The sequence below is a fragment of the Vicia villosa genome, linkage group LG7 (genome assembly GCF_029867415.1).
Source record: "Vicia villosa cultivar HV-30 ecotype Madison, WI linkage group LG7, Vvil1.0, whole genome shotgun sequence".
NCBI lineage: Eukaryota > Viridiplantae > Streptophyta > Magnoliopsida > Fabales > Fabaceae > Vicia > Vicia villosa.
This window is the reverse complement of record NC_081186.1, coordinates 111,562,588-111,634,676: the sequence shown is the minus strand read 5'-3', so window position 1 is coordinate 111,634,676 and position 72,089 is coordinate 111,562,588. Positions and strand designations below refer to the sequence as shown.

Genomic DNA, 72,089 nt, shown 5'->3' with positions numbered 1-72,089 from the left:
AGTGACTCTAATGATAGTCATATGGATGTTGATGGAGACGACATGCTCATGAAGGTTGCTCCTTCCATCTAAATGAGGGGGGTTGAAATTTTCCAACACGAAGCTCCTCAAGTTTTATCAGAAAGAGGTTAGGAGTCCAGGACTTTGATTTCCTTTAGAAGGTCGACCTCCTATTGTCGATGCTAAAGTTTGACAACGTTGTCTTGAAAGCGTGTTTGAGGCGGCATAATTCTCCCGTAACAACTTGCATTTCTACTATGGTTTGGTGATCATTGTCGGAGTTGCTACACCCGACATTTCTACTATGAGAACGTAGGTGTGATTTATGTTGGTTTTACTAGGGTCTCACGAAGGGCGCCAATTATACTTGTTAAATGTATAATATTTGAAAGAGTTTACTCAATAAGGAATTGTGAGAGACTCCGTGCATTTTCTCTCAAGAACTAATGGATATATTTTCTAATTCTAGGATCGGGGTACTAAGAGAATATTCATTGGGTATGTACTAAAAAGTTAGACAGTTGTTTCCCCAAGTTCATGAACTGAAACATGGGAGTAGAGTAAGACTCGTTCTCCCCTAAATTGTAAAGGAGATTGTTTTTCCATGTACACATTGTAGGCCACGTGTGATAGATGATAAAGTCATGGATTTTAGTTGGGGCGATCGAATCCATACCTGATTGGGCGCTCTGCTAAGGGCTTTAGGTGACCTGCTCTACTTGGAGCACTCACCCAACATTTTCACACGTAATTCGGGTTATTTAATCACATCCCTTTTTAAGTTTGAATATGCATGAGGGAAGAAATATGCATGGTTAATATTATTGATTATAAGATTTTAAGTAACAACATTACAAGTTGTATGAATACGAATGAATATTATGCATTTGAATTTTCCATGTAGGATGTAAGTATCAAAACCAGAATAATGATATGCAGCTTAAATGATGTTTTTATTGATTATGCATAGTCCAACATGGAAAAGTGTTTGATGCATGCTGAAAAAAGTATTGGAACTCGTTATAAGGAACATTGCATAAACGATGCATGATAATGCAAATGAAGATAGGAACATGGATCTTCTGCAATCCCATATGACTCCTATAAAGAATTTGGAAAGAAATAAAATTGAATGGTGAAATAACAAAAATAGCCTCCAAAATACACTAAATATAAGAATGGTGTAATTTCATAATGGTAGAGGATTCAAATTCGAACATAGCGAAGAAAAGACAATGGAGTACCGTCTATTATATAAAAATAGATAAAGTAGTTGTAAATAAACGTTTGTTTTTGGCACTGTAAAAAATTGGAACTCTGAATTTATTTATGCTGCGTGTCGCAAGGAGCACATTTTTGTCGAACCGGCCATGGCTGAGATGTTGGCAATTAAATGGAGTTTGCAAGTTGCCAAGAGTATTCACTTGGAGAAGATACTGGTTCAATCTGATGCACTAACAGTGGTTGACAATATTAATTCGGTCGCGAGAGTGGCGGCGTTGGAATTCTTAGCTTGCGATATCCGTCTTTTACTTGATAGTTTTAAATTTGGTTCTGTTATGTATGTTAATCGAGAATGTATTGCAGATGCCCATAAACTTGTTGGTTTGGGTAGGATGCTTGGTTCAAAGTCTTGGCTTGCTGAGCCTCCTGATGTTGCTTCTGTTGTAATTTCTCCTAGGGGCTTTCTGGTTTAATGCAATCTATGTTTTTCCATTAAAAAAAAGTTTAGGTCTTGAGAGTGTGCTCCTTTCAAAATCTTAAGTTCGAATCCTACTAGATTAAAATTGTCTATTAAAAAAAATCTATCAAGTTTATTAAATACATTCATGTACTATTTTTTACCTAGTTAGTTTTTAGTAGTCTGTAAGTAAATTTAATCATAAAATACAAGTTTTTCTTTTAATAAAAAATCATTTGCACATTTTTCTACCAAAACAACAAGTGAATCTTATAAAATTGGAGTTTGTGATAAAATGAAAAGTATGATAAAAGAAAGCAACAAACGGCGTGATCCACTTGATGAAAAATGCCCTTTTAATTTGATATATTTCCGTATTTAATGAAGAGTTTACCTTTAATGTTAGCCTAATGAAGACTTCAATCAGTTGAGAATAACTATTGATAAATGATATATATGTCTATGATGACAGGACCAAACATGCTTAATGATGAAGATTTTAAATTTGCTTCCAAAATTATAATTTTGTTAATAACAGTTGAATCCTTTAAAATTGTTAGAGAAGTAATCGTGGAAACCAATTAACATGGAATGATTTGCAATAATCATAACAAGTAAATTCAACTATAACTTAAATTATAAAAAAAAAAAAAAAAAAATACTTGTGTATAAAGCCAACTAATAATGATTATGTACATTTGGAGAAATTTAAGAAACTACATCATTTCACAATGAATACTAATGTACATGAATCAACATCTTTCCTTAATTAATACCATTAGCAATATGAGAAATGCTACTTGTACACTTATGTGTACACCCACACCGTAATTTATACTGTAAAGATATGTTCATCATTTTTTTAATCATTTTTTTCACTTTGATTTACGTGCAGCACATGAACAAGTGCATATATATATATATATATATGGTGTAAAGTGTTCTGGTGTAGGAAACTGGTGTATGCATAGCATACCTCTTAGCAATATAGACAATTAATTAAATTCGAGTAAAGATTCTCAAATGCGACTTTGGCCATGATAACAAAACACCAAATATTATTTGTTATGACAACATAATCTTGATAGACTGGAATTAATTACATGAATAAAATTTTGTCATAATTTTTTGATATTTTTATCTAATTTATTATTTTATTAAATTTGTTTTTTAGATTTTTATCTAATTTTAATTGTATGATTTCTCATCTGATTCATCAGTTTTTTTATAATAAATTTTTAAATAGTTTTCTTCACATGTTCAAACTTCAAACTACTTTAGTCTATTTTTCATCATATTCTTAATTATAACATGTAACATTCTCTCTAATATTATTATTTATAATTTCACCAAATTAATTTTTATCACAAATCAAACGCAACATTCTTATTTCTTTCTGCTATAATTACTTTATTTTTTTGTTATTTTTAAATGTCTAACATTCTATCTCTAATAATATTATAAATTTTTATTGATGTCACATAAAACTTCTGAGGTCCACCCCCAATTTCCACCCCCAATTTAGTCACTCCCTTTAAATTCAATAGGTAGAATCAAACACATGGGACATTACACCATATAAATCACGTGAGCAATGTAATGAAGTTGATCTTTGCGTACATTTTAAGGTAGAATAAATCATTCAAAATTTAAAAAACTTAATAAAATATGGTGTTGATGTTGATTTTTGTATTTATTTAACATTATTGTTTGTCAATTAGTAAAATCCAATTTGAATAAGGTGTGAGTGAGCATCCAATTCTAAAAAGAAATTCAAATTACATGTCGGTCAGAGAGAAAGTGAAAGGGTGAAATTTGACACTGGGAGAATGCCATCCCATTGCCAATGGTGATGAGTTGACTTGAAATAAGAGAGAGCAGACTGAATAGGCAAAAACAATAAATAAGGATAGGAGGGTCCCATAAACTTGTCTTCACATTGTATAGAGATTATTATTCCCTCTTTTCTTTATTATAAAAAATTATATATGAATTAGGTATATTGAATATAAAATGATGTTTTTCCTAATAATAAAGATCATAGGAATAAACCTTATACAACATTTATTAATTTTTCACTAAAAAACTCATTAATGACGTGAAATTCACACCATAACAAGCAAAAATACTTCACAAACAAAAATTTGCGACGCGATTAATTACGACACATGAGAGGCGGTGGCAACTAAGTAGTGACGTGATATTCACTTCACTAATTAGTCACATGAATATCACGTCGCAAAAGCTTGCACAAATATTCATAACCTTTAAGTCAGAGCATGCGCATCAGTTGGGGTGCAAAAAAAAAAACAGTTTTAATTGTGACGTGATTTTCATGTCACTAACTAGTGAAGTGAAAATCACGTCATTAAGTTGCGACGTGATTTCCATGTCACTAACTAGTGACATGTAAATCACGTCACTAATTTTTTTTAAATTCTAAAACCAATTAAAATATACTAAAATTATATAAATTTAATTAATAAATTAAATATATTAACATTCATAAATTAATAAACTAAATATATTAAAATATATAAATTAATAAATTAAAATTATAAATAAAATATTATTAAATATAATGTAATTATAAATTAATTAATATCTTACAAAAATTCAAAATCAAAAGTAACAAAATAAAAATTAAATTAAATTAACAATCAGTCTGGGTCGGGAAGTTATTATTATTTTTGTTCTCCTGATCTGTCGACGCACAACTATCCAGATTTTGGTTTCCACCAAACGATTGCATAAATTGCCGCATTTGCACCTCCATATCAAATTGCCTCTTCTCCATGACCTCCATTTATCGCCGATGCTCACTCTGCATTACCTCCATCTGCGCCTTCAAAGCCACCTCACGTTTCGCCGCCTCGCGTCTCGCCTTACTTACCGTCGATTGTCTTACAGTTTCTCACTGTTACAGTGTCAAATTTAATGGACGTGAACCTCCTTCCCCGTCAATAACTCTTTGATATAGAGTTCTATCATCACGTCTCAAGGTGCCTGCCACCACCACCAAAAAAACACCGTTAGGCCCTTTTTCGCCAATGACTTCACTCCAAATATAAAAGTCCACATCTGGATGAAGCGACTCTCCCAATCTCGGAGTAAACTGAGGATTAATATTCAGAAATGGTACAAGCCATGTCAGATAATCATCCTACACATACAATAAAAAAATTAAGTTAAATATAATTTAAATGAAATTAAATTTACTTAAATAATATATGAAAAATAGCCACGTGATTTTCACGCCGCAACTTAAGTTGTCACATGATTTTCATGCCACAACATCTTACATGTCACGTGAAAATCACGCCACAAAAGTTGCCAATAAATTAAAAAAAATATATGAACAACGTAAATTAAATAACTTACCAAAGCTTTTTGTGTATGATCATCAACAAAACTCCAATTTTCTTTGTCTAAGTCTTTATAACCAGCTCGGTCATCAGAGGTGGTATATTCAATTCCTTAATCTAAATAATAAAATTAACTATAATTAATAATATATATTATAAATCAAATTATAATTTTAAGAAGTGGTAAGAATTATTACCAAGCGTCGAAGATGCTAAGCAATGCTTATACTTTCAACAGCATTAAGGCAATCCCCCTTTTCAGATGATCTCATCTTCTTTGTATTTTCAGATTTAGCCTTAAATTCATCACTCTCTCAATATTTAAGAAGTTCTTGAAAGATTTTTTCGCCTATTCAGCTAGGACAGAGGCCAAAAAATTCCCAACGCATTCTAACACGCCGTAGCATGTTAGAAAGTCATCTTGTTGTTCTACCAATTGTTTTTTCTCTAATTTTTTTTAAAAGAAATAGAATGAAACAGAACATAATGTGACATAATAAAATAGAATGAAATAGATAAAATTACAGATTTTATTTTATTTTTTAAATATTTAATTAATAATATTTGATTTTATTACATATATCTGAAATAAAATAGAATAAAAAATAGAAAATAGAATAAAAAATAAATTCTACAATATTTCTTTTCATTCTATCAATTATTTACAAATTTAAAAAATTGAATCAATTATTTACCACTTTATTCTATTTAACTTCATCACATATCATTGATCCAAACTTACTTAAAAAATTTATATCAGTAAAATCTCAATAATGAATAATTTTTTTTAATTAAGATTCGAAATATTTATTAATTACATAGTGAGAAATTAAATTATATATATCTATAGAGAGAGAAAATGGGTGATGCACTGACAGTGTAAATTTTTTTTACACTGTCAACCAATCACCACCATGTATTCAATTAAACCACTTTTTTGTTTAAAAAAAATTTAATGAAATGGAAGATTGATAATTTTCTATTAGATGACAGTGTAAGACAGTGTAAAACTATTTTACACTGTCAGTGCACTACCTTTTAACTTTTATATTTATATAAATATATATATATATATATATATATATATATATATATATATATATATATATATATATATATATATATATTATAGTTTTCGCGTATTAAATTGATGTTAAATCTTCTTTAAAAAAATCATACAACTTGGCAAATTTTTTTCAACAAATTTTCATGATTTTTACAAAGTTGTTGTTTATATTTAATATTATAACTCTTATGATATGGTTTATTTACGGTGAGTACAATAGAATGGATCTCGTTGGTGATGTACTTTGCAAGAGATCTTTATTAGTGATTTTGAATGTGATTTTTGTTGGAATTAAACTCAAACCTTCAACTAGTTCTTAATCGTTACATAATGACAATAAAAAAAATTTGGAAGAAAGGTGAATTAGGATTTGAAAAATAAGAGAAGGAAGACGAATATTTTCTACATAATTTCTCTCTGCCCACAAACTGTGGAAAATCTTATTCACTTTGCAACTGCAAAATTCTGTGAATTTAAGTGTATATAAAATAGGGGTTACTCCTCTATTTTTAGTTTTAGGCTACTTTCTCCCTAAGACAAAGCCCAAAACCACAAAACCCAAAATACATATTTTGGTCTAAGTCAAAATCTTGTGTGAAGCAACCTGCTTCGACACTTCGACATCTAATACAACTCGACAGAAATTAAACTATTTTGACACAACCTTCCTTCTGTCGAGCAACCTGCTTCGACACAAGGAATTACAATTTAACAATTTTTGACCTTACTCTCTAGGCTAATATTTACATCTCTTTGACCTAGAGAAGAGCCTAGTTGCTTTGACTCCATCTCAATTTCAATTAATCTGACCTTGTTCCATCAAGAATCATGGTAGGTGACCTCTTTTCAAATTTCTCACGTGACGTATTAACACCGCATATGTGTAAAGCATGTAGTCGATTTGACGCCTCTTGTTTAGGACCTCGTATAGTTGTTCTAGCCATAAACTCTTGGCTAGGGTTTTCTTAATCCCACAGAAGATGACTTTGTTTGGTAGATTCATCTTGACCATTAACTTTATGGTTGTTCTACTATGACAAACTTTGTCTGGACTCCCAAATTCTAACAAAACACTATTACTATAGAGATTGAGTTCCATTTTCAGAGACAATATATTTTGACAATACAAATTTGCAAATGATGTGCTTCTAATATAAAAAGTGTCTAACTCTGTTTATTGTGATCATTGATACCTCCTCTACCTTAATCCACTTTGGTAAAATTATCATGCCTACTAGGGGGAATTTCAATGTCCCTGGGTCAATGAGAATGCTCCTAGAATTTCGAATCCCTATATATAGAATAACCACAACAAGGTTACTAAATGGAAGATTTTGGTGTGAGCGTGACGTAAATTTGGAATTCATCGACACGTGTTTTAACAAAGTCTCTATGTTGCTAAAAAAGTTGGCCAATAGTACTTGATCCTCAACAAATTATTCATTAGCGTTCTTCTTGTGGCTATATGTGTTGTGGATGTAAATTTCTTCTAAAGGTTTTGATTATGACAACTAAACAAAGAAGAATAAATCGTAATCATTGCCAATCAAGAAACAAGCACAAGACCAAGTGTTCAAGTTCTAGTTGAAAGAGCCAAACAAAGTTAAATCAAGTAATCGAAAGTACTGAAATTGGGAAGTTCTGAAAGCTCGCCTGATTGCGCACTTAGAGTTTTATCTTGTAGTTTGATTAGTTAAATGTAAATGAATTAAGAGTTGATCTTGCAGTACTAAGGTGATGCACATATGCACCAAAACTATTTTAAACTCTTCATTTTTTTCTTAAAATATCTTAAAACCAAATCAATTAGGTTATTGATCTAATCAACTAGGAAGCGACCAGACTCGTGGATTGTTGTATTTTTTAGCCAATATTTTTCTTATATAAGGAATTTTTCTCTCACTTATAAGCACATGATTTTTTTAATAATCAACTCTCATATCTCACGAATTCTCCTTCTTTTATAAGTTTTATTCACTAGAAATTTATTTAGTGCTAAGAGAGCGAAAAACTTCATCTCAGAGTTATGTTTTTCTATTTTTGTGATGGCTTTGTATATTTAAGAGCTTAGTTCTCTTGTGATCTTGTAATAGATTTTAAGGTTGCAAGATAAACCTATAAAAAGCTTGGTGTAAGGTTGTTGGACTGAACTTGTGTAAAAACTCAAGTTGTTGATGTAAGGTTGTTAGACTGAACCTATGCAAAAGCTCTAGTTGTTGTTAGTGGAAATCTAGAGCTCTTCGGAATTGCAGTAGGTCGTGTGGTTTAATGTTGAACAAGAATAATTTGTAGTGTGATTTATCTTACCCTATCTCTTTATTTATATCTCATTTACTTTTTCCACAGCTTATTCTCTATTTTCAATTATTTCTTAAAATTAACCTTTTTAAAATCAAGCACTTTTCTAAAATATTTTTGAAATCTAAATATCACAATTCACACCCCCTCTCTTGTCTTTAGAGTTGTTTTTTCAACACTTTCCCATTTTGGCTGCCACAAACACCTTCATGCAATTCCATCAGTACCATCCTTGATTTGTTCTCTCTCAAACACCTTGACATTGGTGAACCACTTCCAATTTTTGAAAATTTTCATGTCATTTAGGTGTACTTCGCTGACACCTCATTGATTTTTCTCACATTTTTTTCAAACTAGTGGGAAACCCGTGCGTCCGCACGGGTTCTGGGTGTGGGTTGGATCGAATTTATCAGATAAATTTTTTTATATTAAATTGAAATATAAAGTTTTAATATTGAAATAAAAATATTGAATTGATAAAAAATAATTCAAAAATATTTTTAACTTATAGAATATGGTATAATATTAATAAGAGTATAATGTATCAAATATTGTTTAGATTTCATTTACTAAACATGAATAAGAGTAATAGGTAATTGAACGTATGTTATAAAAATTAAATCAAAAAGTGAAAAATAACTATTATATAAATTTGCACGGTACGGGTTTGGGATGGACCGAGTAGATAATTGTATATGTTTTAAAAATAACTATTTTTCTTAAGAACTATTAACCAATTATTGTGAAAAATAAAAATAAAAAAATTTTAAGGTTGATAGAATTGTAATAATGTTTATAAAGTTTAATAGATTAGAAATAAATATCCAAAATTAGAATTATTTAAAAAACAAAATATTATCATCATCGTAAAATAATAATAAGTAGGTTATCTTAAAAATTGTAGTAGTCAAACAAACACTATATGCTTTCTTGTGCTATGAGAATTAACTCTGAAAAACCTTAACCTTAGTAAAAGAATAAATATATACACTTATTAACTATATGATATGATTGTTGGTTTACTTTCCATCATTATAAATTTAAATTTGCTTCCTTCTATTGCCTTATAACAAATTTAGTTTTGTTCTATTTAACCCTTTCTATTTAATATTTATTCATGACTAAAGAATATTCATGACATGAGTGATAAATAAATTCTATTAATGTCTTCAAATATTGACAAGCAGTGATTTTTTAAATAAGCATTATTCAAACTAATGTTTCAAAAACAACAAAGTTAAAAAATGACTTGAAATGGGGCCAAAAAATAAGGTACCTGCAACTCACCGTAAGCATATCATAATTCATTCCAGGTTCCTACTGTTTGTCATTGAGCATAGAAAATTCAGAATATTCATGCTATACATTCAGCTTAAAGCAAGAAAAATAAACTAAAATATGTCTCGGGTTCGATTTTATCAATACTAATAAGCCTCCACAAGTCAGCCGCATTAAACCTATGCCATGTCTAATCTGCAAACAGCCATGAACCTGTACAGAAAAGAGCTAATACAGGGACCAATTCTCGCATAACCTGCAGTTGACAGTTCAGTCCAAAAAACAATCCAAACAGTCACCTACATTCTTTGTAAAAAAGGGAATAATAAACCAAGCCAAGCATAAATCCTGCATTAATACATCATTCAACATACAGTAGCCATACATCATACACATCAAAAACCAAATTCAGACCCAAATAAATAATAGCCATATGATCTATTCATACAAACCCAAAAACCAAATTCAAACCATAAACAATTCCACAATACAATACCCTGCCCTAAATTACAAAAGAAAACCTACTGCACATAACATATTCAGTTCATCCACACTCTCAATACCAATCCACATCATAAATATACTGATACAAAAAATCCAACAACAAAGTTGCAGCCCTGCACATTAATCGAACCAGCAGCACAGAAGAAAAAAAACTCGGAGAATTTCTAACATCAACCTTCAGTTACAAAAAGATACTATCCAAACACACTCCTAACAAACCCCATAACTACCTATCATAACAAACTTCCAACATTCTAACCAATTAGTTACAACCCTTAACTAACTATAACAAACTACTAACAAAATAACCAACCTACACCTAACTGTCATAACAGCAAAAACAGAATCATAACCATCAGTTACACTACTTAACAGAAAATCAGAATGGAGAAACAGAGGTAACAGAAATAACAAACTGAAAAAAAAGAGAGATAACTAACCTCAATCTCATTCTCAAACTTCTCCTCCATCTCTCTATATAACAGAACCATATCCACCTTTCATTGAGTTTTTCTCCTCTCTTCACTCTCATTCTCCTTTCATTGGTACAAGCAACTGTAAGAAATAAGTTGTATCTCATGACTTCCTACTTGATCTTCATGAATAAAATAAAAGAAATAAGTTGTATCTCATGACTTCCTACTTGTTAGACTGAACCTATGCAAAAGCTCTAGTTGTTGTTAGTGGAAATCTAGAGCTCTTCGGAATTGCAGTAGGTCGTGTGGTTTAATGTTGAACAAGAATAATTTGTAGTGTGATTTATCTTACCCTATCTCTTTATTTATATCTCATTTACTTTTTCCACAGCTTATTCTCTATTTTCAATTATTTCTTAAAATTAACCTTTTTAAAATCAAGCACTTTTCTAAAATATTTTTGAAATCTAAATATCACAATTCACACCCCCTCTCTTGTCTTTAGAGTTGTTTTTTCAACACTTTCCCATTTTGGCTGCCACAAACACCTTCATGCAATTCCATCAGTACCATCCTTGATTTGTTCTCTCTCAAACACCTTGACATTGGTGAACCACTTCCAATTTTTGAAAATTTTCATGTCATTTAGGTGTACTTCGCTGACACCTCATTGATTTTTCTCACATTTTTTTCAAATATGGGAAAACTCTCGTTTCCCAAGTAATAAATGATCGGTGTCATCCAGCCTTTGTTGTTATTTATGTTTTTAATGGCATTCATTATGATAACTTTAGTGTTGGGGAGAGCAATATTTCATGTGTTAACCAAGTGACTTCAAACACAAAAGGGGTGAATTATGTTGATTGAAAATCAATGTCGAATTATAAAAAAATTGATTTTTAAAATTATTTAAGTTTCTTTTATATAATAAACGAAGAATGAGTAGTGGAATAGAAGAAAGAAAAAATAAATAAGAGATTAAGAGAAATAAATATAGCATAAAAAAATAAGTAGTGCAAACTAAATAGATAAGGAAAAGATAGCATGCACCAGAGACTTATAATAGTTCGATTTAACCATTTGACCTACTCATATCCCCAAGAGTTTCTTCTTGGGAATTCCGCTAGAGATGTGAGCTTTTTACAAGTTATGCTCACGAACCTTCTTGCAACCAAGCAATGATTTTAAATAGCTAATCTCATGAACCAAACAATATATTTTAACAGGAAAATCTCCAAACTAAACAAGAGATTTTTTACAGGCTAATCTCTAAACCAAACAGAGCTTTTAATCGGTTGAGCTGAAGAACCAAATAGATATTTTAATTGGTCAATCTCAAGAATTAAACAACAACTTATTTTAAAGAATTCACACAAGAGACAGTAATATTTTGAGTAAATTAAAATAATAGTACTACACCAGAATAACAAAGCCTCACAAATACTTTTTAGTCTGAAAGCACTAAGGCAACTTCGACGAGAAATAGAAAAAGATGAAGTAGAATAGAGTAGAAAGTGATAAATAATAATTCTAAATTTGATTTCGGGTGTATAGTGAAATGAGGAGAAGTCGTCTATTTATAAGAAAAGAAATGGCTCAAAAAAGAAATGATACATGAGAATTTTTAATGACTTAATCAATTAACCCTAATTGTTAATCAATTAAGAGCTATTAAAAGACAGAAACCCTAATACCAAAAAAAGAAACTCTATTCTAGTATGGTTTAATATAATAAAAGTATTTCTAATTGATTAAGGATTCTTTTGTCTTGATCTAATGGATTGGACTAAGTCTTTAATCAATTAGGTAACATAAAATACTTCCTAATTTATTAGGGACACTCATTTGTCAATTCCATATAAGCCATATAGTTTTTACAGAGGTTTTAGGTGTTTATAAATTAAAATAGGCTTAAAAAACATTTCGTGAGTGTGTGAATTGTCTTAATGATTCTAGAATTACTATTATACATTTACATTAAACTGATCACACAGACGCAAGACTAGACGAGCTTTCCCAACTTTTTTTTACAACTTTCAAGCGTTAAATTCTCTTGCTTTATTTATCATTGATATAGCATTTCATCTGAAACTTGACTCTTCTAACTGATGAGGTTTGACATATGACTTCATACACAAGAATGAGGTTAAATATGGAGGTTTAAAAATTGATTATTAAAATAAAATCATTTGATAAATTAGAGTTTAAAATCATTCTAAAAACAGCTGATAAAATATGCAACAGAAATTCAAAGTAAAGCAAATAACTAGAAAATAAAAGAGATAAGGGAAAGAAATAACACCAAAGAATTATATAAGTTCGGTCAAGAAGACTTAATCTTTTCCTTAAGAATTATTCTTGAGAGATTGTAGAAAGTTATGCCCATAAACCCCCTTATACAAGGAAATGAAGTTTCAAATTAACTTCTATCCAAACAACGAACACAGATTGAAGCGGTTAGTCTTTGTAACACGCGAGGCCAACGAAGGTGGGGAATGGTTGTTGGTACACGAGGCACGACAATGAGACAATCCCGAGGCCGAAAAGGGCGAGGAGTGGTTGCCGAATTCACATCGAAATGAGAGGGATCCTGAAGCTGTGCCTGTATGGGAATGCATGGTTGGAGGAAGGCTTATAAGGATTGATTAGTACTACTTATACCAACAATATGCGTCTTCTTTTTGGTAGCCTAACATATAAGAACTCCATAGTTAGACGTGCCTGGCTTGACGTAGTATTTGGATGGGTGACCTTCTGGGAAATTTCCTAGAAAGCGTGTGAGTGAGGACAAAACATGCTAAAAAGACCCGTGTTGGTTTATGAAGTCAGTCACTAATTCTGAAAGCAATCTAGGGAATTACATTCTTCTCACCAAATAGATTTCTTTTGGGATGATCTCAAACAAAGGTGGATTTCCGAGTTGGCTATCCTCTGAATCGAACCAGGGTTTTACACAGGCTGACCATGAACCGAATCAAGATTTTTATCGGGTTAGCTTATGAGAATTTTCACCTCTTTGGAAGAGATATGAGAATTTTTTTGACCAACTTGGCTTATGACATATTCTCTCCCAGTGCACTAGAGGCATTAGTTATCTCAATAACATTCATGTGAAAGTCATGAATACTCTCATCTTCCTTCATTCTTAAGTTCTCAAACTTAGTGGTAAGAAGTTGAAGTATTGACATCTTTACCTTAGAGGTTCCTTCATGAGCAGTCTTTAGAATTTCCCAAGCTTCTTTAGCAACAACACAACTACTTATTAGTCTAAAGATGTTCTTGTCCACTCTATTAAACAGGGCATTCAATGCTTTAGAGTTTTCTAGAGCAGATTTATCATCTTCATCATCCTAGTCTTCCTCTTCCTTCAATAATTCAGTAATCTTCCCATCCTTATCTTTAGCCAATGGAGGAGTCTATCCTTTAACCACAGATTTTCATGCCTTGCTGTCCATGGATTTAGTAAAGGCCACCATACGATCTTTCCAATAATCATAGATAGTTCCATCAAGAATGGGTGGCATATTCATAAATCCTCCTTCCTTGTCCATTGTACTAGAAAGTATCTTCCCTGAATCTCACCCAGATACAGAGCAGGATGCCTGCTTTGATACCAATTAAAATTCTGGTATTCAGATATCAGATGTCCTAAGAGATGTCGATACACTGATATCTAAAGAGAACACAGTGACAAGGTAAATACAATTTAAAGGTGCTGAAAAGTAAATGAATACACAAATTTGTTCATCCATTTCTGTGCATGCAACACCTACGCCTGGAGGCTACCAAGCCAGAGATAAGTCTACTGTGATAGTATCAATTCAAAGTCCTATGTAAACAACCTCCAGTTTACTGCCTTCTCACTTAATCACTACTCGTGCTATACTTCTACCTAAGACTCACCTAGGTATGAGACCCTTTTCAATCCCCCTCAATCACAACTATGATTATCTCTTCAAAAACTTTAGAAGACACACTTCAAGGACACACAATTATCCAATGCTTAAAAGCTTATGAATGATTAACAGAACTTACTACTCAAAAGAGGCAGTCCCACTATTCTATCAAGATGATATTAGATAGGTTCACAATTGACAAGAATACACAAAACCTAAACAATGAACAACTAACACACTTTCTGTTCCACACTATAAATAGTTTTGTTGCCTTCTATTTAAAACATTCTTCTGGACTGGATCAGGCCTTCAAACCCGCAGCAAGACACTGCTGAAAAGCTCCAAGATGTTCTCCACAAAGATAGGGCTTCAATCATTAGTTTCCTAAATAATCTTCATATTTAAAAATCGAGAATACTCCTTAAAAACAGATAAAATATTTCATCCTTAAATTGAGCGCCACATAGGATTGCATCATGTTCCCAGAATATTCAGCCTCTATAACAAACTAACAGATTCCAAAAGTCCAATTGTACACAGACACATGTCGTATGATCCGACATACGACATCTCGCTCGACATGTTTCACCAGTTGATAAAGCATCTTATTAAACATGTTTATCTATAAGTTAGTTTTACCAAACATAATGTCAATCATAAAAATAGAAAATTAACAACCTATTCTATAAAAGTATTTTATTTAAATTTAGGTGGTTCTTAAAAAATATAAAATACATTAATTTTAATGATAAAATTAATACTATAATTTATTAAAATATTATTATTATTTATAATTAATGAACTAGTTAAGTAAAATAAAAGTAATAAATGAATACATAACCAAAAAAAATGAAAATAAAAATTATATCAATATTTCAAAATAGAAAGAAACATTTATTATACAAAAGACTAAGTGAGTAGTTTTCCTTTTAGCTCTTCCCCTATAGGAACAAAACAAAATACTAGTAGTACTATAGATAGATTTGTTAGGGTCAAAACAATAAATAAAAGTAGATACATTTCATATCTTGATTTCGTCATTTCACACACACGTATATGATATGAAATTATCATTCTATTCTAACCGCGTTTATTGAATTATTATTGAAAACGAATGAAACTCCAAACGACGTCGTTTAACATTCAGACAGACACCTTTTACTCCTTCTCGTTACGACTTACGACCAAGCTCCGTACAACGTTGGACAATGTTTTTATATTCTCTCTCTCTCTCTCTCTGAAATCCAACTCACAAGATTAAAAAGTTTCGATTTTTCGGCATATAGTAACTCTGAAATACAGTAGAGTATAAAGGGTTTCAATTTCACAAAGTTCTAAGATACCCCAGAACGAAGTTTGTCCCCACTGTCCCTCTGTTACCTTTTTCACTTGTTTTATTGTTTTTGTTTTTTCCTGTTTGGATTCTTTGTTGAAATACAAAACTTAACCCAAAATAAGAAAGTGAAAAAATAAATCACATTAGTTGTTTCTTTTGGCAATAGTGTTTTGGTGATGGTGTTTTGTTAGAGACCCTTATGTGTGTTGGTGTGTTTGTGTTGTTGTTTGTTAGCAATGGAGGATTCAGCTAAGCTGCGGTTGGTGAGGTGTCCCAAATGTCAAAATGTTCTTCATGAGCAACCTAGTTATTCTGTTTATCAATGTGGTGGTTGTGGAACTGTTCTTAGAGGTACCCTTTTTCTTTTTGTTGTTATTGTTCTATCTTTATGGAATTTGGCTATAAAGGTTTTGTTTGACTTTTACTTGATACTATCTTTCCGAAATGTTTGTTTTTTATGAGGTATGTTTATTATGGTTTAAGAATTTCCTTTTTCAATTTGTTTACCTTTGTGTTTTTTTTGGTTTTTGGTTGATTGATTAGTTAGGTTGTTTTGGATTTAAGTCAATGGATGAAAGCATGAAAAGGGGTTGGAGATAATGGTGTTGTGTTTTTTGAATCTTGTTTTTGATTGCAGGAAAGGTTAATAATGGTAGTGGAAATGGTGGTTTGTGGGAGGGTTTAGATGAGGGACAAGGTGGAGGAGTTTTCGGTAAATCGGGAAATTCGTTCAGGAAAGATGTAGGTTTTTTGAGTGATGGTTCAGATGTTGATGTTAAGTCTAATGGTGGTTTCTCGAGGGAGGATCGAAGAGATTCTGAGAGATCGAATAAGGAACGTGAGAGGATTGTGAATCGTTCGGTTGATGGTAGTGAGAAAGGGGTTTTGGAGAGAGGATTTGATGTCAATGAAGGGGGTAAAGCAATAAGAAGGGAACAACAGGAATCGGATTTTCAAGTTGGAGGGTCTAGTTTTCCGAGAAGAATGTCGAATTGGCCGAATGAGGAGAGAGTTGAGATGGAAGGGTTTCGGAGAAACCAATTGGCTGATATGGAAAGTGTGAGGTTTTCCACTTTGAATTATCCTGACGAGGGAACTTCGAGATTTTCTTATAATCAGGGTGAACAATGGAGTAATTATGAAGAAATGGACGGTATGAGTAGGGTTCGGCACCTCGAGCAAGATCGAGCCGAGCTTCTAAGGAAGCTTGATGAGTTATCGAAGCAGCTGAGTAATTCTTCTGAAATGGTTAATAACCCTAAAGAAAAAGGTCGTCCTGATGACTTAAGGACGGTTCCTCCGGATCCTCGCAGCGGCTCTGATATTCGATTTCCAGATGGTCCTTCAGGGTTGAATCGGGCAACCCCGAGGCAATTCTTTGACCCTAGTAAACATGTGGCGGTTCCTCCTTATTACAATCATCATCATGGTCCATATGGTTATACAACTGGTCGTGAAATGGCCATGCACAACTTCCATCCTTCGATGCATAACCCGGGCTATATTCCCAGATATGGAGATCCTTTCGGATCGCAAATGACACGAGGTCCACATCCGTTATCCCGCCAATTTCCTCAACAACCGATGCATCCCTACTTTCCTGGACGCTATGCTGATACCGGGCCAGATTCATATGAACAATATGCACATAATCCTATTCCCCATCCGCCTTCTTGCTCTTGTTTTCATTGCTACAACAACAAAAGAAGAGGTTCAATGCCAGCACCACCCGCTACGTTCCTTAACAACAGATTCCCTCTTGCATCAAATGATTCTATGTTATACCGTAACGAGATTCCAGGTGCAGTTACGCAACATGCTCATAATAATTCTAGAACTGCTATACCTGATGCAAGTTCTCATGAGAAGCTAGTAAATACAAGATTGGTTAGTGACTTCGATTCGGAGAGGGGAGGATTTGCCGCAAGCCGTTCTCAAAATGTAATGCCAGCTAATAGTAGTCAGCGGTGCCGTCCGATAGCTGGTGGTTCTCCTTTCATCACATGCCATAACTGTTTTGAACTACTGCAACTTCCTAAAAAAGTACTCGTTAAGGTGAAAAGTCGTAAGCAGAAAATGCGTTGCGGAGCTTGTTCTTCAGAAATGAATATTTCTATCATCAACAAGAAGCTAGTTACTTCTCATGTGGAAATGGAGGAAAACACCACAAGGATTGAGGATACCTCTATCGAGGTTGTGAATAGTCGTGTGTCATATTCTCATGGTCATGTGAACACAAACGGTGTTAACTTCTCGTCGGACGATTATTCTGGTTATGATTTTCAGTCACTGGATAGAGGATCGCCTGCCATGGCTTCTGACCCAAGCTTAAACTCTAGAAAGCTGCAGGAGATGCAAAGTTTCCATTCTTCGTCTCCGAGCATCTCAGAAGATGAAAATATTTCAGAAGTTATGGCTGCACCAAATGAAGCCACCAAGTCCATTCAGCCAACTAAAGCCTCTGCGTCTCCTCCTCCCGCCGGCTCACCACTTCAAGAGTATCTTGATCATTCTAGTAACAACCATGCAGTGAATCGGTTCGGTAAAGGCAACCAAAGTGGTCGCTCAGAACAAGAGAAAGTGGTGAAACTAGAAAAGAATTCATCGAGGCAGAATTCTGTGAAAGACGTAGTGCTTGCATCTGAGATGGATGTCATCGATTATTCCAACTCCGGGATCTCACAGGATACTAGCCAAGAACACGACCGTGCTAGATCTAACAAAGGAGGTGATTCGTTTTTCGCAAACATTTTCAAGAAAGGCTCCAGAGGTTCCTCCCTCACTGACAAAAGTGATGAAAGTGAAAAATGTGTTGTTACCGTTAATGGACAACCCTTATCAGATCGTGTGGTGAAGAAGGCGGAAAAGATAGCCGGACCAATCCAGCCAGGAAATTACTGGTTAGTACACTTTATAGCCTTATCGGTTAAAGTTTTGCGAATAATGGTTTTTGCTGACTCAGTTATTTTTTATCATCTACAATATGTTTCACTAGGTATGACTCTCGGGCTGGATTTTGGGGTGTCATCGGCGGACCATGTCTTGGAATAATTCCGGTAAGTAGTGCCTCTCGAGCAAACTCTAATCGTCATGAGTTTAAATAATCCTAAAACTGAAAAACTGATTTCTCTTGCAGCCATTCATTGAAGAGTTCAACTATCCTATTCCTGATAAATGTGCCGGTGGAAACACCGATGTTTATGTAAACGGGAGAGAACTTCACCAAAAAGACTTAGATTTGCTCTCTCGTAGAGGACTTCCAAACGAAAACGATAGATCATATATCGTTGAAATTTCCGGGAGAGTATTGGATGTAGACACAGGTGAAGAGCTAGACGGCCTCGGTAAACTTGCACCAACGTAAGTGCGCGCAGATTTTCTGATGATTCTGTTGCATCATTTTCATGTAGTTGACTTGCATTATATTAAGTATATTCATTTTGCATCATTTTGGTGTGTATTGTAAGAAAGAGAATATTCAACTCTATCATTTAGTTGACTAAATCATACCTATGACTTTCTCATAAGATGTTACTTTCTGGTAGTTGACTTCTTGCATTATTTTTTAATGTTTTCGTCATGTAACGGCGATGTTTTGACATTTAAGATTACGCGGTTAAGGTAGCTGTTTGTTAAGTCTTTTGTTTTGACAAAAAATGACAGGGTGGAGAAAGCAAAGCATGGATTTGGCATGAAAGTACCAAGATCAGCAGCTGCATAATCAAAGTGTAGAAATTGAAAAAAAAAACTGTGTAAAGGTTTGAGAAATTCAGATTTGGAAAAATTAATTTGTATTGGTTGAAGAAGAAAATTTTGAATTGTTTTCAAATCACTTGAAATTTCTTCTGTTTGTTGCATGGAAAAATCAAAATGAATGGCAGTTAGATTATTTGTAATTTTTTCATTCTTATTTGGTGGAAAAAAAATATAAATTATTTGAGGAAAAAACAATGTTTATTTATCTATTTTCTTGTAACAATGTTGCATTTTAATGTTATATATAGTTCAATCATAGGATTAGCATTCTAGTATTGTAGCATCTATAGTTTTAATAAACATGGCTATAAATTTTGTGTGGATTTTATTTCTTTCCATTTAACCAACAATCCAAAACCATGTTGCTAGATAGAACTTAATGTGTGGATTTTATTTATTTTCTTTTGGTGGTGCTTGTGGTCATTTGAGCTATTGAGAGACACTTGGTAGCTGGATCAATAGTAATGGGCCATGAGTTTGAGTGGTGGTGGAGAGTGCAATTTTATAAGAGAACTATTTTGCTTCGCCAATGATTAGGGTATAATGAGTTGCTTTTGGTTTGATTTTTGAGAAAAATAAATTCGAAATAATAAAAATATAGTTGGTTTATTTTGCTTTTTGAAAAGTCTAGAGTTACATATTTGAACTTAATAGTTCAATTAGGCCAATGAGAGAAAATGGGGTTTCTTTTTCCACCCTATATGATTATCACTCATCCCTGTGAAACTTCAAAATACACTTTGTAATATTCGGAGATTGGAGATTGGAATTTGGACGCGTCTATTTAACAACAACATTACTTCATTAGAGAGACACTCCATTCCATTCTTTCTAAAACTAATATGGATATTAATGTCGGTTAAATTCATGGGTGAGTTCGGATAACAAAATTCAAATCCACCCCTAGATAAATCATCCAAGCGTGTTTATTTTACAACTTAGAGATGAATTTGAATTTTAAAATCTAGACTAACCTTAGAACAATAAATTATTTGGTAATAAATTTTTTAATTACTTGATTTTTTTAATAAACGTTATATACAAAATATACACAAATGTTATTCAATTAAACCATACACATTTATAATTTAATAAAACATCATATATATATATATATATATATATATATATATATATATATATATATATATATATATATATATATACATCATTTGTTATCAAAAAATCAAACATTATTTTCACAAAATACAAGCCATAATATAAATGATAAAAATGTTATTATTAAAATATAAAGAAAAAGTCAATTATTAGGTATATTAGATCCTGATCCTCCTCTGCCACCTATAATGCAAGACATGTTGTGACTCAACTATCATGGCATGTACAGTGGTCATCCTAGGAGTGTCTTCTTCAAACTGTTGTTTCCTTATACACGTTCTCCCAATGGCCACAATACATTGACATATTGACAACACATCAACGACATGGTCTGCCATAACCTACTTCTCTTCTAATATCTCCCAATGAGTTGGCCTAGGTGGATCTCCCTCTACATCTGGTATCATGTAAGGATGTGACACTCTATATAATTATTGGATGTAACTATATACTGCACTCCATGGTTGAGGAGTTGTCACACATTGTACATTAGTTGGGACCAGATGATCATAAAACGCCTGAACGAAACACTTTCGAAAAAGAATGATAGAGGAAATGATAACACTCGCTTTGTAGGTAGCTTACAGTGAAAAATGGTAAATAAATGCTTCAAAATCCTTATATACTTCATTTTAGGCACCTAGGACCGTACGATCCAGAGCACACTTCCAATGGTGGAGATCTTCTGAGAAAAATCTCATAACAACTTGAGCACTCTAAAGAAAAATGAACTTCATTGCAAGCTAGTAAAGACGTGTCAGTCACTCACGGTGTTACTTTGTAACTTCCAAGAGAAGCATGAAATGCACGTATTTCGGAGAACAACAATATCCCAACTAAGACGAACGCGTCTACGGATTCTGTGGTCGGATAAACAATGTGTATCACAAACCTTCGCCTTGCAAAGCAGAGACAAGGGCTTGGAGAACAACTGTTTCGGGCCAACCACGAGGCCTAATAGAAAGCAAAGGTCCATCAACGAAGCAAGAAGGTACCACATGAGGGATATATAAGCTCTTTTTTCCCACATCACAGAGTACATCTCACGAGGATGCCATGTCATTCTCTCAACATCAATCCAACGAATGACTGCATGTCACGATGTTTCACACGCATGCATTTACCAACCATCTTCCCTATTTAAAAAGAAGAACACATCATTTTTTTATTCAAATCATTTCTCATTCAAACTTCATTTTTTACTTTCTTAGTGACTTGAACGTTAAAGTACTAATCTTGCAGGTCAACCTCTCTCCCCCAGATCAAAAATATCAAATCACAATTACAAACAATGAATTCAACCTCTCAAATCCTCATCTAATTCCAAAACAGAACAATTACTATATTTTGAATGAAAAATTAAAAATAATATACAACTTTAAATATTAGATAGGAGGTTGAGAGATAATTAGGCACTCAGCTTCAATAAACTCCACACCTCAGACATTATATTAACTTGGATGTAGGGAGTAACTGCAATGGGTACAGTTCCACTATAATGAAAGAAAATTATAAAGTAGGCATGTAAAGGATGCTAAAATACTGGTAATGTCTCTATTTCAAATCTCACATTGAAATGTTTATAAGAAATTATGATCATGAGATACTTTAGACTTAAATATTTTTAAGTAGATTTTAGTGCATTACTAGATCTCTTTTAAAGAAGGGTCCAACCCTGGAAACTTCCAAATAAAGTAACGGTCTATGGCAAATAGCACCTAAACTATAACTATAAAACTTACAAATATAAAAAGTTGAATAAAGTTGGTGATACTGATATTCATTATTCAACATGTAAATATATATGCCTTTGATGCTACTCAACGAGAGTGATGAAGCTTGTTTCACCTAAATAAACAAAAGTAATGTTGAACCTACTTCATGAATACACTTTAAATTTCATCCATTTTTGTTTTTAATTTGAGAGTATAGAGTAAAACTTATACCTACCAAATGCAAAAAATAAGGAATTATAAATTCAAATTTACGTTCTAAAATATTAAATGTTTCTAATTCTTGCAATCTTTTATCAAAAAATTTAATCATCATTGTTTTGAATTTGTTAATTTCTATTCCAAAATTTTAGTTTGTTTAAAAATCTAAAATATAATTAAATTTTACATTAAATAATGAGAAATACAACCAAAAAAAAAAATTTGAAATCGAATCTTGATTTATATCTATTTATCTTAAATCAGTTGAGCTATTTCCACGCCCATTAAATTTTTTCTTTATACATTTCATTTATATTTATATATTCATAGGAAAGTCAAATAAACATTTAATAAATGGATATCAAATTATTTTGAAAAATAGGAAAGATTTGGTGTCCGTTAAGAAAACATTTTGTCCTTTTTTTTATTCCGTAATTTTCCTTCTTTAGTCCGTCCACGAGGTTGTAAAAAGAGAGAGGGGCGGCTATATAGCGGGAGTCGTTTCGGTTGTATGCCACGAGGTTCCTATGGACAAGGGGACAAGTGAGTCATCGTTTTTGAGGGCAAGCAGCCCTTTACCATCCATCCCATTGTATTCCATCGTCTCGTATTATACTGTACCGTACCAAATATATCTATTGAGTGAGAGAAAGAATTGACAGCCATTCCACAGGCTTGGAAATTAGGTTTAGTCAAGCCGCAGGAAAATAACTCCAAAGCCTTTCTCTTCAGTCTGAAAGTGGGGCTGAACCAAGTGGCTGGAAGCAAGTTCGAACCTAGAATGCGATTCATCGGTCTCTATTGAGTCTTTCCGTGCTAAGCGCAGGCAGCGAGTGAGCAACATCTTGAGGAGTTGTGTACATGTCTATATTTTTGGTATGATTTAGAAAAATATTTTCCTTTACACGGCTCATGTTTGAATGCTTGTGTATTTAACCGATTTTAAGGGTTTGTTTAACATGTGACTTCAAGCCCACGAGGGGGAATGAATTGTGGTATTTATAATTTACGATTAATTTTAAAGTTTTGTTACTTAAGAAATAAATTGTGTTATTAGTCTTTAAGACGGTTAAGAAGATCACAAAAATTAAAAGATAAGAGTTTAAAGATAGCACCAGTGATTTATTCATGTTCGACCGAACATTGGTGTTTTTGTCATCAAAATGTTAGAAGGGTTCTCAGCAGGATCATCAACTTTATATATGCAAGCAAATAGATCCACAAGGTCGAATTCTTGAATAGACCAAATTAAGCCCGAAACGGTTGGAGCTCGCCCCGAGTAATTATCTGTCTAGGAGAGAAAAATGAGGTCGAAATAGTTGATTGGTCTAGTTGATTATGCCAACCCAAGTCAGCGTAGGGCGATATCTGATTAAGTCATGATAGAGAACATATTTACTACTGATTGAGAATATCATAGTATGATATTTTGACAATGAAGCCTGATTCCCTAATCACCATTAATATGTCAAGCAAATCGATGACAGTTACATTAAATTGTCTCTGATAGACTTTCGTCGAGTATCAAAGCTACTATATATTAAAAGAAGATCACTAGTAGATTTACCATTCGTATACTTTTAGCATCCGCTGTGAAGCCTAATAAACTGACTCAAACCTCAAGATTTATTTCTCTACCATTGCAGATTTGCTGCCAGACATGACCATGATGTCCTTCTCTGTAGGATTATTCACACTTCTATCATTTCAATGTTTAAACTTTAATTCTCAGAGGATTTGTTCATCCGGATAGGAACTTTTCCATCACCACCTTAAACCAAACCAAAAAACCCTTTTATTTATAATTTGATTCTCACGTGTCAAAGTGTTAATCTTTTACATGCACATCATCTCAAATAAAAATAAATTATAATCACCTTGTTATCAACTTAATATCTATTTTATGAAATAAATATATTTTTCTAAAAAAATTTACAAATATTTATTAGAATATGTAAACTCAAATAAATCAATTTAATATACATTTATATTTTATAATTTATATTTTATAATGAAATTAAACTTTGCTACAAATGTTTGTATAAGAATCAAAAAGTTCATAAGGATCGCCAACCAATTATAAACAAAATTTTTTTGTTATATTTTATTTATTTGTTTATTTTTAATTCAAGTGATGTAACTGATTAATATAGAGGTGTAACTGGTGAGATAATTCAAGTGTTGTAACCGATTAATACGGGAGTGTAATCAGTTACAACTGAGTGAAATCACTTGTGGACTAGTTATCGTGGGCGTAATCGATTAACATAATTGGTACCGTAACCGGTTACCACTAAATTCATTTGATTTTTGTAATGACTGTAACAAGTTAAAGAGGAAGTATATGTAGAGCAACCCCTGTTTTGTTGTGAATAACTAAGAGTTAAAGTTCCACAAGTTGAAGAAAGCGTTGTACAGTTTGAAACAAACTCCAAGAGCTTGGAACAAGAGGATATGTGGTTTCTTAATTGATATTGGCTTCAAGAAGTGTGTATCGAAACATGGTGTGTATGTGAATACATATACAAGTGAATGGGTGATCATCCTTTGTCTATACGTAAATGATTTGTTGATCACGGGAAGCGACAAAAGGTGTAGTTCTAAGTTTAACAGTGAACTTATTAAAGAATTCGAGATGACCCACCTTGGTCTATGACATACTTCCTTGGCATTGAGTTCCACAAGTCTAAAAAGGGACTACTTATGCACCAAAGAAGGTTTGCTCTTGCGATATTGAAGAAGTTTGAAATGGAGCATTGTAATGCTGCCATTACTCTAGCTAAAGCAAGGTTACATTTGTCTAAGAATAAGGATGAGAAATAGGTGAATCTAACTCAATACAGGAGGCTGATTAGATCCTTGCATTACTTATGCAATACGCGACCAGACTTGGCGTCTAGTGTTGGAATTGTAAGTAGATTCATGGAGAGAGCGAAAGTGTCTCACTTGGTAGCAGTCAAGAGGATCCTAAGATACGTCAAAGGATCTATTAACTGCAAAAATTTCTTTCCTGTAACGGACACGGGCAGAAAATGCAATTTACTCGTTTTTATCGATTCCAATTGGTGTAGAGATAAAGATGATCTAACGTCTACTCCTGGATACATATTTATGTTCAGTGGACCACCAATCTCATGGTGTTAGAAGAAGGAATCGGTAGTGGAACTCTGGTCTTGTGAGACAAAGTATATTGTAGTTTTTTTATTGTGTGCTAAGTCGTGTGGCTACTGAATCTATTGAAGGAGTTAGGCAGCGATGGGGGTGACGTTGTAACGCGCATGGTTGATAATATTTTTTATATTAATCTTGCTAAGAACACAATTGCACATGAAAGGAGCAAGCATATTGAGATGAGGTTTCACTACTTCAGAGAACTTTCAAACCTATTATTTTTAAACATGTGCATTTAAACTTTAAACTTTAAGGACTTTATAGTTTTTTTAATAATAAAGAGTCTAAAGGTTTAAAAAAATTAAAAACCTAACGTCACGCTAACATATTTAGAAAATGAGGCTCCAGAATTATCATTAGTTAAAATGATATTCAACTCCTCTGACTCTAGATTTGGGAGAATGTGAAGTTTAATGTTAGTCAAAATAAAATTATAATTGGTTATCTAATCTTCATAATAATTTCTTTCTCGCCAAATATGAAATTTTTCGTTGTCAATTCTTAATCATCTTTTTAATTTTACAAATTAAGGTTGGGAAGTTGTGATAATATCCAATCTCTTAGGTAACCATATCCATTAGGCCGCTAGAATCACTTTTGACCACCATATTTGTAGTTTTGTCCCACCAAGCTAGTTCAATCTAATGCATCATCGTCCATGTCTTTGCCGTGTGAACATCACACAAACAAAATTTTCTCGCATAGCTTATCACTCAATTTTTAGAGGAGTCTTTAAGCAAGCCTCAGAATGTTGTAGTGAATTTTTTTTTATAAACATCATCACAATTGAGTTTAATCCAATTACCTTCAAGGTGATGCCATTGGGCATGCTTGATTTCTAGCACTAAATATCTAACATTGTTTTGCACCTGAATACCAATTTCAATCTCCTTAACCAAATGCATGATTGTATCACTTGGGTTGAGAGGTCTCTGAAAGTCTTCTTCAAACATAGTTTTGTTCCTCCACTTCCATAAATACTAACATGTGATTATAAGTATTAACCGCAAGTAGTCTTTATGCAACTCTATAGTATTTTCTTTATGATTGTAAGAGATCCCGTACAAGTCAAAGAATAAAAATGAGTCATTTTATTATAATAAATAAGTGTAATACATACATATACATAAGGATGGCAAACGTGCATGCCCGTCCCATTTAGGTCCGTTCTATAAAAGTCTGCAAAAAAAGGAACGGGACAGAGCGAACCATACATAACTAAAAATGCGACTTAAAACTTTGATCCGCCTCGCAAAAAGTGAGGGCAGGGCGGGGTAAGTCCGCGGACACTACACATATTTAACCTAAAAATGTAAAATTTTATGTTAACTTCCATGCCCATAAAAGCTCGTATGAAAAACGGAATGGAATAGAACAATCACATTTAAAAGTAAAGACCTAAAATTTTAGTCCACTCTGCAGTAAAATACGAACAAAACCGACATATCCAACGATCGGGCGAATTTACCACCCCTACCTATCCATATACATATGCATATGCTTCATAAAAGTAATTCCGAAACACATAAATTAAGTTTTCTTTATTAATCATACGTGTATGGTGGTTTCGAGAAATACAAGAAATGATACTTATTTCTTATAATAATTAAAATGCAATTTTTAATAAAAAATTATATTAAATTAATCATAAATTTATTGTTTCATGTCTTTTAAACTACTTTTTGAAAATTTATAAATTAGAATATAAAATAAATTATTATTGAATTTCGGACAGCCTATTGTAAAATAGTTTTACATAACCGTGTCATTAGAAAACAAATCACTCTCATATTTAATATCATTATTCTTTAAATATAAGAGTGTAAAACTATTTTATATTTATATCACATTTTTTATTTTTTAAAATTTATTTTTAATAAAAATGTAATAAAATAAAAATAAAATAGAGAAAATAGGTGATAAATTTAGAGTGTAAAATAATTTTACACTGTCAACCAATCACAATTATGTATGCAATTATTTCACCATTTTAATTAATTTTTTTTATTAATTTAATAAAAGACTTATTTTCTATTGAATGACAATGTAAAACTAATTTACCATATCTAAATAACCCAATAAAATACAATATTACATTAAAAAATTGGTGAACACCCTTATATTTTAGAATTTAATTAAAATACCAATATGTTTGTCAAACAAAATAATTTTATTTAATGTTATTTATAATTTTAATATTATTTTATTTTAAAGTATATATAATTTTAAATTTAATTATATTAAAAGTAACTGATTGTTTAACATGTGACTTCAAGCACACGAGGGGGAATGAATTGAGGTATTCATAATTCACGATTAATTTTAAAGTTTTGTTACTTAAGAAATAAATTGTGTTATTCTTTAAGACGGTTAAGAAGATCGCATAAATTAAAAGATAAGAGTTTAAAGATAGCACCGGTGATTTATTCATGTTCGACCGAACATTGGTGTTTTCGTCATCAAAATGTTAGAAGGGTTCTCAGCAGGATCATCAACTTTATACATGCAAGCACATAGATCCACAAGGTAGAATTCTTTATACCAATTATATTTTATTTATTTTTTATTTCTAATTCAAGTGATGTAACCGAATAATATAGAGGTGTAACCGGTTACAGTTGAGTGAGATAATTCAAGTGTTGTAACCGATTAATACGGGAGTGTGATCAGTTACAGCTGAGTGAAATTCACTTATGGGCTAGTAATCGTGGGCGTAATCGGTTAACATAATCGGTTACCACTGTATTGATTTGATTATTGTAACGACTGTAACAAGTTACAGTTCCGAGAATTTAGTTTTTATGTAATTTAAATAATGTTGCTTATGTCCCAATCAACTTGTATTGTTTGTATAAATGCCTTGGAGGCATCCTCATCGATGTTAATGAAAATATACATTTTCACTCTCAATTACCTCTCTCTCTCTCTCTCTCTAATTTCCCCCTTCTCTCTCTCTCTCTCTCTCTCTCTCTCTCTCTCTATCTCTCTATCTCTCCACATTCAAACCCTCCATTTTTACCAATCTAGTGATTCTAAGATCTAATATTTGGCATCAAGAGTCTAGTTCTGTTCCACCAAACACCTAGTATTCAACATGAATTATGTCTAAAATGAAAGAATCTCTACAAATCTACCAATCCTCAATGCGAAGCATTACATTAAATGGTGCAACCAAATGAAGGTGTTGTTTGGCTACCAAGACGTTATTTAATTGATTAAGAACGGGGGTGAATCCTCTTGAAGGTGCAACAAATTCACAGCGAGAAAAACATAAGAAAGATTACAAAGTGTTATTTTTTATCCATCAATATCTGGATGATTACAACTTTGAGAAAGTTGGTGATTGTGAATCGTCAAAACAAGCATGAGAGATCTTGAAAAGGCATATGCAAGGGCTAACAAGGAGAAGGTGGTAAGGTTAAACACTCACAAACGCCAACTCAAAATAATCCAACTGGAGGAAAAGGAGACAATCAACGATTACGTGACGAGAATTACTAGATTGGTGAACCAAATAAAGGTATGCGAAGAAACTATTATTGGGCAGAATGTTGTATAAAAAATTTCGCCTTCTTTAACGACAAGATTTGATAACATAGTAGTGACGATTGAGGAATCAAAGGATCTTGCGACGATGAACAAAGGATGAATGAGAGAAATATCAACAAGGCAAAGACGGGGTTGCTTTGAAAGCTTGATTTAATGAGAAGAATAAGAAGTCGAACGAAAAATGTCCCATTAAGAGTAAATGGAATTTTTCAGAATTTTGGTGGAAGAGGGTCTCAAAATTTGAAGAATTCGACTTGTGAAAAGGGTGAGAGCAAATTCAACAAGAATAGTGGTCAAGGAAACTTTATAGGTGAAAGGGAAAGTTTGACAAGAGCAAGGTGCAATCCTTTAATTGTCAAATGTGAGTGCAACACAAATAAAAAAGAACCTCAAGGGGATGAAGCCAAGGCTGCAAGACAAGATTTTAATGAAGAGAACACGCTTTTGGTCATGATAAGAAAATGGGAATAAAGCAGCAACAATTACAAGAATGCTGGAGAAATATGTTGTAACTGATTACGTAAAAGTTGCAACCGGTTACATGCAGTAGAAAATGCTATGATGAGGGCGAAAGAGGGAGTTTAGAGCAGCAAGGAATGGTATTTAGAATACAGTTCTTATACTCATATAACGAGGAGGAATTATTGGTTTGTCAAAACCAATCAAGCCATCAAGAGAAAAGTGAAGTTTGCCGATGACACCACTCTAGCGATCGATGGGATCAGTGATGTTTTGATCACGAGGAGGGATGGTGGAAATTCCTTGATCAAAGATGTATTGTAGATTCCAATAATCAAGTGTAATCTTCTAAGTATTGGCCAATTTCTTGAGAAGGGTGACAAGATTCACATAGAATAAGGCGTTAGGCATTATGGAAGCAAATGGGGGTTTAATACTAAAATCTCCTATGACTACCAATAAAAATTTCAAGATTGAGTTGAAGGTTATAGGTTATAGGTTTCTCGCTTCAGCGGATAGTCGAGAAGACTGGATATGGAACTACCGTCTTAGGCATCTCAATTTTAGAGATCTCAATGCATTGCAAAAGAACGGATGGTAACGAGGTTGCCATTTATTAACATACCGACTAAAATTTATGAAGAGTATGTGCAAGCGAAGTAACACAAGGGTAAATATAGCAAGGATACAAGTTGTAGAAACACGCATCACCTTGAGGTGGTGTATTTTGATGTGTATGGGCAGAGGCAAGTTGACTCGTTTGGTGGCAAAAGATATTTTGTCACATTCATCGATGATTATAGTAGAAAGCTATGGACATTCCTAACCAAAATAAAAGACGAGGTATTCAAAGTGTTCAAGAAGTTCAAGTCCATGGTTGAGCGGTAAAGCATACACAAGCTTAAAGTTCTCAAAACGAATGGAAAAGGTGAATATATCTCAAACGACTTTAGGAAGTTTTATGATCAAGAGGGGATAGTACACGAGGTAGTACATTCTTATACACCGCAGCAAAAGGGTGTTGTCGAAAGGAAGAATCGATCGATTATAAACATAGTAAGAAGGATGTTTAAAGGGAAGAACTTGCCGACAGAGTTATGGGAAGAGGCAGTATCAATATCTGCCTATTTGTTGAATAGGTGCCCAAAAAAGAAGCTTGATAAGATAACACCGGAAGAGGCATGTTCTGGTTTCAAATCAAATCTGAACCATTTGAGAGTTTTTGGTTTCGTAGCTTATCAACATGTTCCGGGGTAGCTTAGAAAGAAGTTGGAAAATATGGGAGAATTGATGATACATGTTGGGTATCACTCTACCGGAGGTTACAAGTTGTATGATGTATCAAACAAGAGGATTGTGATCAGCCGAGACGTCATTCTAGATAAAATATAGGACTGCAACAACCAGTAACCGATTACGTGAAATTTGTAACCGGTTACAACTTTGATATTTCAGATTTTGAAAATGCAGAAACACCCCATGTCGAAGCCCGAGTTGACGAGAATGTAATAAGATCAACATGGCAAAAAGGTTTGCCTCCAAGATTCCAAGATTGTGAGATGTTCCGAGATAACAAATTCAATGATGATGATGATTTCATCCGTTTTGTACTTACGACTGAATCCGAATCCATGAAGACGAAAGAGGTCTGAAGTGATCCAAAATGGATTTGTTCTATGAAGGAGAAGTTGGAATTGATTGAGAAAAACAATACTTGGGAGAAAGTTAATCAACCGGAAGGAAAGAATTCAATAGGTGTAATATAGGTCTATAAGATGAAGGCAAATCCCAAGGGTGAAATAATCAAGAATAAGGCTCGATTAGTTGCAAAGATATTTTTACAAAGAGAAGGCATATAATTTGAAGAGGTATTTAAACTGGTTTCTAGAATTGAAACCATAAGGCTAGTTATTGGTATTGCGAATAACAAAAATTGGTCCATGAAATGGATGTGAAATTTGCATTTTTGAACGGACCATTTAAAGAGGAAGTATATGTAGAGCAGCACCTGTTTTGTTGTGAATAACTAAGAGTTAAATTTCTACAAGTTAAAGAAAGCATTGTATAGTTTGAAACAAACTCCAAGAGCTTAGAACAAGAGGATAAGTGGTTTCCTAATTGATATTGGCTTAAAGAAGTGTGTATCTGAATATGGTGTGTATGTGAATACGGATACAAGTGAATGGGTGATCATCCTTTGCCTATACGTAAATGATTTATTGATCACGGGAACCGACAAAAGGTGTATTTCTAAGTTTAACAGTGAACTTATTAAAGAATTCAAGATGACCCACCTTGGTCTATGACATACTTCCTTGGCATTGAGTTCCACAAGTCTAAAAAAGGACTGCTCATGCACCAAAGAAGGTTTGCTCTTGAGATATTGAAGAAGTTTGAAATGGAGCATTGTAATGCTGCCATTACTCCAGCTAAAGTAAGGTTACAATTGTCTAAGAATAAGGATGAGCAATAGGTGAATCCAACTCAATATAGGAGGCTGATTAGATCCTTGTACTACTTATGCAATACGCGATCAGACTTGGCGTCTAGTGTTGGATTTATAAGTAGATTCATGGAGAGAGCGAAATTGTCTCACTTGGAAGCAGTCAAGAGGATCCTAAGATACGTCAAAGGATCTATTAACTGCAAAATTATCTTTCTCGTAACGGACACGGGAAGAAAATGTAATTTACTCGTTTTTATCGATTCCAATTGGTGTAGAGATAAAGATGATCTAACGTCTACTCATGGATACATCTTTATGTTCAGTGGACCACCAATCTCATGTTGTTAGAAGAAGGAATCGGTAGTGGCACTCTGGTCTTGTGAGACAGAGTATATTGTTGTTTTTTATTGTGTGCCAAGTTGTGTGGCTACTGAATCTATTGAAGGAGTTAGGCGGCGATGGGGGTGACGCTGTAACGCTCATTGTTGATAATATTTCTGCTATTAATCTTGCTAAGAACACAATTGCACATGAAAGGAGCAAGCATATTGAGATGAGGTTTCACTACTTGAGAGAACTTTCAAACTTATTATTTTTAAACATGTGCATTTAAACTTTAAAATTTAAGGACTTGTTTTTTTTTAATAATAGAGAGTCGAAAGGTTTAAATAAATTAAAAATCTAACGTCACGCTAACATATTTAGAAAATGAGGCTCCAGAATTATCATTAGTTAAAATGATATTCAACTCCCCTAACTCGAGATTTGGGAGAATGTGAAGTTTAATGTTATTCAAAGTAAAATTATAATTGGTTATCTAATCTCACAATAATTTCTTTCTCGCCAAATATGAAATTTTTCAGTGTCAATTCTTCTTAATCATCTTTCTAATTTTACAAATTAAGGCTGGGAAGTTGTGATAGTATCCCATCTCTTAGGTAACCATATCCATTAGGTCGTTATTCACTTTTGACCACCATATTTGTAGTTTTGTCCCACCAAGCTAGTTCAATCCAATGCATCATCGTCCATGTCTCTTCCGTGTGAACATCACACAAACAAAATTTTCCCACATAGCTCATCACTCAATTTTTAGAGGAGTCTTTAAGCAAGCCTCAGAATGTTGTAGTGATTTTTATTTTATTTTTATAAACATCATCACAATTGAGTTTAATCCAATTAACTTTAAGGTGATGCCATTGGGCATGCTTGATTTCTAGCATTGAATATCTAACATTGTTTTGCACCTGAATACCAATTTCAATCTCTTCAACCAAATGCATGATTGTATCACTTGGGTTGAGAGGTCCCTGAAAGTCTTCTTCAAACATAATTTTGTTCCTCCACTTTCATAAATACTAATATGTGATTATAAGTATTGACGTCAAGTAGTCTTTATGCAACTCCATAGTATTTTCTTTATGATCGTAAGAGATCTTGTCTGTACAAGTCAAAGAATAAAAATGAGTCATTTTTTATAATAAATAAGGGTAATACATACATATACATAGGGGTGGCAAACGGACATGCCCGCCCCATTTAGATCCGTTCTACAAAAGCCCGCAAAAAAATGAACGGGATAGGGCGGGCCATACATAATTAAAAATGCGAGTTTAAAACCTTGGTCCGCCTCGGGCGGGGCGGAGTAAGTCCGCGGACACTACACATATTTAACTTTAAAATGCAAAATTTTATGTTAACTTCCATGCCCATAAAAGCCCGTATGAAAAACAGAATGGAACATAACGGTCACATTTAAAAGCCCGTATAAAAAATTATAATAAATTAATCATAAAATTTATTGTATCTTGTCTTTTAATCTACTTTTATTTAATGAGTCGGTTGAAAATTAATAAATTAGAATATAAAATAAATTATTATTGAATTTCGGACAGCCTATTGTAAAATAGTTTTACATAACCGTGTCATTAGAAAACAAATCACTCTCTTATTTAGTATCATTATTCTTTAAATATAAGGGGGATAACATGCTGATACCTGTGTAAAACTATTTTATATTTATATCATATTTTTTATTTTCTTTAATTTATTTCTAATAAAAATGTAATAAAATAAAAATAAAATAGAGAAAATAGATGATGCACTTACCGTGTAAAATAATTTTATACCGTCAACCAATCACAACTATATATGCAATTATTCTACCATTTTATTTTAAAAAAAATTAATTAATAATATGATAAACGGTTTGTTTTCTATTGAATGACAATGTAAAACTAATTTATCATATCTAAATAACTCAATAAAATACAATATTACATTAAAAAATTGATAAACACCCTTATATTCTAGAATTTAATTAAAATACCAATTGTTTGTCAAACAAAATAATTTTATTTAATGTCATTTATAATTATATATAATTTTAAATTTAATTATATTAAAAGTAACGGTATCCAACAAAACTCATGAGTATCAAATAATTTATTTAAAAAATAACACATTTAAATTATTATTATTATTATTATTATTATTAAATGTTATATTATATTTTAAATTAAAACAAAATTATGAATTTATTTACACTAAAATTATTTTTTTTAATAAATAATTTGGACCTAGCGGGTTTCAAACCTAAGACTTGAGAGGAGCACACTCTCAAGACCCAAACAATTCACCGCTAGATCACACACAAACACTTTACACAAAAATTATGAAATCCAACCAAAGTTATTGGTATCAAAGAATTTATCGAAAAAATACTGTAACACATTTAAACCACTGGTATTAAATTTAAAAAAAAAAAATTAAACACAATTTCCTTTCCCTAGTTTTGTGATAAGTACGATACAGAACACTTTTTACTTTGTCTGAAACTGAGGAGTGTGTTACATCATCACAATCAATAAAACAGCTTCCTTTATCATAAAACCAACTTAATTACTCCTCAACAACCCCCCTGTTTTCTAGTTAAACCCCCTCTAACGTTCTCTTGTCGATGCAAAAATGGCCAAAAACAGAGAAACCTCTGAACAAAATCTAACCCCATTTTCCCTGCAAAATCACAATCTTTTCTGTGTCAAATTTGCAGCATTGTTTTTCTTTCTGGGTCTTGCTTTTCGTCTTCTCTTCTGGGATTCATTCAGTTTATCATCATTCGTAGAGTTTCACAAACCACAACCTCAAACAGTGTCCACTGTCGTTTCATCTCCTCCTAAGTCATCACCAGACTCTGATGCATTACAATTCAACATTCAGAATCAAACATCTTTCAATGGTAACAAACTTTTCATTTTTTGTTGTGTGTGAATAATTGTTTATATTGTGTCGATTAAGGTTGTGTTTGTTTCATGCGAATGTTGTTTAGGTTCAGGAAAATGTAATTTGTTTGTGGGAGATTGGGTTTCTGATTCATCTGAACCAATGTATACAAATGATAGTTGTCATGTGATTGAACCTCATCAAAATTGTATGAAGAATGGAAAACCTGATTTGGGGTACCTTTATTGGAGATGGACCCCAAAAGAGTGTGAATTGCCAAAGTTTAACGCAAACAAGTTTCTTAGTGTCATGAGGAATAAAGCAATGGGTTTTGTTGGGGATTCCATCTCACGCAACCATGTTCAGTCCCTACTTTGTATGCTTTCACAGGTATTCTTAACTTTCTTGTCTGCTATATGCAATTTGCAACTTCATATCTAGTCCTTTTTGTTTTTGAAGCCCTTGTAAGTCAGATAAGGTTCGACTATGATAAAACAATTAGAGATCATATTTAATCACAGTTTAATACTGTTTCACAGTAACAAATTATTTAACTTTGTCAAATTTTGAGTTTGGTGCGATAACTAGTCTTGCACCCCTCTAAGATAGTCCTGACGACTACAATTGCGGTTGCCATGGCATTACAATTGTGATTCATTGATGTAAATAGAATGCATTGCATCAATCATGCAATTGTTATTTAGAAATTACTACAATTTACAAATACTATGGTAAAAGCATTTGTCATTGTCAACAAAGCTGTTGTTGATTATGGAATACAGCTGGTGCTCATAAGTAGTAACATATAGTTGGTCCACTGTCTTTTCCAAAATGGTTTTACCAACATTGAATATGGCATGACTTTCAACCAGAAACAGCATAAACTTGAATCTTGACCAAGTTGTGTGTTCTTCACTAAACTACTTTTTTAATCAACTGAAAACAATACATTAAATATTGTGCACTGTTTCAGTTTTGTCTTACACGTTTTGGTTTATCTATATTTTTAGTTTCATCAACTTTGTCCCTACAAATACAGGATATATAACTTTATCTATTTGTGGCATCATGTAATGTCTCAAGAATTGGTCCTACAAAATGTGTGTTAAATCTTCCAATGATTTACTCTGACACAGGTGGAACAAGCTGTTGAGGTTTACCATGACAAAGAATATAGATCAAAGATATGGAAATTTCCATCTCATAACTTCACATTATCAGTAATATGGACACCTTTCCTTGTTAAAGCAGCTATTCATGAAGACATGAATGGAGTTTCATCTTCAATGGTGCAACTTTATCTTGATACTCTTGACAAACAATGGACTAAACAATTCAACACTTTTGATTATGTTGTAATTGGTGGTGGAAAATGGTTTCTCAAATCTGCGGTGTATCATGAAAACAACACGGTGGCCGGTTGTCATTACTGCCCCGGAAAGAATTTGACCGATGTAGGGTTCGACTACGCGTACAGAAAAGTGCTTCGACTTGTTTTCGACTTCTTTACCAAGATTTCTAGCCATAATGCGACTGTTTTGTTTAGGACTACCACGCCGGATCATTTTGAAAACGGTGAATGGTTTAGCGGAGGGTATTGTAATAGAACTGTACCTTTTAAAGAGGGTGAAATTAGTATGGTAGATGTAGATTCTATCATGAGAGGCGTTGAAGTTGAAGAGTTTGAGAAGGCTGTTACTTCGTTAGGATCTGAGAATGGTGTGAAGTTGAAACTTTTGGACACGACTTTTCTTTCGTTGTTGAGACCAGATGGACATCCAGGACCTTATAGACAGTTTCAGCCATTTGCGAAAGATAAGAATGGTAAAGTTCAGAATGATTGTTTACATTGGTGTTTACCAGGACCGATTGACTCATGGAATGATATAGTGATGGAAATGCTAGTAAATGGTTGATAATGTCACTGAATCAATCACCTAGGTTTGAACTTTGTAGCTGGTTACAACAATGATCATTTGAAATTCAGGATCTATTGTGTACATGAAACTGTATAGGATAATCAAAACATGCAGAATACAAGTGACACCTTATCAGTTTGAGCAGAATATGTAAACCTTAGCAGTCATGCAAAAACTCAGTTCATGTCATTTTCACTATAATTTTTATAATGAATATATGTCTATTTTATTTTATGAAATGGAAGATTATTAAACATTTCCATTCGACATTGTTGTACAAAAGAACAAGTATGGATCTCTGAACTATGAACCAGTTCTCTAACTTTTATAGGTTTGTTCTAAACTAGGGTCCATACTTCAGAGTCCATACTCCATTTGACACTAGAGAATTTATTAACTAAGAGGGCATGTTTTGCAAAAACCGTATACACGGCTCATAAATCAATGTTAACATTACATCAAAAACACCAACCACTGAGACATCTTTTCTATTACTTGGTTGCAGGTTGATTTCCAAACTTCCTATCATCTGGTTTAGTGAATGGATCCTGGAAAAGTACAATAGAAGAAGTTAATTTCAATCACGTAACAATATTGTATACAACTAATATAGTTCCAACTGATAAATGATTCAGATACCAACACAGCACTTCTTAAACTCGGATTGTGCCAAAATCATTCCTACCAAACCAACTTTTTAAAGTTTGGATTTGACCTAATTTAATCCTACAAAACCGACTACTTTAAATTTGAGTTTCACCTATCTCAATCATACGAAAGTGCCTTATAAAATTATTTATAGGTCATATCTCATCCAATGACTTCATGCCCAAAACACGTGAATCCTGTGAATCCTGCAACCGATAGTAGATGGTTCATCGGACCCTCACTTGCCTCTTAACACACTACCTCAAGGACCACCACCACCTTAAACTAATTTTATAGGATTCAGTTAGGCACGCCTCAAATGTAAGAACATTCATAACTTAGGGAACACCGATGATCATTCATTTTTGTTCGGAGTGTCCGTGCTTCATAGTTCCCGACTGAAACTAGACAAAACATTCAAAAGAAAATAATAGAATTGAGCATAATAAAATGAAGAATCAAATCAAACACAATTCTTTGGTATAACCTTCCTACAAAAACTAATCTTTTCAATGAATCAATGGCAGATGAGATAATGAAAACCCTCACCACCCCGAATGAAAATGATTCGATTCCTGAAGACCCAGATCATGAATCAGAATTTAAATCCATAAAAACCAATCCTTTTCAACAAATATAAAACAGAGAGAATTAACAGTGCAAAAGAGGGTTAGAAACAACGGAGAGAGAGGAAATTACATTCTTGACCAAGATGAAGTTAGCGACGGCGACGGTTGCTACTACGCCGCCGAGGATAGCCACCGGACCTGTAAGGAGACTCCACTTCCGATAGATCATCTTTTTCTTCTTCTTACTTCTTCCTCTGACTCGCTCTTTTTACCAAATGATATTGAGTTGGGGTGTTGCTTTCTACACCCCATTGTTTAACAGATCCACCCCCTCTGAGTCATTTATATTTAGGCAATTTTATTTTACACCTTATTATATTTTGTTAATCACATACTTACTAATCAAATTTTTGTACATGATTAAATTGGTGTGGTGCGAAAAGTATAAAAAGAGTAAAGATAGTAATTGAACTCATATTTAATGGATGGGATAGAAACTTGCAAACGTGTACATGGTCACAAACACAGACACTTTCGTATCCATCATGTTTTATACTCGTACAATATATATTCTAATTTTTTATTACATTGATGTTTTTTTTTAAAGGCCAAAATTGAAATCTTTAATTAAATAAAGGCATAAGTGATGCCATAAGAACTTACAATTACAACTCATTCTATAACAGCTTCAAAGCATTTTACAAAACAAGACCAACCCCCATCTCTACTACTTTGTATGCATGATACAACTCCTATCCAAGCCCCTGATACAGTAACAATACTGAAAGCATAGATCACTAACTGTTACTACCAGAACGATACATGACTTTTCCACATCAAAAACAAGCTTCCTGCAATATGATCACATCTCTGCCACTTCTACAGTTCACCCACACAAAAATCATTCCGCAGTTGATATCAGAATTAATAGAACATTGGTTATGCTTATAAGACATATCGGTAGCAACAATAGCATAGGATATGCTGAGAAAAACTACACCAGCAGTAAAAACTATCCTTCTACATCTTACAATCTCAAAATGGCAGAGAACCACACCCGGCAAACACTACACATTGATGTTTTGGTTTGAGGTTGAACAAACAAGAACTCACACATAGTTGAGAAACACTAATGTTTTGTTTTGAAGTTGAAGATGAAGTTTCATAAAATCTCACATAAAAATAACTTTTCTCATTTAACAGATTAACACTTAAAAAATATTTTTCTTAAAGTTTATTCGAGAGAGATTTTTGTGTGAACAATCAACATTAAAAAGTTCATCAAAGGTTATTATGTAGTTAAATGTGCTAGAGACAAGAAGAAAAAATTGTAAAAATGACTATTTGATTCGAGATGAGACAAACAAAATTATTTGAATCTAGTGAGAGAATAATTTGAATCAAGAGAAGAAAACACAAACTTTTATTTTGAGATTTGAATCATGATTCTAGTCATGTGATTCAAATCGCGCTCAATCATGACTCGTATCCTGAAATAATTTAAGAAACAAAAATTTCATTCATCATTTGAACCAAACTAAACCATGATTTGAATATGTTGGGTGCAAGTGTGAGTGGTTAAAGTTCCGCATTGCCTATGAATGAATAAAATGTTGGATTTATAATAGAGACGACCCATTTACCTAAAACCTTAAGGTTTTGAGTTGATATGTTGCGTCTCCATCTCTTGTGGCTTAGAACATTGGTTCCGTTGGTGCTCCTGACTCTTCCAGATCTGGTGCGAAGGATTGAAAAACACTTAGAAAGGGGGGGTTGAATAAGTGTGACTTCAAAAACTTGTAAGATAAAAACAATGAACACAATTATTTTTATCCTGGTTCGTTGTTAACGAAACTACTCCAGTCTACCCCCTTAGAGTGATTTACCTCAACTGATGATTTAATCCACTAATTCAATTGATTAGAATGGTTATCCACATAGAAACCTTCTAAGTCTTCTAGAGTCTACAGATCACAAATTGATCACTCTACGAACCTTTTACAAACAATGTAAAATAATGTTTACAAGAGTAAGATTGCTTCTAATAAAGCTGTAATCACAACAGCGATATTTCTCTTAAGTTCTAAGCTCAACAATAACTAAATATTACAAGAGTTTGTGAGGTTGGAGATGAAGTTCGTGAGATTTGATTTTGACAGCATTTCAGTATTATGCACAAGTGTTCTACTTTGCTTCTGATCAGAACTTCTATTTATAGGCGTTGAGAGGAAATGACCGTTGGGAGCATTTAATGCTTTGCGTGAATAGTACAGCTCTGCATTTAATGTTTCACACTTTTGACAACTACCTCGAGCCTTGCTTTTCCTGCTTTTACCGACTTTGCCTTTTGTAGCTTCTAACGTTCCTTTTGTCAGTCAGAGATTAGACGTTTCAGCCTTTCATCTTGTACTTTCTTCTGGACTCAGATTTTGTAGATAACAACGTTTGAATATCAGAGTCAACAACTTGGTGCAGAGCATCTTCTTGTCTTCTGACTTTGAAGAGCTTGAGCGTGATACCAATCAGAACTTCAGTGCTTCTGCTCCTGACTTCGTTCTTCTGATGCTTTCATTTCATGTTTTGATTCTGCTTGATCATCTTCTGATGTCTTGCCAGAGCATGTTCTGATGAAGCCATCCAGAACTTCCAGAGTCAGTTGCTTCTGAGCGCTGATTTGTGCATACTCTTTATATATTTCCTGAAATGAAAAATGCAAAGGATTAGAGTACCACATTATCTTATACAAAATTCATATATAATGTTATCATCAAAACACAAAATATTGATCAGAACAAATCTTGTTCTAACATGGTGTAGGATCGAATCACATTTTTGGCGCAAAATCCCAAAATTTCAAATTTGCTCATGATTTGAATCAAAACTTTCCATGCCCTAGTAGGGAAAAGAGTGTCACACTACCATTTTCATTGATATTTTGAATCATAAATACAAAAAGTAATGTCGAGTTATACTCTCGTCTTATTAACTTCAATGCCCTATGATTTTCATTGTGATTTCATTGATATTTTCATGCCCTATGATTTTATCCTCGTTTATTGCATTACCCTAACGACTCGTAACATGACTGATTCTTTTCACACTTGTTTAAACAAACTTCATCATGGGTACATTTTGAGAGACTCGTTACATATAACTCATTTAACCTTAAATGCATTATAATAAATGTTGATGAAAGTTGTTCCAAGATGCCCACTCGGGCCTATTTTGGTGGAATCATCTCCAACTCCTCTGACGTCTGGCTGAAAAGATTTTTTGACTTCATTCTTAACTCCTCGAATATCCTTCGGACAAAGTTTTTTCCCCTTAATCACTAAGGATGAGGGCTTTCAGGACCTAGTAGGCGGAGAGCAAGGTCCGAAAATGTAGTTGAGGCAAACATTAAGGATCTAAGAGACTTCGCCGCCACATATCCATTCAAAATCTTAAGACAATTGGAGTATATATCACCTCTTTTATAAACCTAATATTATCTCCATTCATAATCGATATAGACTTTAATACATTCACACTTGAAACTCAACATTAACAACTATCACAAACACATTGTTTAAATTCAAGACATCAAAAATACGATCCACATAACGACCATATCAAAATCACTCACACTCTCTCTTCGAAGATAACAAACACATTGTTTAAATTCAAGACATCAAAAATACGATCCACTCTCTCTTCGAAGGTAACCCATGAGTAGATTTCTTGGCCAAATTGGACACTTTTTCTAATGAAAACCTTTTGGTACATGGCTCTCCCCCGTCTATACTCAACACCATTATAGGAACATGTTAAAAAGAAAATTATCGTGTATTACCGGAACCCAAAAATATTACTAACCCTTTTTTTATATTAATAAAAATAGGCACAGCTTAATAAAGGAGTGCGGGAAAGAATGCGATTCACGCATTTGACGGCGCGGGAAATAAATGCGTGAATCGCGGCGGCCACACCATTTACCCAATCTCATCTCTTCCTGGCATCGCCGCCCCATCTCCGGCGGCTCATCTCCCTTTATCCACCGTTTCCGGAACGTAATCGACACCTTCAGCCATCTCCGTAAGAATCTCCGACGACTTTGCATGACTCTTTCATTTTACTATCTATTTTCTTGCATTCCAGAACGATTCGTGACTGCATTGAACTATGATAGCTTCGAAGCTATGATTTTGGATCTTGAATTTGGTACAGATATTGTTAATTTAGCATTTTCAAGTTGGTTGATGGATGGATTTTTATTGATTTCAAGAACCCTAGTTTATTCCATGTTTGAAATTCCTCTGTTTCCCCCAAATTTATCAAGAACCCTAATTCCCGTTATGTTCAAATCATGCAATTGAGACGTTAAATCTTTAATCGAATGTGAATATTACTAATTGAGCATGTTAAATTCAATGTGTTTTCCTCAATTTTCAATTTTTTTTTTTCGGTTCAAGAAACTTGAATTGAATATGATTTTGTTAAACTATATTTACTATAGGATAGGAGGCTGAAAAGTTTGTGCTGATTTTGTTAACCTTACTTGAAGTAAAGACCAAGAGAAATACCAAGGTGATAGAAGGTTTGCGCGTTGAAGAAGTTAGGGAACATTATGGTTTCCAATCGCGTGTTAGCGTGTAGCTTACTGGTTTATTTGGTAGTGGCAATGCTGTTTGATGTTACTGGCTGGAAGAGTTTGTTTTTGCAGCTCATTTTAATGTGCTATGTGTGTTTTGGGTTTAACCCTAATAACCGCATTAAGTTGAAAGTTGGATTCTCTTTTGGAATGAAAAAGGACGCGAATGGAGAAGGAGATAGAGATGATGACCATGGTAGAGCAGCTGGTGCACACGAGCGGGTTGATTGAGTTCTTGATCATTGCTACTGATGTTTTGATTCTTTTTGGGATGGGGATTATCTTGGATTAGGTTTGGGGATTGTTTTGAATTTGATTCTTATGATGTACAGTCTATAAGGGGAAGCACTTGTGGGTGCTACTAAACTCCTTTAAACACATATGTTAGAAATCGTTTGATGAATGATTACAGATTTTCACTAGTTTCAAAATTTCTTCACGAGTGAATCTATTTTACATTTTGATTATTTTGTGTGTGAAGTTTTGTTATAAATTTGAGAAATGTCTGCTGGAAGCGTAGTTATGTTTTAGCAATGTAGTTATGTTAAACATTTTAAATTTCTTAGTTATGTTTCTCTTCATGTAGCCTCCTTTTTCTTTCCTTTTCTTCTCACTGTTGTTGGAACCCAGTGCTTGAGAGTGTTGTGAATGGGGTTCCATTGGCTGTATGACCACTTTATACAGTGGAAAAGATAAATCCTGTTTTGGTTAGTGAAGAGGTTAATGTAGATATGAGACATAAGGTTGGTGAGAATGGGTTGATTGAAAGGCACGGCAAGAAATTGCAAATGCTGTGAAAATGTTGATGGAAGGCGAGGAGGGGAAGAACATTGTAAAATGATAGATATAAATGAGGCACGTTCCATAGGCAGCTTCCATGTCTCTAAAAGAAAACGGACCTCTACTAGGCAAATATGTGAGTTGGCTCTCAAGTTGAAAGAGAAGGAAACTATGAGTCCTTTTTAGATAAATAATTTTTTTAGTACAAATACTTATTAAAATAAACGCTTATGGATAAATTTGAATAAGCATGCATAAATTATTTTTATAACAAAAAATAAAGTAAATTTAAATAATTTTTTGTATATGTTATAAATTGTTTTTATAAACTATTTTAATAAACTTATATAAATAATCTAAAAAATATAATTCAAAATTGACATAAGCTTTTTTTGGAAAATCCTTTCAACAGTGTTACAATTTTTTTGTCAACAGATGATTTTAAATAAGCTAATTCTAACATCATGTATATCACATTTTCTTCTTTTTTAATTTTTTAATCTTTTTTACAAAATCAAAAAATTAAAAAGGAGAAAAGGTGATATAGGATCTATTAGAATTAACTTAATTGAAATTATCTACTGACAAAATGTTGTATTATCTAAGGGAAAGTTTTATTATACTACATTAAAACCTGTGATTTTGTATGGGAGAAATTGTTGGATGGTTAATAAAATAATTATAGCAGAGATGAAGATATTGGGTGAATGTATGGTAAGACTCGATAGGATAGAGTCACTAGGAGTCTTTTTCCCTCGCAAGGCTTTAGATTTAGCTTGCTTAAGCCTAACGTCAATGAGGATTTTTAGGTACATTAGATTGCATGAACTCCCGTCATCAGTGAGGATCCCCAACATAGAGTGATTTGCAATGGTAGCAACTAAACTAGCTAAAGTGTCGTGTTAGGAATTTCATCTACCTTCTTGTAGTCTTAAAACCCTAAAACCGGTCTGTTTTCTTCTCACACCTCGATTTGTGTAATAATTCGAGAGTTCAACAGATCCTAACTTTTTGTAGTCTTAAAACCCTAAAACTAGTCTGTCTTCCTCTCACACCTCGATTTGTGTAATAATTTGAGAATTCAATATAGTTCTTCATCGATCGTATCTATGACTTGTAATTATGAAATGGATGGTTTTAACATGCTTTTAAAAACGAGATATGCAATTACTCTTCCATCTTAGTGTGACTGTTGTAAAGATCGAGGCTTTGAAATAAAAGAAATTTAATTGTGAAAAGTCATAGAAATTAAATACATATAAAAAAATAATTATAGCCAACAAAAAATAAAGTAACAAAGTAACAAAGGCATGAAAAAGAAATAGAGGTGGAAAATGAAGAAGTTGATAGAGATGATGTGTATATTATCTGTAACGATCATCAAGACGACATATGGAAAAAATAACATGTAAGGCTCTGTTTGGTAAGACATGTTTTCGAGTTTATAGCTTATGTCTCATGTCTTATAAGCTCATATGATAATTTAGACCCGTTTGGTAACGGTCTTTTCATCATGAGCTTATAGCTTATTTTACTAGCTTATAGCTTATTTTCCAGACGCTATTTCAAATAGCGTTTTAGCTTATGTCTTATAGCTTATTACTTTTTCTTCCTTTTTTATCCTTATTATTTCAATTAAAATCCATTTTTAACCCTTATAATTTATTTTAATTTAAAATAAAATAATTATATATTAAATATCTTTTATGTCATTTTACATTTATAAGTTAATTGAACCGCTAATTTTACCAAACACTTCAATGAGCTTATAAGCTATCAGTCTCAACCATCCGCTATAAGCTATAAGTCATCAGTCATCAGCCATCAGTCATAAGCTATAAGCTATCAGCTAGCTTATCAGTCAACCGCTATTTTTATCAAACAGACCCTAAGTATTTTTTATTTATAATTTATTGTAAGTTATAACTGTTAAGGTTATTTACTAACTAGTATTATTATTTGAGAATTATAAGTGTTTAAAATCAAGACACCAAAATAATATTATTTAATGTAATAATGTGTAAATTGTAGGTTGTTTTGTGCCATTTTGGCTTTGATGTAATATATAATTTTTTATTCTTAGTAGAATTTTATCTTTGATGTAATATAATTTTTGGTCTAATACGATTCACAAATAAGTGAATTGTCATTTCTGGTATGATACGATTTAGAAAAATTCAGATTAAAAAATTAGAAATTCTATAAAATAAAATATATATTAAAAAAATAAATAATTTCACAATGGTTGTTTAATGCAATCGTAGTTATAGTTAGCGCACTTTTTAGTTTACTATATCGGACATTAGACTGTGATTGTAAACTACACACATACAATCACAATCTACCTTACAGCGATTGGTTAAATGTAATGATATATATATCCCTTTATCAACCATTGTGATATGTGTTTTTCACGTTAATGATAGGAAAAAGCTTTTTGTCTGAGAGTTTGAATTAATGAGTACTCTCTTCTCAACTATTCTAGGCACTACTCCATCTCATCTATTGGGATACATTCAAGAGTCGCTCACATTTGGTGCCGCATCCACTAAAAACGGTTCTTACGGTCATTTTATAAAAGCGTGACTCTTCGTCAGCTCAAGATATGATACATTACATATTTATAAATTTTATCTCATTGATTTTACTAACTTGAACGATGAAATGTTAAGATACAAATACACCCCTTCTTAGTTAATAAAAAATTCATCGTTGTGTCGAAAACCTTCTCCTATGGTCATCCCCACACCTACTTCTCATTGTCTATTCAGCACCACTATAATAAGCAAGACTAAAACATTCTTCATTTAATAATAAAAATATTCACTAAAGTAAATCAAATAAAAAAATTATAACTAAAATAAATAAAGTACCAAATGTAAGAAAAAGACAGAAATAGAAAAATGAATAAAAGGCGCAAAAAAAAATTTGTTTTATTTGAATTTTTGTTATTGACGTAATATAAACATTTACATAAAGGAGAAGAGAAAAATATAATGATCTAGATTTAAACAAACCATAATCATAGTCAAATAACTAATTATATACAACAAAGAGAGTGAAGTGAGAGGGAACTTCAATTTGGCATTGTTACACCTTTCCATTTGAGAGCCAATTCACATATTCCTTTTGTTGAAGCCCCATTTTCCTTTAGAGCATTAGCAGCAGCCTCTTTGAGATCCATTATTTTGCTACGAAGTTTCTTCCCTTCCTCACTTTCCATCAACCTCATCACAACACTTGCAATTTCCTCCCTTTCAATCAACCCATCCTCACCAATATTTACTCTAATAGCAACTTTAATCTCTTCACTAACCAAAGCAGCATTCATCTTTTGCTCCGCATAGAGTGGCCATGCAATCAAAGGCACACCATTCACCACACTCTCAAGAATTGAGTTCCAACCACAATGACTCACAAACCCTCCAATTGAGACATGGCTCAAAATTTGAGCTTGTGGAGCCCAATATGGAACCACTAATCCTCTCCCTTTAGTCCTCTCCATAAAACCATTAGGTAAAAACACAAACGGGTCAACATTACTACTAGCAATAAAATTTGAATCATTTTCAACTTTATCCTTAGGACATCTCAAAACCCACAAGAATCTTTGTTCACTCATTTCCAAACCATAAGCAAGTTCATCCGTTTGAGTACTAGTATGTGTTCCCCCACTCCCAAAACAAACAAATACAACACTTCTACATGGCTGCTCATCCAACCATTTAAAACCAACTTCAAATTCAGATTCATTATTAATAGTGTCTTGATTCACCAACGGTCCAACCGGATAAACCACCGGTTCACTCTTTTGTAAAAACATGAAAGCCTCCGGTTCAAGCTCAAAGAAGCTATTCTCTATTATTCCGTAAGCCATCCTGTATCTTTTCATCTGGTGGAGGAGACATTTGTAGGCTTCACCAGTTCGATCCAGAGCCGAGTCTGGAAAGTCTTTTACCTGAACCGCAAAACATCCAGGAATGTTTAGCGGTTCAGAGATATCCCTAAACTCAGACTGAATCGTTTGGTCGAGTTGGGGAAGATAAAATCCAAAAGACAAGTTATTAGCTGCGGTAGGGAAGAAGATATATGAAGGGATATCGAGTTCGGCAGCTAGGTCAAAGACGTCGGTACCAAAGAGATCGACGACTAAGGCGGAGAGACGGTGGGAGGTGATGAGAGATAGTAGGGTTTGATGGAGAGAAGGGAGAGAGCGGAGGATGGTGAGTGTCATGAGTGGGTCAAGTTTGGTGTTTGGTGGGAGGTCGGAGAGGGTGACTGGTGGGAGAAAGATGTGGGAAATGGCAGGTGGAAGGGAGGAGAGTAAGGTGGTTTGAGCCTTGGAGGGTGGAGCGTCGGAGGGGATGATGAAAGTGACGGGGAGGTTATGGTGGTTAGTGAGTCGCTTGGCGAATTCAATCATCGGAATGAGATGTCCCATTCCTGGACTTGAAACCATGACTACTAAAGGTGGTAGTAGTTCTTGTTCCATTGAAGATTAGAGATGATGATAAAGGTAGTGAAGGGTGCATGTATATTTATGGTTACCTCGTCTATGGTTTTTACCTATTTGTCACATGCATTGCTAAAATTTTACCTATAAGTATATGGAATATAATTAAGAATCTGGAGCGAAAGGAAACAAATCAAGTATTAAATTGGTATTTGGTATATGAATATGACTAGGGAAAGCATAAAATCCAGCATAAATGCACTATGACTAGGAAACCACGTAACCCACTTTACATGCATTGTGGTACTATGATTTATTTAGACAACCGAATTTTCTTAACTTATTCACAACCGAATCAAATAAAAAAAGGTGTACCTTCTCTACCCATCACAAAAAATTGGGTAGTGTATATTCAACAAATCACAAAATTCCATTTCATTTTAACACATTTAATTAATTATAAAATAGTATAATTATTTATTGTTTCCAAGATATTTTACACTGAATATAACTTTACCAAACTTTTTGAGTTGGGTAGATAAGAATTCGTTATAAAAAATTATTAATTGGTGAATTCTCATCTAACCAATTCAAAAAGTTGGGTAAAGTTATCTTCAATATAAAATGTCTTGAAACAGCAAAAAATTGTACTATTTTATAATTAATTAAATGTATTAAAATTAAATGAAATTTTGTTATTGGTAAAATGTACACTATTCAACTTTTTATGATGGATAGAAAAGTAGTTCTCTTATTAATTTTATTTGTTATAAAGAGTCTTTTTTTGATAAAAGAATTTAAATTTGTTTTTATCATTTTTTATTTTCAAAGTTGATTTGATTGAATTTCAATTTCAGTTCAGTTAATTTGTCAATTATTTAAGAGAAATGTTATGCTTACCGTTACACTTATTTCTACACTTACACCATAATTTCTACCAAAATTATATACTCATCATTTTTTAATTATTTTTTTCTCACTTTGGAATGTGTGCAGCACTAAATGAAAGGTATATGTATACGTGTAAGTTAGAAGGTGTAAGAAAAGGGTGTACATATAGTATAGCTCATTATTTAAGTTACTAGGTAAATTACCCGTGTGTTGCACGGGTGTAATTAAAATATATAGGTTAAATATTTTATAAAATATATATAATTTAATATAGTAATTGAATATGTTTTAAAATATATTAAAAATATTATATTTAATTTTTATCTATTTAAAATTAAGAATAATATTTAGAAGTATGAGAATTTTTATTGTTTTAACTTATAAGTTTGATTATTTTTAAATTTGATATATCAAATTTGATCCTTAAAGAGAAATCATATAATATTTTAATATATTTTATCTAAAATCCTATATTTTGTATTTACATTATAATTTTTATTATTAATAACTTTTTTTTTATTAAAGTTGTTATTTTAGTAGTTCTTCCATACATAATATATGAGATAGTGAGTAGACTATGTTTAAGAAAATTTTATAAAATAATTCCGATTTATAATGTATATTAACAAAAGCAATTTATAGTATTAATTCGAAATTTCTTTTTTAGACCATATATTTATCAAATATTATAATGCAATTTATTTTCTATTATGAATAAACTTTAGTCTTTTATTATATTGTAGTTCGATGGTTTGGCATTGAACCGAAAGAATGATATTTCTTTTTGTTTATTGAAATGTAAAAGAGTAATGATATTGGTACACTAAAAAGTGACACCAACACCGTATATTAATACGGTTTGTTTTTTTTTTATTATGTTTAATATTTATGTTTTTCATTTTTTCAATTAAATGATACAATTGTGTGCTGTATTTTATTTGGTGTAAGTATGGTGTAAAGATTTTGGTGTAAGCATAGCACCCCTCAATGTAAAAATATGTTATATTTATTGATTTTATGGGAAAAACAAATATAATATTTTGTGATTCATTAACTTTTTTTGTAAGCAAGAATTTTATATATAGGAGAACTAAGGGTTCTCAAACCTTGATACACATGAAACAGAATAAAACCGCCAAAGAAAGATATTACAAACCAATTAAACCTATTCGCAAAAAGCCTCCAACCGAAGCTTTTAATCCTAAAAGACACCTCCATCTTCCAAATTAACTCCAAAGCATCATCCTACCTATTGTGATTCATTACTTGATTTTAGTAGGATATTTATACATAAATAATTTATTCTCTCTATGATTGTATATAAGACATTGCAAAAATATTAGTTAACAACTACATGTTTCAATTAACAAATAATAATTTAGATCCACCGTCTTACTTTTTTTCGAATTAAAGGTTACAATGTCTAAAATACTTATATTTTTTTAGTATATAATATGTAAGGTTAATTACACAAATTCTTGTTATATCTACTTACATATATAAATTATGTAGACTTTTATTTGTAAGAAATTATACATTTTATTGTATAAATCATTTTATCTTTTAAAATAATTTATTTAATAAAAAAAATAAATTAAATATTTAAATTACTTAGGAGTCATTATAATTCTAATATCATTAGTATTCTCGTTCTTAACACAAAAACATGGAAGGATATGAGGTAAAAGAAACTTAAACAATAAATCTTTATAAAATTATTCAAAAAAAAACTTAAGCAACGAACCTTTATAAAATTATTCCAAAATATCTAAAAAAATTGTTTGTTGTTAATCCACATGTTAAATTGAAAAGAAAAAACAATAACGAAATTTTTTTTTACTAGCATTAAGATAAAAACAATCTTTTACTACCTCCAACAAAAACAACATGATCATTAGATCTTCTAAATGAAAATACTCCAAAGGCTACCTTTTCATCATGTTCTATGTTCAGCACCTACTTCAGAGTTCTTTAAACATCTATGATTAACTGTTTGATTGAAGAGAAGTACACAACTATTAATTTTATAACTTACACATTAAAATTCATATAAAGGCAAACAGAAGAAAAAAACGTACATACCTTATTGAAGAAGCTTCACAATAGTGTTGTTTATATATAATATAAGAATAGTTAAACTATTTTCTACAACATTCATATATAATTAATATTAGAATCATCAAACTATTTTCTGTAACACAATCCATTTCAAAAGAGTAATTCAAAATTATGATGTCGAAGATCAAAAGAAAATGAATAAGGAATATAAGCCATAAAAGCGAAATTTTTTTCGCATATGAATCGACCTTCCAATAGATATCTCTTATAAATCTTCAAAACCTTGACATTGCAAAGAGGAAAAAAAAAGAATATTATACAAAATAAAGACTAAAGTGTTTTTTTTTTTTTAAGAAAGTGAAGATGGCTCAGAATCACATATTTATATATACAATAAAAATCATGGGTGAAAAATTAACAATTAATGAAAATAATAAATAAACAATTTATAAATTAAAATCTTACATTAATGTATAATTTAGTGAATGGTCACATATAAATAATAATTAATAAAAGGTTTAAGTTATAAATTTATTTCCAATTAAAGGAATAAGTTATAAATTTATTTCCAATTAATAAAATAATAATTAATAAATTTGTTAATTAATTTTTTTTATCAATGTTATAAGTTAGTGAATAGTCACATATAAATGATAATATAAAAATAGTATTTTATAGGTTTATGTAATAAATTTATTTAAAAATAAGTAAAAAACAATAATTATTATCAGACATGCTATTAATATTAGAGTTGTTACACATTTATTATTAAAAGTTATTAAGTTACAATATTCATATCTAATAAAATTGAATTGAGAATAAAAATTGTATGTGAATAAAATTTAAAATACGTATATATTTATTTCTTTGAATTTTAAAATATTAATAAATAGGTATAAATTTAACTTATATGCTTGATTTTATATAAAGTATTGAAAAATTTAGAAATTTTTGTTTAAATTGACATTTAAAAAATTAATCTAATATATATATAACATATATTAATAAAATTTAATATATTATTGTGATCTAGCATAAGTATATATACCTTCTAAAACCACAAACCAAAATAAATGACTATATCTTCCAAATAGATATTATTGCGAATACCTTCTAAAAGCACAAACCACAAATTGATCTTATGCATACAATTTATTTTTGTGAGCTAGCATAAAAATATAAACATAAAATATATATAAACAAAAATCAATATATTAAATAAATATATGGAGTGAAAAAAGAGAAAAGTAAATTTTGAGAGTTACAAAATATTAAATAATAAAAATAATATTATTAATATATTAAATAAATGTATGGAGTGAAAAAAGAGAAAATGAAATTTTAAATATTATGAAAACTTTTGTATCATGAAAATGCTAGCAATTATAATTGAGAGTTACAAATTATTAATAGTATTGTTAAAATATTATAGGGTTAAATATGTTTTTGGTCTCTGTAAATATTGCAGTTATCAAATTTAGTCCCTCTAAACATTTCCTTAATGTTGCATCCTCCTAATATTTTCCATCCACAACAATAGTCCCCAACGTCAAGTGGAGTTAACGGACTCCTACGTGGCAGGACAGGTGTCTTTTAATTATGTTTTGATTTTTTTTCCGTTGACCTACGTGGATTAACACCAGCATACGTGTAAATGAGAAGCTTCATTCCAACTATAACATCAAATTGAAAACCCTAAATTCATTACTGTAGAGCCTTTGCCATTTTAATTGAAAACCCTAAATATCATCTTCTTCATCCCGTTAAAGGAGAAAACGCTACAGTCAAACGTTGTTGTCATCTTCAAGTCTCTTTCGTCAACGTTTTCGTCTTCAGTGGTCCCAAAAGGTGAGTTTCTATTGTTTAATATTTTTGATTTTTGTAATGTTTGTAACCCACTTGTCCGACAATACCCTCTTTATTGCAAACCGTGGACCACTTTGTTAATGTCTATGTTACCCTCTTTGCAGGATGGAGACATTCAAAGTTGTCGTTTTTACAAAGGGGTCTTTTGTAAAAGACCAGAGTATTAGGTACGAAGGTGGGAACGTCTTTGCTTTTGACGGTCAAGACCCAGACTACTGGTCTTATTTTGAAGCTCGTGACCTAATTAAAGGGATTGACAATACTTTCAACGAGGCTGAAGTGAAAATGTGGTGGAAGCATGAAAATGGGACGTTTGAGAAGGATCTTCAACCATTTTCTAACGATGGAGATGCATCTGCATTGGCAACTTGTGCTATCTACAAGAAGTGTGATGTTGAAATTTACACAGAGTCCAAACCTAATCCAAGTGAATTGAGTTACATGGAGAGGCTCATAGAAAGACAAAAGGGGCACGAAAGTGATACTGAGGAAAGTGATGAAGATTATGAACCCAGTGAAAATTCAGTTGATGATATTCACTTCAATGATAGTGAAGAAGAGAGAATGTTTGACTCAGATGTAGAACTTGATGAAGGCATCAATAGGCAAGGTGTTGCTAGGAATAAACATCCACAAACTGAATCACACAGGAGTGGATTTATTACAAGTGGGATGGATAAGGAGCATGTTATTGAAGAGGAGTACATGACAGATGAACTTGATAGTGGTGCTGATGATAGTTGTGATGAGAGGCCACCTGTGATCAGGTTCAATGAAGAGGATGCAATTACTAAAGATTTCAAGTTCAAGTTAGGTATGGAGTTCTCATCTTTGAAGCAATTTAAGAAAGCTGTTATGGAGCATAATGTTTTGATTGGTAGGGAGGTAGCATTTGCAAAGAATGATGCTAATAGGTGTAGGGTTGTTTGTAAAGAAAAGAAACGATGTGACTATACTGTTTTGTGTAGTAGAGTCCTTAGGTCAACCACATTCAAAATCAAAACCTTGTTTCCTAAACATAAGTGTGGAAGGCAGTTCTTCAATAAAAATGCAAAGGCTGAATGGGTTGCAAAGGTGATAGTGGACAGGCTGAGGCACAATTCTAAGATGAGGTTGACTGAGATTGTTGCAGATGTTAGAACTAGGTTTTCTACTGAGATAACTAGTAGTAGAGCATTTAAGGCTAGACAGTTGGCAAGACAAGTTGTAGAGGGTGATGCAAGCAAACAATATAGTATGCTATGGTCATATGGTGCTGAGTTAAAGAGAGCTTCTATAGGAAATACATTCAAACTGAACATTCACACTCCTGGGCCAGGGTTGCAACCAAGATTTGAGAAATGTTACATGTGTTTGGATGGGACCAAAAAGGCAGTTACACAATCATGTAGACCCTTCATAGGTTTAGATGGTTGTCATCTTAAGAACAAGTATGGTGGAATCTTATTGATTGCAGTTGGGAGGGACCCAAATGATCAGTATCTACCCCTTGCATTTGGTGTTGTTGAGACTGAGTCAAAAGAAACATGGAGTTGGTTCATGAAGCTTCTCATTGAAGATATTGGTGACAAGAGGTGGTGTTTTATGTCAGACCAACAAAAGATATATATGTAACTTTTTGCACACTAAGTAATTGCACTTGTTTCTGTCATGTTGACTTGTACATGTTCTGCACTATATGCTAGTCAATTGCTTTCATTTTAGTAATTCAGTTTTGCACTATATGCTATTCATTTGACTTCAATTTTTCTGTCATGGTTTATGTCATGCTGACTTGAACATGTAATGCACTATATGCTAGTCAATTGCTTTCATTTTAGTAATTCAGTTTTGCACTATATGCTATTCATTTGACTTCAATTTTCTGACATGGTTTATGTCATGTTGACTTGTTCTGTTTCTGTCATGGTTTATGATTCAGTTTCTGTCATGGTTCAGTTTCTGTCATGGTTTCTGTCATGATTTAGTTTTTCACAATATGCCTTTGTTCTCATTTTTTCTGATATGCAATTTATGTTCTTCATTTTCTGTCAGGGACTTGTTCAAGTTTTTGAGGAGGAATACCCTGCTTATGAACATAGGTTCTGCTTAAGGCATTTGTACGCCAACTTTAAAAAGAAGTTTGGTGGTGGAACTCTATTCAGAGATCTCATGATGGCTGCTGCCAAGGCTACATATTTTGAAGCACATGATGCAAAAATGATGGAGATTAAGGAGGCCAGTCCTGAAGCATTTGAGTGGGTGAATGCAATTCCAAAACATAAATGGTGTAAGCATGCTTTTCCATTGTATTCCAAATGTGATGTTTTAATGAATAACCTTAGTGAGTCGTTTAATGCTACCATTCTAATGCAAAGAGACAAGCCCATTATAACTATGTTTGAGTGGATTAGGAACTACCTAATGGGTGGGTTTGCAACACTTAGGGAGAAAGTAGAGAATTACAAATTTGAGATGATGTCAAAACCACTTAGGAGGTTAGATAGAGAGATTGAAAAGAGTGCTAGTTGGTTACCAACATATGCTGGACAGTTGAAGTTCCAGGTGACACATGTCCAGTTTACAGATAGTTTTGTTGTAGATTTAGGTAAAAAATCTTGTTCATGCAACTTCTGAAAATGGGCAACCTGATGGTGCAATTCCAACTCAGGCTTCTATAACTTCAAGAGACGCACTGAGAATGTATTGTGGTCTTTCTCCTGAGGATTTGGAAGCTTTGTTGGATGGGCAGGATGAGAATGACATACTTGATATTCAACCACTAAGTGTTGACACTTCTTCACCACCTAATGCTGATCAGAACTTTAGTGCACCTGTGACCCAAACTGCTAACATTAATCAAGATGCTGATATGAACCATGATGCCTCACCTATTAAGAGAACTAAGCCCAGGATTTTTTTTGGTCCACGTCCAAAGATAAGCAAGTCTACAAAAGCTATGTCTCCAAATGCTAAAAAGCCAAAGTCTCCACTACCAAATATGTCAAAGTCTCCAATTCAACATGAGTCTCCAAAGCAAACTATGAGTGATCCTGTAATTACTTAATATACTTCATTTCAATATATATGTTGTGAAACTTGTGATTTAGGATGTGTACTAATTCTGTCATTTCAGGTGAAGGCTATGATAAGCAAAACAAAAAGAGCAACACATGGTGGGACACCTACAAGGAAACGCGACCGCATAATGACTTTGAAAACCCGTGCTATAACTGGCCCTGGAAAGGATTCTGATGATCCACTTGTCATCCAAGATGAAGACTTTGAAGTTGACAATGGTGTTGGAAAGACCTCTTGGAAGAATATCAAGAAGAATATGACTCAGTGATTTATAATATATGCAAACTTTTGTTGTTTTGAAGTGATGATATGTATGCACACTTTTGTAATATTGTTATGTAGTGATGTTGTATGCTTTATGTGAACTAGTGCTTTATGTGAACTAGTGCTTTATGCACTCTTTTGGAACCTCTGTAACATGTAGAGAACTAGTGCTTTATGCACTCTTTTGGAACCTCTGTAACATGCACTCTTTTGGAATTAATATAACATGTTTTGAACTAGTGCTTTATGCACATTTTAAACCTATGTCATGTTATTTCTCCACTGTCAATTAATATGCTTTCAACTTATGCACATTTTGAAACCTATGTCATGTTATTTCTGTTATGTGTTTACAATTAACATGAGATTTACACACATCTTTTTTCTTCCATGGCCTTATGCTCTCAACTTATGCACTGTCAATTTAACACCATCAATTACAGTTAAAACATAACAACATTAACAATAGATAACAACCATTGAACCATAATACACATGTTGTTTCAATTAAAATTATAGTTGAACCACAGTACAACCACATTACAAAAGAAACACCTTGTCAACACATTAGAACCACCCTACAATTGAACCAATAAACATATCATAAGCATTTCAATACCTCTGATCAATACTTGACAATAACTCTCATCAATACATATATTTCATTGCCAAATACAAATTTAACATAATGGAAACTACAAGACAAGTCTTAAGCATTTTTCCTAAATTTTCTTCTTCCTTGAGTTTCTTCTTTAGCATCTTGTTCTTCTTCTTCAGATTTTCGTGCAGATCTTTCAAATAAACCTTAGCATCCACTTCTTCAAACTCATACTTCAACTTTGGCACTTGATCAACTCCAACATCTCCCATCTCATCTGCCCATATAAACAAATCACAAGTACCGACAGTATTCCAGAAAGGACATCTCCAGAATAATCTCCCTTTGTTTGCTCCCTTCTTGCAAAGGTAAGACACCATCGGTCTGTTACATCCACATAGCCGACAAGTTCGAGTCTTCAAGGAAGCGGATGAAAACGACCAATCCGAGCTTGCCTTCTCCATGGAAGAAAGAAACGGAGAAATAATGAATGGAAGATGAAGAATGGGTACGCGAAGGAAGAAAGGAACGAAGCAACAATGGACGAAGAGAGAGCTGATAGATGAAGAAAGGAATTAGGTTAAACTAATTTGTCATCAGGCTGTTATAAGAAATTAATCCACGTAGGTCAACAGAAAAAAAATCAAAACATAATTAAAAGACACCTGTCCTGCCACGTAGGAGTCCGTTAACTCCACTTGACGTTGGGGACTATTGTTGTGGATGGAAAATATTAGGAGGATGCAACATTAAAGGAAATGTTTAGAGGGACTAAACTTGATAACTACAATATTTACAGGGACCAAAAACATATTTAACCCAATATTATATTATTATTATTATTATTATTTCTATTATATTATTATTATTATTTATTTTTAATATAGGGTCAATTTAGTAAATGACACATTAGGGTTTTTTTGTTAAAAAAAGACTATTATGATGACACATGGCTATGAAATGATTATCGTGATGACATGTGGCTAGGGTTGCCATCATGACAACCTTCCATTTATATATATTAAGATTAAGATAGAACTATTTGTGCATGTGCTCATTAACTATTAATATAATGGTTCAATTATTTCAATTCCGTTTAATGGCTATTTTGAATAGTCTTAATTTTGACTTACGAAAAAACAAAAATTACATTGGCAATTTTTATCTTTCATAAAAAAAATAATTGTACTTTTAATCAATTAATACTATTTTATTTTGTTATGTTGAATTATTTATTAATTAATTTAATTTTTAAAAGATTTTGATGCATTTTATTTATGAATAAGTCAACTTTTTTTAGTGGATAAATAAAAATGTTCAAAAAGACAAGAAACATAAATATCCACACAAAACAACTCAGGATAAATAAGTGGAAATCTTAGTCTCGTAACATATGACTTGAAAACTGTTGTTTTTCGAATTAGAAAATATTGGCACAAAGAAAATTATCGGGACGAGTTGCGTACTAGGTCGCTTTCTTTAAGACGTTTCACCGTACTGCCAATAATAATGCAAAGCAGTTCGAAATACGATGACGTCTCCAGGATAAAACAGCCCGTTCAGAAAATTCGACAATCACTTGCACTATGATGTGTCGTTCGAATTACACCTTCAGATGGTTCAAAACCAGTCGTAGTATCTGGATTAAATTCCAGTCATAAATCAGAAAAGAAAATATAGATGAAGCAGAGTAGAGAGAGAAGGAAGAATTCGGTTATGAATTCTGGAGTACATAACAAATGAATGAGGGAAAAGTATTTATAGGCAAAAGGGATCCAACCGAGTGGACCAAATCGTGGGCGAAAATATAGTGGAAGAGTTGAACCGGCCCAGTCAAAGTAGCCGTTATTTACTTGGTCAGCAAGTTTGGAGGACAAGTAAACCTAGTCAAAATCTAGGTTAAGACTTGGTCTTAGGACACGTCACCAATTCGTATTAATTAATATTAAATATTAATTAATTTCATATTTAATAGTATTTAATTTTTACCGAATTAATTAATTATTCAATGATAATTAATTTCCATTAATTCGGGTTCCAAAAAATTAATTCATGTAGACCGAACCAAACTGAACCGAGCTGAGCCGGCCGGCCGGACGGCGGCGGCGGCGCGCGCGCGTGTTTGTCTTCTTGGCACATTGGTGTGTCCTCACTCCTTTACAAAATTGTAGGTGCCCTTGGACCCAACAACAATTGTTCAAGTTGGAATATATATACACTACTAATATTTGTGTTCCCTCCAATGTGGGACTTAAAAAGAATCTTTTCAAATTCATCTCCATATTAGCTCTTACTTGTGCTTATTTATTGCTCATTTAATGTCAATAAATTATTCCAACTCTTCCTCCAAGTTATCATCATTCCAAGTATTCCAACAATCCCCCACTTTAATTTAAAAGGTGAATTTTAGAAGTACATTAAACGTTTCTAAGATTGCGCATAAGCAAAGGTGTCTACGACTTGAACCTTTGCGTAGCAAGTAAGATTCCGATTCAACAAGAGTGACACTATTGTCTTGAACTCTATCTCAGACATCAGACCTGCACACAACCTTTTCTTAAGGTGTATTCTCATTAGCCCGTGCTTTTAATGGCCCTGCACGTGTATCCCGGTTTAGTGAAGGCTCTAGGAATTCTGCCTCGAAATTCCATAGGAACCGGCCTTAGTTCCACAATCACACAAGTGAGTCTACCAAGAGTACTCCTGTAGCTTAGGTACTCCGTCATAAAGAGTATAGATCTCATTAAGAGTTTCTATTATCTCATCCTCTTATTACTTCAGGATTCATGCTTCTCATATTTACTCTAGCATGATCTCTACATATTACTCACAACTTGTTATTACCCATTGAACCTATTTCTTGGTATCTCCAGTCATTTAGGTCGGGTTACCATCATGAGAAACTCAGTTCTGTATAGGCATTAGTCCCATCTTCTTGGATGTATAGTGGACTTTCTCTCTAGTTAATCCTTCCGTCAAAGGATCTGCTAGGTTTTCATCAGTACGTATATAATCCACTCTTACAGCTCCTTTAGAGATACAGTCTCTAACAGTGATGTGCTTTCTTCTAATTTGACGTCTTTTACCATTATAATAACGGTTCTCGATTTTTTCAATAGCCGCGGTACTATCGCAGTGGATCAACACAGCTGGCATAGGTTTTTCCCATAAGGGAATCTCAGATAGCAAGCATCTTAACCAACTTGCTTCTTCACTAGCTGTGGCTAGTGCTATCATCTCAGACTCCATTGTAGACTGAGCCAGGATGGTCTGTTTCTTTGATTTCCAAGATACAGCTCCCCCAGCTATACTAAATATATAGCCACTAGTAGCTTTAGAATCATTCGATAGGGTGTTCCAATCTGCATCACTGTACCCTTCTAGTACAGTAGGAAATTTCTTATAATGTAGGCCGAGATCCAAGGTCCTTTTAAGGTACCTCATGACTCTCTCAATAGCTTTCCAGTGCTCATTGCTCGGCCTACTTGTAAACCTGCATAACAATCCGACGACATATGCAATGTCAGGTCTAGTACAATCAGTGGCATATCTAAGACTACCAATGATGCTCGCATATTCGGATTGTCTGACACTTTCTCCAATGTTCTTAAACAGTTTCACACTTGGATCATATGGAGTGCATGCCGACTTACAATCAAAGTATTTATATTTCTTTAAGATCTTCTCCACATAGTGAGATTGATCCAAAGAAATTCCTTGTTCGGATCTTGTGATCTTGATACCAAGAATCACACTCGCTTCTCCGAGATCTTTCATATCAAAATTGTTGCACAATAATGATTTCATAACATTAAAGGCATGAATGTTTGATCCAAATATGAGTAGATCGTCTACATATAGACATATGATAGTGCATATGGGATTCTCAGATTTATAATAAACGCATTTGTCACTTTCATTCACTTTGTATCCATTCGATATCATTAAGTTATCAAACTTTTCATGCCATTGCTTAGGAGCTTGTTTTAGTCCATACAGAGACTTATCTAACTTACAGACTTTGTTTTCTTGTCCATGGATCACAAACCCTTCTGGTTGTTCCATATAGATTTCTTCTTCTAAGTCACCATTTAAAAAGGCAGTTTTAACATCCATTTGGTGTACTACTAAATTATAAATAGCAGCAATTGAAATAAGTACCCTAATGGATGTAATTCTAGTTACTGTAGAGAAGGTATTGAAGAAATCTACATTTTCTATTTGTCTAAAACCTTTGGCTACAAGGCGAGCCTTGTATTTATCAATAGTTCCATCAGGTTTTAGTTTCTTTTTCAAAACCCATTTACAACCGATTGGTTTGCATCCAGGAGGCAAGTCTACTAAGTGCTAGGTCTTGTTAGACTCCAGAGAATCTATCTCATCATTAATAGCTTCTTGCCATAAGTCTGCATCCGGTGATGACAAAGCTTCTTGAAGATTTATTGGATCTTCTTCTATATTATAAGTCGCATAGTCAGGCCCATAGTCTTTAGAGACTCTTACTCTTTTACTTCGTCGAAGTTCTGTTTCTACATTGTCGTTGCTTTCTGTGCTTCTTATCACAGAAATGTGACTTGATTGAGTACCCCCACTATTTCTCGATTTGAAAGGAAATTTGTCTTCATAGAAATCAACATCATTTGATTCTATGATCACTTTTGCATTTAGGTCATAAAACCTATATGCCTTACTGTTTGCTGCATACCCAATGAATACACATTCGTATGCTCTACTAGCGAGTTTAACTCGTTTAGGATCCGAAATTCTGACATAGGCCAGACAGCCCCAAGTTCTCAAATAAGACAAGTTTGGTTGTCTTTTCTTTAATAACTCATAAGGTGAGATCTTAATTTTTGACTTGGGTATTCTATTCAGGACATAGCAAACAGTCAATAAAATTTCCCCCCACAGTGAGGTGCAGCACCAGAATTCATCATAATTGCAACAACAAGTTCAGTAAGAGTTCTATTCTTTCTTTCTGCTTTACCATTCATTTCAGGAGAATATGGAGCAGTCGTTTCATGTACAATTCCATGTTTAATATAAAATTCATTGAATAACCCAGAACCGTATTCAGTTCCCCTATCACTACGAAGTCTCTTAATCTTCTTACTAAATTGATTCTCAATTTCAGTCACATACATCTTAAACATGTCAAGCGCTTCACTTTTATTTTTCATTAAGTATACATAAGTATAATCAGAGCAATCGTCAATAAAAGTGATAAAATAACGTTTACTATTTCTAGTTAAGGTTCCATCTAATTCACATATATCAGAATGTATAAGATCTAGGGGATTAGATTCTTTAATTATTGATTTATGTGAAGTCTTAGTTATTTTAGATTGACTACAATATTCATATTTATTAGAATCATTCACTTTTAATTTAGGAATTAAGCCTAAGTCGCTTGCATTAGAAATAACTCGCTTATTAACGTGACAAAGTCTAGCATGCCGAATATTATAATCACACAAAGAGTAAACGGAAGGAGAAACTTTATTAAAATCAACATTCAACTTAAACATGCCATCAGCGGCGTACCCTTTCCCAACAAAAATACCATTCTTAGTGATGGTGTACAAATCTGCCCCTATAGTTTGACTAGACCCTGCCTTATTTAAAAAGAAAACCAGAAACAAGATTCTTCCTAATTTCAGGAACGCGCATGACGTCCTTCAAGATCAAAGTCTTTCCTGAGGTGAATTTCAGCTCAACATCTCCAATTCCAGCAACATTAGTGGTGTGAGCATCTCCCAGCAGCACTTTCTTATCTTCAGCAATTGTGTATGTCTTGAACATAGCACGATCATAGCATATATGACGAGAGGCGCCAGTGTCTATCCACCAACCATCACTTCCACCAACCATGTTGACTTCAGTGATCATAGCAACAAATGGCTCATCAGTCATGTTAATCTGAGAATTTGAGCCAGCAACAGGTTTAGGCCTGCTTACATTTTTTTGCCATATGACCCGGTTTTCCACAATTGTAGCAAGTGAAAACCGGAGCGTCATTTCTCTGAGGTGGTGGTTGCTGCCTAGCAAATGGAGTAGATAGGGCCCTAGAGGGATTCCCATTCTTAATTCGGTTCACAGCATTGCGGTTCTGATTCTTTAATGGTTTTCCAGTAGGCTTCAGAACCGCACCGAATTTCTTTTTGTTGTTAGTAATAACTAAGACTTCATCTTTCTGATCTTGTCTCCGAGCTTCCTCTTCAATTCGGAGGCGAGTAATCAGACTCTCGATTGAAAATTCTTTTGTTTTATGGCGAAGCACATTTTTGAAATCTTTCCAACCAGGGGGCAGTTTGTCAATAATCACAGCAATTTGAAAATTTTCATTGAGGGGCATACCTTCAGTAATTATTTCATGAGCTATTTTCTGAAGTTCGTGGCTTTGAGCTTCCACAGATTTTTCATCCACCATCTTGTAGTTCAAGTAGCGGCTGACAGCATATTTCTTCGCACCAGCTTCTTCAGTGTCATACTTCTTTTGGAGAGCTTCCCAAACCTGTTTAGCAGTGTTGTGATTACTGTAGTAGTCATACAGGTCATCAGCAAGACTGTTCAGAATATGATGTTTGCATAGGTAATCATTTTCTTGCCATAGGGCAATTTCTTTTCGAAGCTGTAAGTTATCTGCTGCGGCTTTTTATTTTGCAGCAGAGTCTCCCTCAGATGTTTTGGAAACTCTATCCTTTTTGGAGGTTCCGTCGGATTCAGTAGTTGACTTACCATTAGTTATTTCGATTGATCCGGAAGGAACAATAGGGATATCCTCAGTCAGAACGTGGGCAACCTTTTTCAGAGTTAAGAAAAACTTCATCTTTGATTGCCAACGTTTGAAATTAGATCCCTCAAACTTGAATGGTTTGTCATTCATAGAAGCGGACGCATTAGTACCGATAATTTCCTCAGTAGCCATGGCAGTTACGCAAAACGTCTTAAAATTGTTGTTTTTCAAATTAGAAAATATTGGCACAAAGAAAATTATCGGGACGAGTCGCGTACTAGGTCGCTTTCTTTAAGACGTTTCACCGTACTGCCAATAATAATGCAAAGCAGTTCGAAATACAATGACGTCTCCAGGATAAATCAGCCTATTCATAAAATTCGACAATCACTTGCACTATGATGTGTCGTTCGAATTACACCTTCAGATGGTTTAAAAACCAGTCGTAGTATCTGGAATAAATTCCAGTCGTAAATCAGAAAAGAAAATATAGATGAAGCAGAGTAGAGAGAAGGAAGAATTCGGTTGTGAATTCTGGAGTACAGAATAAATGAATGAGGGAAAAGTATTTATAGGCAAAAGGGATCCAACCGAGTGGACCAAATCGTGGGCGAAAATATAGTGGAAGAGTTGAACCGGCCCAGTCAAAGTAGCCGTTATTTACTTGGTCAGCAAGTTTGGAGGACAAGTAAACCTAGTCAAAATCTAGGTTAAGACTTGGTCTTAGGACACGTCACCAATTCGTATTAATTAATATTAATTAATTTCATATTTAATAGTATTTAATTTTTACTGAATTAATTAATTATTCAATGATAATTAATTTCCATTAATTCGGGTTCCAAAAAATTAATTCATGTAGACCGAACTGAACCGAGCCGAGCCGGCCGGACGGACGGCGGCGGCGGCGCGCGCGCGTGTGTGTCTTCTTGGCACATTGGTGTGTCCTCACTCTTTTACAAAATTGTAGGTGCCCTTGGGCCCAACAACAATTGTTCAAGTTGGAATATATATACACTACTAATATTTGTACTTTTAATCAATTAATACTATTTTATTTTGTTATGTTGAATTATTTATTAATTAATTTAATTTTTAAAAGATTTTGATGCATTTTATTTATGAATAAGTCAACTTTTTTTAGTGGATAAATAAAAATGTTCAAAAAGACAAGAAACATAAATATCCACACAAAACAACTCAGGATAAATAAGTGGAAATCTTAGTCTCGTAACATATGACTTGAAAACTAGAAGCAACCTAAAGAATAATTGGAGTACACCTTGCCAAACAAACAAACCACTCTCCAAGCTAGAAAAGACATGCCATCAATATGGTGCACAAACATGATTCCACCATCCATCCATAAAAGTGTTAGAGTAACAAGAAGTCTCGTCAAGATACCACTTTTAAGAAGAGAAACTTGTCTTATCCACCGGTTCATCTATTGTTATTGTCTTATATAAGAAAATCTACTTATATGAAAATTTCTAAATGCTCCAAGTAAAGGCCAAACAAACTCTCAACATAGAATTAATTTCAAGAGACCTAAAAATCTCAAACAAAAACTTAACTTTTAGGTAACGTTAATTTCTATTTTAACCTCCTAAAAAATCTTATATCATTAACTAGCTTCCACCTCATAAGTAATAAAAAGTTGATTTGGGGACTCCAAACAACCCTGACAAAGCACACATGAGGTTCCACTTGGACCAATATTACTCGACGTCTAAATAATTTCTCTCTAATGGGCATCAGGGTCGGTCCTGTGCAGAAGCAACAAGTTCTACACCATATAACTTTAAATTATGAAAGATCTTAAAATTTAAAAGGTTTAATTTTTTCATTAATAGTAACGGAAAAAAATATGCTATCGTAAAAAATCAATAAATTAAAAAAAAGTTATGATAAAAACTCGATACATAAAAAAATAAAATTGATCAAGAGTTAAAATAATTAGAGTTAAATATATTTTTGATTAATATATACTTATATTTTTAATGTGTTATTTTTAATTATTATAATTGTTTATTTTTTTTTAAATTTGAACCCATTTTATAAATTAGAACGGGTCTCCGAGTCGATTGGACTGACTATGATAGACACCATATCCTATAGTAATTTCCAAGAAAAGATGATAAGCATAGATGACCCTTTACTCTTCTAAATCAAATTCAAGATAGAATCTAGTTTGGTAAAAGAAATGTATGCACGCAATCTAGATCATAACGATGCTAGACAAATAATTTTAACTGAGAACTTGCCATCTTCTCTATAACACTACCACCAAGAATTGGGTTGGACCTCTAAGGATCGTGAGTATCCTTAACGAGAGTTCACCTACTCGCCAGCTTTAGTGGGCGTGGAATTAGGTTGAGCCTTCAAGATAGGTCGTTGTTATTGAGATGTTTGGCCAACCCAAAAGAGTTATCCCCTAAGTGTTTGTTATAGTCATGAAACTAGGATATTTGTTGTGGAAGTATTAAGACCAGCCTCAAGGTGGGATTCATTTTGGAAGTGTGAGATTCCTTGTAAGAACTCTTTGGGAAAAGGGAGAATTCATTGGAAATTTTAATATAAGTTATTGGCCTTGGGAACACGTGCACTAAATGATTGTCTCATCACTGAAACATTGCATCAAGAAAGACCACCACTTAGGGTGCTCGAGTGTCATTAGATAATCGAGGTTATAAATAGACCATTGATTGTGCCATTTAATATTCCATTTATTCTCGATCATAGATCTTGGTGCTTTTAATTGTCTATAAATTGAGGGAGTGCAACCAATTTATTCTTTTTGTTTTCCTTGCTTTGAAGCAATATAGTATTTTCCTTGTGTTTTTTTCGTATTCTTGCCATCTTTTCGCACTTTTAGATCTTCATTCTCGATAGTGAGATATCTCACGGGTTTTTGATGATCTCGCTTCTCCATTGATCAGAACCTACAAACTTACAAGATACCAATATTTTTCCTTATTATTACAGTTTTTGTGTTTGCTCTTTAGACATGTCTAATATAGGAAACCCAAGTACTCCATTCACAAGCCTGGTCACTAATGGTCCTGGGTTCGATTCCCAGCTGCATCGTTTTGATATTTATTTTTTTGGACAGTGTGTGAGATATTATAACAGTTATGACTGTAACCGTTGTTAAATTTTCTGCATGATTAAAAAATATTATCCTACTTTTATAATTAATCCCATTTTTTAACATGTTTTATTGTTCGCCATATCACAACAAAAAATAAAACTCACATTTGTGATAAAGTTATATGAATAATATTAATTGTGTCATATTCTTAATATCACATAATTGTATCATATTCAACTGTACCATAACAAACATCTTATAATTTATCAGAACAAACAATCTACAGTTTACACATTACATAACATCACATAATTGTAACTTGGTATTTTGGTGTCTTATCACTTTGTGTCTTGTCTCTTGCTGTCTTGACTTTAAAGACCTATAATTTTAAATAATTATACTTGTTAGTAAAAATACTTGGAAATTATAACATACATGAATATATCATGAATAAAGAATAAATTATGTACTTGTTAATTTTCCCAAATGCCTTCTTCATGATCAATTCGAATAGCATGAACATCATCTCCATCAACTTCATCATATGAGGTAGGAACTTGTGTTGTGTAAGAAGGTGTGGACAGAATATCAAGACTTTCATAACTAAGAGGAATATGTTTTCATTGGAGAACGATTGACCATTTCCCCGATATGTCCGATGGGTCGGTAACATAGAAAATTTATTTTGCTTGAGAAGCCATGATGAATGGTTCAGTAATAAAAGATGCCTTTCCAAGGTTGACCCGAGTGATTCCTAAGTTATCAATATGTACACCATTACTATTATTGGGAACTCACTTGCATTTAAATAAAGCCACTTTAAAAATAACATTATTAATCTCCCAAATCTCATCAATGAGACTATAAAATGCAGTAGTTGCGCTTCATGCACAACCAAGGAGATAGGTTCTAAATAGTGGGAATAACAGGCCACGAAGAATGATTAGTGCTCAGATTACCAAAGGAGTTCATTCCATTAGTGGAAAGCCCAAGCCTAAGGTTTCTTGGCTCAACTCCAAAATCCGAAAACAATGAATTAATTTTCTTCCATTGCAACGAAACAGCTACATGGCGAAGGTTTCCATCACGAGTCATTTCATCTGCATGCCATATGAGATTCTCTGCATCATTCGAATTAGCAAAAAGTCTCTTAAATCATTACATGATTGGCAAGTACCATAACACTTTAGCAGAAGGATGCTTCCTACTAACATTGCCATAGTCATTGTCATCACCATTGTTGGCCTTCAGCTTATAACGCGACACACCATATTTCGGACATTGATACAAGTCTTCATACTCTTTCCTGTATAATATGCAATCATTAGGGTAAGCATGTATTTTAATATACTCTAGACCCATTGAACAGAATATCTTCTTGGCCTTATAGCAACGATCCGACAATTTGTTATCTTCTAGTAACATTTTCTTTATCAATTCAAGTACTATCGTGAAACTTTTATCCGACCATCCATTTTTTGCCTTCAGATTAAACAACTTTAACACCACCAACAATCGTGTAAAATTTGTGCATCCCTTATATAAAGGGGTTTCTTTATCACTACATAAGGTAACATAAATATGAGCATTCTTAAAAGAGGATTCCCCAATATCACAAAACATATCCTTTAGTTGATCCTCCATATATTCACCTTCCTCCAAATTAGTAATATTTGATGTCAAGAACAAGAATATTGATGAAATATATATTCCACTTCTTATTCTTGACATCAATTAACATTCTTCATCTTTTATTTTGGTACCATTAACCTTTAACTTCTCTTCATTTAAATTTTGAAGTAATAAGGATATTAATTACTTTAGTATATGATTAATTTCTTCATCCAACCAAACAAAATGACTACATTTCTCATAACCTTGCAGTTGGAAACATCAATGAAGATCAAAGAAGATTAGTAAAAGCGTGACTTGGGTAAAATAAGACAAGATCAAAACCTACGTAAATGAAAATCTACCTTAAACATCCCACAACCATAGAAACTGAGACATGGGTTCGCAACAGTCCATACGTCATCAATGAAGCATAAAGACAACATTTACATTCGTACCTAAAAGGGCGAGATCTGTTTCTAGTGGAAGAAGTTGAATGTTCTGACATGTTGAATAACAACGATGAAGAAGAAGAAATCAAACTTATAAGTTATATATATGGCTTATATGAGACGAAGGAGACAATCGTTTTTAAAATCTTAAAAAAAAAGGAATATTTAAAATATAAAATAATTATGTTAAATTTTTTTAAAAATTATATTAAAAAACTATTTTTTTTTAAAATTATCAATATTACTTAGTGTCGAAGAAATATTCCCTTCATTTCTATTTAATAAATAAATTTTAACTTTTTAGATTCGTTGAATAATTAATGTATCTCACCTAAATATATGCTAAATACATCTGTCATTCAATGAACCTAAAAATTAAACTTTGCTTATAAAATTTAACTATCATTATCTTATAAAAAAAGAAGCCTATATATAACTCTTGTTTATTTTTTTAGAATTACGTAAATTCATTGATCTAGTAGTATTATTGGTGGAGAGTAATTTTTTTTTTAAAATTATGGCCAGTATCTATTATAAATATATAAAAATTAAAGTACCTGATAATTACAAGTTAATCCCTTTGATTAAAAGTTTAATTTAATCTAATTACAAGGGTAAAACAGACTAACAGACTAATATCCCACAACCTTTCTGTTAGAAAGAGAGAAAGAGTAGAGAGAGAAGCACTTCATGGTGCTGTAACTGAATCTGTTAGAATCTGTTGTATTGAGTTTTGTTACATTGATAGAGAGTGGCACCTGTTACTTATACTAGTAACAGGTGACCTGCAATAGCAGGTAATAGGAAGATACAAAGGACAGGTGGCAGTCCATAACACACTACACTATGCTAGATACAAAGGACAGGTGGCAGTCCATAACCCACTACACTATGCTACTCTAATACCCCCCCCCCCCCACAAACTCATGGGGAGGTTACAACCCTGAGTTTGTGCCTGAGAGACAGAAAAGCAGTAGAAGCCAGGGGTTTAGTAAGCACATCTGCCCATTGATCAGTCCCAGGAATATGAAGAACTTGCAGTTATTTGGTGAGAACCTTCTCCCTCACAAAGAAGAGATCAATCTCCATATGCTTGGTCTTGGTGTGCATAACAGGATTATGAGCTAGTAATACTGCAAATTGGTTGTCACACAAAATTTGAGGAGTTTGGCAGTTAATGAATAACTCTTTAAGGAGAGTTTGAATCCACAAGACATCAGCTGCAGCATGAGCCATGCTTCTGAACTCAGATTCAGTTCTTGACCTAGCCATCACATGCTGCTTTTTAGACCACCAGGATACTAAGTTTGGCCCAAAGTAGATAGCAGCCCCAGATGTACTTCTCCTATCATCTGGGTCAGATGCCCAGTCAGCATCACAGAAAAGTTTAATGGAAGGAGCAGTGGATAGGGGTAATGCAGAGAGGTGCAGCCCATGAGAAATCATGCCCTTTAGGTACCTCAAGATTCTTTTGACAGCTACCCAATGTGTCTCAAGAGGCAGAGCCATAAACTGACAAACTTTGTTAACTGCATAGGAAATGTCTGGCCTAGTCAGAGTAGCATACTGAAGGGCTCCAACCACTGACCTATACATGTAAGGATCACTGAGAGGAGGAGAGCCAACCTTGGTCAGCTTGCATGTAGACTGCATAGGTGTAGTGACAGGTGTGCAGTCCAGCATATTTGTTCTATGCAGTAGGTCTTTGACATACCTGGACTGAGTAAGCAGCAGAGCCTGAGGAGCAACCTTAGTAACTTGAATACCAAGGAAATAATCCAAATCACCCAAGTGTTTTAGTGAAAAGGCAACATTAAGCTTGGTAATAATATCCTGCAGTAGTGAACTAGAGCTGCCAGTGATGATAATATCGTCAACATAAACCAAGATATAAACAGTATGACCACCTTCAAAGTAAGTGAAAAGGGAGGGATCACATTTGCTAGGGTGGAAATGAAGCTGCATCAGAGCTGTTTGCAGTCTCTCAAACCATTGTCTGGGAGCTTGTTTGAGGCCATAAATTGCCTTGTTCAGTTTGCAAACCAAGGAGGGATCAGACTGCTCAAAACCTGGAGGTTGCACCATGTAGACCTCTTCATCAAGTAGGCCATTGAGAAAGGCATTATTCACATCTAGTTGCTGAATTGACCAATTGTAGAAGAGAGCAATAGAGAGGATGATTCTGATTGTAATAGGTTTCACCACAGGAGAGAATGTCTCATTGAAGTCAAAACCTTCTCTTTGGTGAAATCCTTTGGCAACCAGCCTGGCCTTATACTTGTTTACTGAACCATCAGGATTTTCCTTAACCCTGAATACCCATTTACTGCCAATAGCATGTCTGTTAGGTGGCAGAGGAACAAGTGTCCAAGTCTTGTTATGTAACAGAGCATTGAATTCTGCTTGCATAGCAGCCAGCCACTTAGGGTTAGTGAGAGCTTGTTTGACAGACTTTGGTTCAGCAACTGCAAGCAAGACTCTAGGTTCTAGTCTAGGCTTCCTGAAACCAGCTTTGGCCCTGGTAGTCATGGAGTGATGATTGACAGGGTCAACATCTACAGGAACAGCCTTAATAAGGATAACACCAGCAGACTCAGTAGAGTTAGCTACACTAGAAGCAATGCTGGAGACAGAGTGACTAGAAGGACCACTAGAGGAACTTTGAGAAGGACCACTAGAGGAATTTTGAGAAGAAGAACTAGTGACACTGTGAGGGTGCTCAGAGTGAGAGGAATTAGCAGACTGAGCAGAACTGTTAGTGTTCAGAGGTACAGAACTGGAAGAATGGGGAGGAATGGGAGCTGCTGAAGATGAATTTGACTCAGTAGTAGTAGGGGTAGAAGGAACAGAGAACATGGGTAAAGGGGAGAGAGAGAGAGAGAGGAAGAGGCATTTGAATTGAGTTTAGGTTTGGTAGAAGAAAACAGATCTAAATAGGGAAACCTAGTTTCATTGAATAGAACATCT

At 33.3% G+C, this 72,089-nt stretch overlaps 3 protein-coding genes and 1 long non-coding RNA gene across 4 annotated transcripts; 3 read left to right on the top strand and 1 right to left on the bottom strand.

Annotated features, from left to right (window-relative positions):
- Positions 1-15,626: 15,626 nt before the first annotated feature.
- Positions 15,627-20,340, top strand: LOC131616548 (protein ENHANCED DISEASE RESISTANCE 4-like). The gene is made up of 6 exons (XM_058887910.1): positions 15,627-15,858; positions 16,075-16,191; positions 16,478-18,740; positions 18,836-18,896; positions 18,977-19,200; positions 19,504-20,340. The coding sequence occupies exons 2-6, from the start codon at positions 16,077-16,079 to the stop codon at positions 19,559-19,561; spliced, it is 2,721 nt and encodes a 906-aa protein (XP_058743893.1). The 5' UTR covers positions 15,627-15,858; positions 16,075-16,076; the 3' UTR covers positions 19,562-20,340.
- A 14,756-nt stretch (positions 20,341-35,096) lies between these two features.
- On the top strand, positions 35,097-37,962 carry LOC131616547 (protein trichome birefringence-like 25). The gene is made up of 3 exons (XM_058887909.1): positions 35,097-35,512; positions 35,603-35,886; positions 36,633-37,962. The coding sequence occupies exons 1-3, from the start codon at positions 35,242-35,244 to the stop codon at positions 37,410-37,412; spliced, it is 1,335 nt and encodes a 444-aa protein (XP_058743892.1). The 5' UTR covers positions 35,097-35,241; the 3' UTR covers positions 37,413-37,962.
- Positions 37,963-42,436: 4,474 nt separating this feature from the next.
- LOC131618283 (uncharacterized) lies at positions 42,437-43,665 on the top strand. The gene is made up of 2 exons (XR_009288784.1): positions 42,437-42,706; positions 43,128-43,665. It is a non-coding gene; the product is annotated as an uncharacterized LOC131618283 (long non-coding RNA).
- Positions 43,666-46,938: 3,273 nt separating this feature from the next.
- LOC131618282 (UDP-glycosyltransferase 72B1-like) lies at positions 46,939-48,648 on the bottom strand. Its single transcript, XM_058889540.1, has one exon. The coding sequence runs from the start codon at positions 48,532-48,534 to the stop codon at positions 47,119-47,121; it is 1,416 nt and encodes a 471-aa protein (XP_058745523.1). The 5' UTR covers positions 48,535-48,648; the 3' UTR covers positions 46,939-47,118.
- Between the last annotated feature and the right edge of the window lie 23,441 nt (positions 48,649-72,089).

Excerpts from the sequence above, each read along its gene's own strand:
- LOC131616548 (XM_058887910.1), top strand. The coding sequence starts at position 16,077 with ATGGAGGATTCAGCTAAGCTGCGGTTGGTGAGGTGTCCCAAATGTCAA. Across the intron at positions 16,192-16,477 it reads TTGTGGAACTGTTCTTAGAG|GAAAGGTTAATAATGGTAGT; the intron begins GTACCCTTTTTC and ends TTTTGATTGCAG. Across the intron at positions 18,741-18,835 it reads ATCCAGCCAGGAAATTACTG|GTATGACTCTCGGGCTGGAT; the intron begins GTTAGTACACTT and ends ATGTTTCACTAG.
- LOC131616547 (XM_058887909.1), top strand. The coding sequence starts at position 35,242 with ATGGCCAAAAACAGAGAAACCTCTGAACAAAATCTAACCCCATTTTCC. Across the intron at positions 35,513-35,602 it reads GAATCAAACATCTTTCAATG|GTTCAGGAAAATGTAATTTG; the intron begins GTAACAAACTTT and ends AATGTTGTTTAG. Across the intron at positions 35,887-36,632 it reads TACTTTGTATGCTTTCACAG|GTGGAACAAGCTGTTGAGGT; the intron begins GTATTCTTAACT and ends ACTCTGACACAG.
- LOC131618282 (XM_058889540.1), bottom strand. The coding sequence starts at position 48,534 with ATGGAACAAGAACTACTACCACCTTTAGTAGTCATGGTTTCAAGTCCA.